Below are 72,089 nucleotides of genomic sequence, written 5' to 3' on the forward strand. Positions count from 1 at the left end.
GGGTCATCACATTTCCCCACACTGTAATATATAACTTTACCCTTCAAGAACTTTAGAGGTTTCAAACACGTTGACTTAGTAATTAATACTTAGCTTCCTTTGACCTTCACACTGACTATTGCAATTCACCGACTTGAATCTGGGAAATAACAGTAAGCCCCTAGACACTGTTTGCCAAATATAGAAGTAAAGCTTCCACAGAAGAGACAGATGACATCATCTCAATAAAAGTTGATTTAAGTGAGGAGTTCAGAGTATTGCCCAACAGGGTCAAGGAAAAATCGTTGGTAGTTGGCCAATGAAATAGAAAAGATACCCTGGAAAGTTCAGAAGTTTTTAGACAAGGAAAGTGACTAGATGGTCTCAACCATCACCAAGTACGATTAAACAGGCAATACAGTTAAACAGGCTGAACAAAATTCTTGCATGTACCACCAAGAATCACACAGTGGGATTGCACTTTGATGTGAACTAGAACTGGAACAGCCCTAGTCCTTGGCTGGCATCCCTTGGTCAAACTGGCATGGCAGGACATACCATAAAAATGACCTTCTGACTTCACTGTGTCATGGGACACTATAGGATTCACCCAGAACTCTGAGAACGATGGTAAACTCAGTGGTAAAACCATGCAATTTTAGGTGAATCCAAGATCATCTCACAACATTTTGATGTCACTGCCAGTTATATGGCTAGAAGTGACATCATGAAGCTGGAAGATCACCATTTCCCACTCCACATTTTTCCTCACTGCCCCATTGAGTGCTACTAGGCAGGTTCATATACTAAATGGAAAAAAAATGGCAACCCTACCTGGTACACATGCCTATAAATTCCTGCACAAATAGAGCCTATTCATAATGTTCTGCTCCTGCTATTAAAAATGGATGCATGGATCCAGTTCATATTAAAAGTTGTATATACAGTTTTGAGGGTGCATGATGCTTGCTTCCACACCACACTAAATGAGGGAACTATATGTTGAGGTTGATATATATGGCAGTCTGCATCTCTAGAGGCATGGACTGAGGAATCATGAAACATACCTCATGCAAGCATTTAAATCACCCACAGTGCTGCTGGATTAGTCCAAGGTTCCATCTAGTCCAGTGGGCTGTTTTCTCACAGCAGATAACTGGATGTTTCTGAAAAATCCATGTGGTGGAAAGTGCCCTCAAGTGACAGCTGACCTATGGTGACCCAGTAGGGTTTCCAAGGCAAGTAACATTCAGAGGTGGTTAGCCATTGCTTGAGAGAACTGTAAATGCTCAAGGTCATCCAGCAGGCATACATTGAGCGAGTGGTAAAATTTCCTATTCCCACCTGCCTGGGAAACATGAGTTTGGAAATAATAGCTGAATGGCTGAGTAATTGTAAACTCTGAAAGCCAATGTGTAGTAGTTTTTTTGGAGTAGAATTTGGGAGTTCATATCTCCACTCTGCCATTTGCTGGGTGATTTTGGGCAAGTCACACTTTGTCAACATAACCTACCTCACAGGGTTGATGAGAAGATAAAATGGAGGGTCTCCATTGACATGGAAGGCAAAGTATAAATGATGTAAAGTTCGAAGATCACCATCTCCCCCCCCCCACATGTTTTCCTCACTGCCTTGTTGAGTGCCAATAGGGGTTTCTACACTAACAGTGCATTCGTCAGGCTCTTGAATACAAACTCTTTGTTTTGTGTAATACTTATTTACTATAAGTGTAGACTTTCTTTCAGAACGATAATTCATTAGAAAACGATAATGCACAAAGTCTGCTCTTGGAAATAGTTTATTACTGAGAACTTCATATAAAGGTGATTTTCTACTTATTGTGAGACTTCTGTCCACGTAGACAACCTGGATGAATTGTTATAAGAAAAAAAAATAGCTAAAGCTCTCAGCTTATGCCATTTAATATTGTGTGAATAAATTTCATTTTCTGACTTTATGAAACAGTCGAGAGTATAATGAATTACCTACCTAAGCCCTTTGAGAATTTTTGCATAACTTACCAAAACAAATTGATTTTAGCAGGAAAGCTGCTAATTTACATGAGTAGGACGGGCTTTTCTTAGTGTGATGAATTTAATTTCAATTTCCCTGTTTGCAGGAATTCACCTCAGCAATTCATTACTGCTTGAATAAAATAGCAGCCATCTTTTAGGTGGGGAGATGTGTTTTATACAGACACACACATATATGTACACAAAAGGTCTGAAGGATATAGGATGCCATTTGCAAAGTATATGAGTATGAATAATCAAAGAAAGATAACAATAAACATGTCTATATTATAATGCTAAGTACAATGCCCCCAAATCTGTATAAAGGAAGAAGATAATGAGAAAGACCCAAACTTTGCCTTTATGAGGAGAAGCATTTTGCTGTTTCTACAGAAAAGACAATGTTTATTTTCCCTCATGTCTTGTTTTCTCATTTTATTTCAAAAGCCTATACAAGAGAACTGGAGAAACCTCTAAAGCAGTGGTTCTCAACCTGGGGGTCATGACCCCTTTGGGGGGGTCGAACGACCCTTTCACAGGGGTCACCTAAGACCATCGGAAAACAGTCTTTTTATATTTTATATAGACCAATTTTATGGTTGGGGCTCACCACAACATGAGGAACTGTATTAAAGGGTCGCAGCATTAGGAAGGTTGAGAACCACTGCTCTAAATTAACTTTCAGTTCAGATGGTCTCCAAAATTCTCCTTACCCTAACTTCTGACCCCAGAATGACAGTTTTGTTTCCAAAATAAAACAGATGTATGAAGTATTGTCCGGGATCTTGTTTTACATATCTGTTTTGTTTGAGATATGCTATGAATCTGCTACTACAGCCTTCGGTCCTTTTCTGTACCCCCCTCTAATATTGCCAAAGCACACTCATACATCGATAAAAACATTACAACAAAGCATGGTGTGATTCTATCTTCAGAATCTTTTGGCATGATGTTTCACCAGTATTCTGGAGAAAAAGTGCATAGTGGTGCAACACTGAAAAAGACAACTATATAGATAAGACAACACTGGGCTTTCTTTCTTTCAGCATTTATACATGTGTACAAGGCAAATATTCAAATAAAATGGAGGAACTGAAAGATGGAGTAAACACTGAATGCTCCAGTTCCTGAATGAATTGTAGAAATTCTTCTACATAAACTGAACTGCCGAACTGGATTTACTACAGAGTCAAATAAAGAATGGAACTGGGGAAATGTGGTTATCCTTATTTGCACTGTGATGCTTTAGAACTGTGAGTCGTGAAAGGGAAAAAAATGGTAACTCCCTATGCCTAAGAGAACCTCTGCTGGAAGATCTTTGGGAGCTCCCTGTCACAAATGATGACCCCAGACTCACCTGAGGGCAGCATGTGCTGGGAGAACTGAGGGAAGGAGGTTGGTGTATCAATGTGAGCAGTAGGTGCCCTATGGGTGCAGAGGTCCTCCTCAGCCCACCTACATGAACTCCTACTAAGCAGGCTGCTCTTCCCTTACTTAGCCAGGCTTTAGCAGGGATCTTCGCCTTACTTTGGGAGCTCCCCATCATGAACAGCTTTTGTCCAGGTGGGTCTCCAAATCCCTAGCATGTCTTCGACAATGGTTCAAAGTGGCCCATTCTCCCTCTCTCCCCAGCCAGTGGGAAACAATGGCACTCATTTATTTGTTTGTTTATTGTTCCTGCCCTTTCCTGACAAGTTGGGCTCAGGGTGGCTTCCAATAAAAATAGGATATGACAATTAAATATATACATTATAATTTAAAACACCTCAACGGTGCCAAATTCCCTATCTTGTAGCAGTGAATTCCATAATATAATTATGCAATTCTGTGATATTTTTTTTTACTTCGGTCGGTCCTGAATCTATTGCCATCAGTTTCAATGGGGGACGCACCCACCTATCACCAACTCTAGTTATTATGGCTAGGGAGCAAAAGTTCAGTCTGTCCACTTTCTTTGCACCATATGCAATTATTTATGCAATACAGGCTGTAATAAAATCATGCCATAACCACGATTTGATGGGAGCATTACTATTTGTTTCCACACCGTGCGGGAACTACACTCCAAGTTAGCTTTGTTTTTTAATGCATAAATGATTAAACTTGCAGTCAACTCTTTGAAACCATGAGCTGTTTAATCTAATAGTTACATTCTAGGCTACATCTCGAAATACATGCTAAACAGATGCATTATCACCATCGTTTTTATCACCAACTCTTGCAGTAATCCTTATGGTTAATGATCCTGATTTAAAAAATCATTACAGTTAACAACTCCTGATATTTTACTTTCAGCATTTTGGCAGTCAGAATTGTTTAAATGAAACAGTTCAATCTTTCTAAATGACAATAATGATTCTCATTACAGCAACCTGCAGGACTTCCAGTTTGGTGCATTTTGATCTATTATAGCCCTCAATGCTATAGTCATTAACATAGCATTAGAAAGGTCTTTGTTGGGAAGTTCATCAAGACTTTTTGTTTGAGGCCTACAACCGTAACCATATAATGAGTATCCATTCGCTGTCCTTTCAGACAACAGAGTCTGCAGTAACTGGACACCACAGAACAGAAATATTAATGTCCTTCATAAACTAGGCCCGTGGTGGCGAACCTTTGGCACTCCAGATGTTATGGACTACAATTCCCATCAGCCCCTGACAGCATGGCCAATTGGCCATACTGGCAGGGGCTGATGGGAATTGTAGTCCATAACATCTGGAGTGCCAAAGGTAGGCCATTGTTTGTTTTGAAGAATTCTGTTGCCCTCATCTAACTAGTTTTTAATGGAGCATGACTGCTCCATTGCCAACACGGAGGTCCACAAAAGGAAACTTTCAAGGACTCAGTAGCTCAGAAGACACAAAAGCAGCTATGTTTGCAGTTGCCTTTTAGAGGAACACTGCTAGCCCATAGATGTTAGTATTGTTACCAGCCCCTGTGGGGATAGAGGTTTTCTCCAGATCCCATTGCATGCTTCCAGTCAGAGCCACAGCAGGATAAAAAATTAAAACATGAAGTCTCAAATACTTACTAGAAGGTCTTACCAGCAGTGGCAAAGGATAACTCACAAATTCTATGGCCCCTTCTGCACAGGCAGCAAATGAGTTCATGAAACCCATTTCTGCTGAGCTGCGCCATTTGCACGGCAGCTGCAGGAGCCAGCTGGGATCACTGGGATTCCAGAGGCAGAAGGCAGCATGGTTCACAGAAACACTGTGTTTCTTTGTGAACCATGAAGCTGAGATTCCCCCCACTTCCCCTGAGAATACCCCCCAAGAATCGCCCCAAACTGAGAATTCTTCCCCATCAACTTGCAAAGCTTAATTCCCCTATCACTGACTCCCTGCATCACATGTAGATCTGCACTGAGCTGCTCCTCTAATTACATACAAGCCAGGAAGACATTGTCATGAGCCAGTTCCTGGATACTGAGGACTCTGAGGCAGAGCCTGAAGATTCAGCGGAGTCAGAGCTGACTCCTTGAGATGAAATACAAACAGTGAAAACAGCCTCAAGCCCTTACCTGCGAGTCAGGAAGGGAGGAAGCCCTACAGGAAATGGAGACATCAGCAGCTGAAGCTAACCTAGCTTCATTAGGCATAGTATAAAACTGGTTGTGCGGCCTGCCCCTGGGCATTTATATTTTTATTTTAGATGTTTATATATATCCATCATATGTTACCATCTTTACTTCCATAATGATAGGTTATATTCTTTTATACTGCAGACTCCTGATTTTCCCCTCATGCCACTGCTGAGGATCTTGGCCCCAAAGAGCAATGGACTACAGGGGAAAGGGATAGCCAGAAAAGTTCTGCTTTCCTGGTGGATGCAGCTTTTATCAGTGGAAAATCTAGTCTCGATATCACCCAATAAGAAGTATTGAAATTCAAATCAATTTTTTTAAATGTATGCGCTGTACCAGTGGAAAATGGGTGTAGAGGTATTTGGAAGCATTCAGGAAATAATTTCAGCAAATGATATCTGAAGAATCCAAGGAAAATATATTGTTTTCATAAATATCTGATTTGTCTTCTCTGCTACCAGGAAAGAAGAAAAGAGGGAGGCAAAACATTGCATGACTGTTGGATGGATTTAGTTCTTCTCTCTTTATTAAAAGCTACATCAAATAATTAATTGATGCCAATATCCTTTCTGCAATTTACAGAGATCCCTGTTTTTATATCATTATTCTCTTTGCCAGTGACAACCCACATCAGGATCAGTGGTTATTAATTTATCTGAAAGAATATATTTGTGAAACCATTTTTGGTTAATATTAATAATTTGATATAAGTTTCAGCAAACAATATCGTCCGAGGCTATGATTGTCTCATAATGATATCCATCTTGCTCTTGTGGTTTTGAAGACTGGAAGATTATGAGGTGGATTTTTTGTTGTTGTTGAGGAAACCTTATTTGCATTTTAATAAAAAAAATAAACTCGTTTTGAAATCTGGAAGGCTGAAGGTGATTGCAAGGGGAAGCGGCAATCAGTTGCCTGTAAGAAAGCAATACCTCAAGCAATCAGAGAAGTAAAGATATTGGTTGCAACTTAACAATTCAGTAAAAGTTACTCATCGTAACTGAACCATGGCCCAGGCATAAACACCATCATGAGTCAAAACTGTTCCAGATGGGAGCACAGCAGAGAGGACATAGAAGACTGCCATGCCAGGGAGTAAGCAGCTTGCAAATTCCCTCCCCATTGAATGGATGGGAGTAGGATTCTGAGTAGCCCTGCTTAAGGCTGCTCTCTTTATGTCTGAAAAAACCCTACATTTTATTAAATAATGCTTCTACTCAGAAAAAAGTATTGTGGCAGGAAGAAAGCTAGGCTGAAGTCCTTGGTCTGCTTGTTTTCTGTAATTTGAAGTTGTTGGTGGAATTCTGGAACATCTGGAATTCAAAATCTAGGGATCAAAATAGACCTTGAGATGTCTTATCTAAAGAAGAACTCAAATTACGATTTTCAGTAAGTCTAGATAGCTGGGAGGCCCATGTGTACACTAGGAAAAAAGTAAAAACACTTTCATCAGTAACACAAAACATGTTTAAAGTTGGCTCCAAAAAAAGTTCAAAAAAACATGGCCACAATAGTGATTACAAAAAATCTATATGCACCAGTGTCTATATTTGCCAGGGACAGTTCTAGATTTCTGGTATTGCTCACTGATAGAACAACAGTCCTCCTTTATTGTTGATTTAAATTTTTGTCAGTGGATTCTCTAGAGTGCACTAGCTTCCTTTCCACAGCTTTCAATAATGATTATACTACTATGATCATTATAAATAGTAACATTTGCAAATTGCAACTAGTCTAATAATAAGGAAAACCTTCATCTAAATTTAATCCTACTTTCTATATGATATGTTCTGCATACTGTATGTATACTTATTATACATTTACTGTATGCATACTAATAGAGAAAACCCAGCAAAAACCTCCCAACCATGATAGGATTGTACACAGGATTACAATGCTATTCATTTCAGGAGTGTTATATCAATGCATAAATCTGAAGATGTGTGATGTTAAAACACCATTTCAAGGGAAACATACCAATATATTTATTTGAATAAAGTAGGATCTGTTGATTGTTGACTTTTCTGCAAGTTAAGCTTACCAAAACATTTTCCCCGCAGTCACACCTTGTGTCTTGGAAACATTTTCTTTGAAATAATTAGTCACCTCAATCCCCCCCTCCCAATATTTCCCCATTGTCACTTCAGTTGCATTTATTCCATATGCTACTGAAGAAAACATATTATTCCTATTGGTAATGGGATGACACAGACGCATGACACACAAGAGCAACCCTCCCCTTAATCCATTTTCTCCTCCACCTTGTCTTCTGTTTTTGAAAGGAATTGTAAAATATTTTTTTCTATTGCATTAGTGATGGAACATACGGGCACAGATACATAAGAACATAAGAAATAGCCTGCTGGATCAGACCAGAGTCCATCTAGTCCAGCTCTCTGCTACTCGCAGTGGCCCGCCAGGTGCCTTTGGGAGCTCACATGCAGGAGGTGAAAGCAATGGCCTGCTGCTGCTGCTGCTCCTGAGCACCTGGTCTGCTAAGGCATTTGCAATCTGAGATCAAGGAGGATCAAGATTGGTAGCCATAGATCGACTTCTCCTCCATAAATCTGTCCAAGCCCTTTTTAAAGCTATCCAGGTTCATGGCCATCACCACCTTCTGTGGCAGCATATTCCAAACACCAATCACACATTGTGTGAAGAAGTGTTTCCTTTTAGTAGTCCTAATTCTTCCCCCCAGCATTTTCAATGAATGCCCCCTGGTTCTAGTATTGTGAGAAAGAGAGAAAAATTGCTCTCTGTCAACATTTTCTACCCCATGCATAATTTTATAGACTTCAATCATATCCCCCCTCAGACGTCTCCTCTTCAAACTAAAGAGTCCCAAACGCTGCAGCCTCTCCTGATAAGGAAGATGCTCCAATCCCTCAATCATCCTCGTTGCCCTTCTCTGCACTTCTTCTATCTCTTCGATATCCTTTTTGAGATGTGGCAACCATTAAAATATTGTCCTGTTTTGTATGCCAATAAAGGCTTGTGTGTGTGAGATGTGGCAACCAGAACTGAACACAGTACTCCAAGTGCGGTCGCACCACGGCTTTATATAAGGGCAAGACAATCTTTGCAGTTTTATTATCAACTCCTTTCCTAATTATCCCCAGCATAGAGTTTGCCTTTTTCACAGCTGCCATGCACTGAGTTGACATTCCCATGGAACTATCAACTAAGATGCCCAAATCCCTTTCCTGGTCTGTGACTGATACCACTGACCCTTGTAGCGTGTATGTGAAGTTTGGATTTTTTGCCCCTATGTGGATTTTTTGCCCCTGATACAGTTAGGTTGATTGTATCATCTTTGTCAGTTTCATCCTGATTGAGTGAAATCACCGTACAGTGAAAATGCAACGTGTCTGCAGTTAGGAGCTTTTGAAATTGACGAGAGAAGTTGCTTTTGCAGGAGGAAATTGATAAGGGACTGCTGCAAAAGCAACTTCCTATGCCAATTTCAGTTGCTCCTAACTGTAGACAAAGTGTAGCTTTGAATTAACATGACATCACTTATTCAGGATGAAATTGGCAAAGCTGATACAATCAACTTATGTCCATATGTTACATTGCTAATGTGACAGATGGTTTTTTAAAATCCTTTTGAAAACTGGGGTGAGAGGGAGGAGAAAATGGCTGAAGGGGATGTTAAGTAACTACAGAGGGTCATGGATAAGGGCCAGGTGTTTGGTGAAGCAGAAAAATAAAGGCTGTTCAATAAGATAATGTGCTCAAAAGTAGCTGGCTCAGAAACTGATTAAAAAAACAATTGTAGTAAAAGTGCTCAGGAAAACAACAGAGGGAAAAGGAAGGAAAAATATTTCTAGAACCAAATGGAGGAAAAAATGTGCTGAATTAAAAGGGGGAAGAAAAGTGGTAGCATTTGCTGGCAAGATATGTTGTAAACAATCTATGCAGAAAAGGGCCGTGTTTCTTTTCTGGTGGCCATCTGCAGTGCATTATCTTTTTTTTAATTTCAGGTTGAATTTTGCCCTAAAGGACTGTATACTTCTGAAAAGATTCTGAAAAAAACCCCTCCCTTTCCTGTTTTGTATTATTCACAGTATTTACATATCAAAGAATGTGTAGCTCCAGGCAAAAAAATAAAGAACCTTTACACAAAGGTCTTTTAAGTGAGAAACTAATATTATGTTGCAGATACTAGAAACTGGGTTGGTGAGGTTTTAACAGAGAAAGTTGGGCAGATTTCATGGGACAAAAGAAAGATATTGGGCAGCCCCCCCAAAAGCAGGGGATTCATTGAAAGAACGGCTGCAACAAAACATTTTTTGTTCAAAGCAACCAGCCAAAGGAAGTTACAGGAGAGGAAGGTTCCAGGTGGAGTGCAAAAGCACAAGAGACATTCATATATATGTATGAGAAACGGAGACAATTACTGAGGCTTGTTCAATGGTTTTCTTCTTTGTGGGAAGTTCCATTGATATGGATATTGATTTGATACAAGAACAAATATCCAGAGCCTGACTGAATGAAAGAGAGACATCTGCATTGAAGCCAGAAGTCAGAACAGAAGCATAGGTGCTGTGAACTTCACAATGTGTTCAAAAACTGAAACCTCCTTGATAATACTATTTTTTTACTTGAAGGACAATATTCCAGTCCAGTAGCAGCTTTAAGGACTAACAAGATTTCCAGGGTACAAGTGTAATGTCTTGGCCTGTGGGTTTTCACTTCTTAGTTCCACCCGCAGAGCTCTTTGTTTCACCTGCCGAGGGACAACTCTGGCCCTGCCTAGAAATGATATTAAGTACTGGGGAAATGGGGAGATGCTTCCCTCTTTGGCCTGTAGATTGCAAGCTTCTTTCTGCAGAGTTATTTAGGGTTGGGAAATTCCTGGTGATTCAGGGGGATGGACCCTGGGGAGGGAATTTGGTGGGTCATAATGCCTCCAGGTGGTAAGTGGAGATCTCCGGCAATTACGACATATCTCCAGATGACAGAGATCAGTTCACCTGGACGAAATGGCCCTTTTGGAAGGTGGACTGTATGGCATTATATCTCATTGAAGTCCATCCGCCCCTCAAACCCCACCCTCCCAGGTTGCACCCCCAGAATCTTCAGGTATTTCTCAACCCACAGCAGTGACAACTCTAGTCATAGATGAAGCAGCCATTTTTTCCAAGGGAACTTCTCTCTGATGACCAGAAATCAATTGTATTTCAGGGAGATCTCCAGGCCTCACCTGGAGGTTAACAACCCTAAATATGCTAAATAAATAAATCTTGGGGGTTAACTCTCCACCTGTCAGGTGTTCATTGGAGGAGGATTTCAATCATTGGAGGAGGATATTGTGTTATGCATCATTGGTGAGTTCCGCAGGGCCTTGTGGCAGACGGAGGCTGCTTTCACCCACCGGCCTTTGGAGGTACCGGCTGCTGATGTGGTGCTCCCCTGTTTGGCCTCCTTGTTTGGTCCTCGTTTGACCCTGACATCTGGGTCACTGGTCATCTACCAAGGCCCCCATGCCTCCCTCTGGGGGGGAGGGAATTTTGAAATTAGGATGTTGGACCCACTCTTATTTCATTTTCCTGATAATTATTAATTACTGCTGCTTTTAATATTTTAACTATTCCGTACTGTTGCTTTTGTTTGTTGTGCACCGCCCAGAGCCCTTCCGGGATGGGGCGGTATAAAAGCCTCAGAAATAAATAAATAAAATAAATCACAGAAGTGCTTCCTCCATGAATCGAAAAATTCCGCCTGGGAATGGAGTACTCTTCCGTGGCCAAAAAAAAAAGCACCTCGGAGCCAACACACAGTATAGAAGAGAAAAAGTGGTATTTTGGATGTTATTTTTTTAAAAGAAAGCCTTAACTGGGCCACCCAGGAAAATTAAGCTAACTATTTTACTATCTCTAAGGAACTTAATTATGGCCATCAGTCTCTCTAATTAGTCCTTTTCATTTTGTTTTGATTAAGAACACCTTGATGGCTCATGTTTGCACTCTCACCTGATTTTAATTAGGTCCCAGGGAACCCAAATTTTGCCAATTTTTAACATTCATCTCATTAGAAAAGTAGATAAATGAGCCTTAGACAACATACATCATGTACATAAACCCAGTGAAAAAGTCTGCCAGCATTAATGCCATTCTTACCCATTGCTATATATTTACAGGAGCCAATTAAGACGGTACAAAGTGCTATCAATGTCTGGGTCTTGTGAAAATTTCAAGGTGACAATGGCGTTGCTCAGTCAATTTAAAAATATATTTTTTCAGCATAAATACTATTATGTTGGTATCAATTGAATTATTGAATTATATGTAGTTGGCCTGCTTTCTACCTATTCTACTCGCACTAAGATCAGGGTGACCCAGGATTTAATCCTTGCTCTACTATGGAAGAATGCTGGGTGACATTGGGTCAGCCACACATTCTCAGCCTGGCCCTAGCCTGTTTTATTTCCTATTTTATGTTTTATTTCCAGTCTCAAAATGTTTTAAAAGGATTGTGCGGGAAGGGCTGATGTAAGGCACTTTGTGTTTCCAACGGGGGGAAATGTAGGATATAGAGTAAACAAATAAGCAAATGCATACAGTGCAAATTTTACATCAGTATTTCATTCAACCAGCAGGAAAGTGAAAGATATTGTGTTATGCATCATTGACGACATATACTCTGATGGTTACATATTCATCAAAATGCTGAGATATCGAGATCATTAGTCTGATCTAGAACCCATCTGAAGTAACTTTGAGAGGCTTCAATCTGCAATCCTTCAGTTATTTAGAAATATTCTCCAGTGATACCATCAACAGAATTTCTTTAATATGCAATCTGCAGTTACAGGGACAATTTTTGCAGTCACCGATGGGAAGGAAAAAACCTACACAAAATAGCAACAGAATTTAATAAAAAAAATTAATCTATTAGGGAATATTTCTTCTCCCTTAAGATTTCCTTTTGCAGTCTATCTTCTTAAGATAACCATTTTTAGCTCACCACATTATCTGATCTGCTGGCATGTTGAAGGTGTAAATTCTGGGTACAATTAATCTGAAAAGAAAGAAAGAGCCTTTTGTTAATTAGAGGCTCTTGACACATGATTTGTTTTATCTCAGGTTTATTCAACAGCCACTTTCTCATGAATGGCTTATTTTTCAGAGTTTAGCATTCATTACAAGAACACAGAGATCTGAAAATTACCTAAGAAGAGGCAAAAAAGTTGACTTCAGACTCATTATAGGCAATTTGAAGCTTGTTGTTTATACATGAGGATTACAGTGAACCAAATTTGCTTGAGTAAAGATGTAGTCCATATTGTATATTTTAATGGCATCTCTCATGAAGATAATATTTAAAAATGTAATATAAATATTTTAAACAAATAATGCCTAGTAGGTATTGTTTTTAATCAATGCACCCATATATATATTTTTAGTAAAGATGTACAACCCCTGCTCTTTTCTTGAGAAAAAAAATCCTGTGGTTTGGAACCATATCCCAGGGTGTGATGCAGAAGTATAATTCTCAGGGAGGGAGTCTTTCATGAATCAACCATAGCCTGCTATAAGTGAAAGTTATCCTTCTGTGAGCAGAAAAGAAGATCTTTGTATCCAAGTATCTAGTTGGATTTAATCTACATACGAATAACAAAGTCAACCAAATCTGAAGATACTTAAATCCAGTGACTGGAGCTGTGATTGAGCAAGACAGATTTTTTTTTTCAAAATTGAAAAGGGCCCCAGGTTTTCAGAAAAATATAAAATGAAAAAATATGAAATGAAAAATATGAAATGAAAAAATACATTGAAAAAACTGAAAGTGATAAAAGGAGCACCTGTATCTTTAAACAACAGATTCCCTCAGTGACAGTAGCTGGGCAACCACAATATTCCAGGTTGGGTTCCCTCAGTAAAAGACAGGGGAAGGGACAGGGTCTATTCTGGTCTTTGAGGGAAGACTCATTGGGGCCTGGCCTGACTAGGTTTGTCAGCTCCAGGATGGGAAATTCCTAGATAATTTTTAGAGTTTGTGGAGGGCAAAGCTTGGGGAAGGGAGAGGCCTCAGCCAAATAAAATGCCATGGAATCCACCCTCCAAAGCAGCCATTTTTTCCATGGGAACTAGGGTTGTCAGGTGGGGGATGAAGATCATTTAGAATTATGATTGCTTTTCAAATGAAAGAGATCAGTTTCCTTGGAGAAAAATGGTTGCTTAGGAAGATGAACTTCATGGCCTTATACTCCACTGATGTCACTTCCTTCTCAAACCTCATCCTCCCAAGTCTCCACCCACAAATGTCCAGAAATTTCCCAGTGGGGAGTGACAACCCTAAGAGGAATTGATCTCTGTATTTGGGAGATCTGTTGTGATTCCAGACAGGGCATGGCCAATTGGCCATGCTGGCAAAGGCTGATGGGAATTGTAGTCCATGAACACCTGGAGAGCTGCAGGTTGCAGACCCCTGATCTAGGGAAAATGACCCCAGTGCAAAATCTGAGTGTTCCCCCCCATGTCTTCCCTCACCAAACATTTTTTTGCACCAGGTCATTTCAAAGTCACCATCACATTATAGAACATGCCCCAACTCACAAATCTGAACACAATCAGTGTATAGACATGGGGGGAAGGAGGAGAAGGGCAATTTCTGCCCCTCATGTGACTAAATGGTCACAGCCTGGAAACATTTGACCCCATATGTCCCCCTGGGCAGTACACCCCAAATTCCAGGGAGACTCAAGGCCCCACATGAAAGTTGGCAACTCTAGAAGGAGAGAAGGAAAAAAGAACAGGGTAGACGATATGGGGCTTTCAGGAAAGGGAAAGAGGAAAGAGTAGGGGGAAATGAGATGCCTCGGGTTCTTGCTTGTGCCTTCTGTTTTTCTGGAAATTCTTCAGAACATTAATTCATACCTTTACTTGAAATATCAATTTAACTGACATCTGAAAACAACCTGGTGTTGTATAGAAAACCATCCAAGAAAATGTCTCTAGTCTTAACTTTTCTGGTTTTCCAAGAAAATTTTCAAATACATTGCCTGAGGAGGAATCTCCAAATTTTGCTTTTGGTGAAATTTGAGTAAATCCTTTATGAAAGGAAGGTGTGAGATAAAAAGAAGAGGCGCTGTTTTATTGCCATATATAACATCTAATCTGAGGAGATATGAGCTTTTCTTTTTTTCAAGCTCATGATTAGAATAGGTTGTATTCCCCAATAACCTCTGTGCTCCAACTCTTACAGCAATCATCATCCTGACAACATCTGGAAGGACAGATAAGCGACTTTAGTTGAAACAGTGAAGTCGGCAGCCTTCTCCAGGCAAGTGAATGTGTTTAATCTGTGAACCATCCATGTTTCTGTTCTTGACTTTCTGTCCTGAGGCCATGTTCAAAACAAGTCCTCTCAGACAGTGAGTTTCTACTTGACTACAGGCTTCTTCATCAAAGTAAGAAAACTGAGAAGATGGTGGGAAGGGAAGTGTCATGATGTCTTGTACTGGACATTCGCCAAGGGAATGTTTATCTTTCAATTAAACACAGACAGGAAGCATAGAATTTTTAGTCTTCTCTCAGTGTGCACAGAACATGAATCAGCTGCTCTGTTTTCTGATTTGAGGTGGGGATGTTGAGACATAGGAAAAAATCGTAAAGTCGAGCAGGGTCAGTTCCGGACTTTGGGTGTTTCTGGACCGAAGGTGCCCAGGACCACCTCCCCTCCTCTGCCTGCCAACTGCATCCCTTCTCCTGCCTCCCTTCCCATCCACCCACTGATCCACATGCCTGTGCATCCTTTCCTACCTCCTCCCAACTATTCTCACTGCCCACACTCACAGATGCCTGCACAACCCACAAGACACTTCTGTGATGGAGCTGGATGGTATGTATGACTGGGAGTATGGATGGGAGGGCATTTGGAAGCAAGTGGATAGGAGAAGAATTAGTGGGTAGCAGTGGAAGCATCAAGCAGGTAGACAGCTGCCCCACTTCAGAGCATGCTGACATCAGCCCCAAGGCAGAGACAGGCAGGCAGCAAGAAGGGGTGAGCTGGGCAGGCAGAGGTGGGAATGGGGTGTGGTAGTTGCCCAGTCTCAGAGAACACCCCTTGTTATGCCTCCAATGAGGAATACATCAAGATTTATTTTTGGTGTGCTGTTTTCCCAATGTGTGCATTGATAAAACGTAGAAAATACTCTTTGAAACAAAAGGGGGGGGGAAGGGTAAAAGAAAAGGAGTACAGTGGAATGACCCACACAAACCAGAAGAAAACTGTACTTGGTCTGCTCAAAAAAAGTGCAAGTGCAGTAAGATAAAAAACAGTGTAGCACCATAGAGTAAACATAAAGTAAACAATAGGATCACAACATCCCAGACCTAATCACTAGGCACAGAGTACAAATCATCTATATAAATCAGTTCGTGCTCCACATGAACACTGAAGTTCATATGTAAATAATGTCAAAGATGTAATTCAACTGGTAATCCATTCTACTAGAAGGTAAAGGGAGGAATAGTCCAAACAGATATCCCAGTGCATTGGCAACCGACTGAACACATACTGCAAATTGCGCTCAAAGGCAGGTTTATAAAGGGTCACCAAAGCCCAAAGTCCAGCTTCAAAACCAGAGATGCAAAAATATTCAATACAACTCCTGGAAATTGAATACAATACAAGTATTCAGTACAGCTCTCCTGGAAAACTGGTAGGTATGTAGAAATGTAATGCCTTCCTCAGTAAGTATGAGTTTTTGAAAAAAAAATCTCCTTCAGCATGTAAATCACTTAGTTCTTGCCACTTGTTATTTGAGGAGTAGGTTGAAGTACAATGGTATCATCTCTCCCCTATTGCAGCTAAAATACACATTCCATCAAAATTGCTGTTTTCAGTGTTTTATCAATGCATGTATGCTCCAGTAATGTATACAAGAGGAGGCAAGATTTGAGTCCAGTAACACCTAAAAGACCAGCAAGGTTTCCTGGGTGTAAGTTTTTGAGTCAAAGCAGCCTCAGTCAGATACAAGACAGCATTTTCCCTTGGAAGTTTATACTCTGGAAACATTGTTGGCTACTGCATTTCAAACGTGCTCTTCTCCTGCAGACCAACTCAGCTACTCACCTGAAACTATCATTTAGGATGGTGGAACACACACATGAATGATCTGGAAGCTGCAGTAAAGCATACGTGCACAAAGCTCTGTACAACACGTTGAGGTCACAAATGAATAGTGAACATATTGGTTTTACAAGGCCAAATATCTAGAACTCTAAAATCTGGGTAGAAAAATTCAGATGAGGAAACTCTCAGATAGATCCCTCCTTCCCAAAGGTTGAAATCGCAACCTGCACGGCATAAACTCACATTTGACCTCCGATTTACATTATGGGCAGCATGGCCATGAATGCTCTTTTCTTCTCAACATAAAACATTAGTGTTCTTCTCATATTATATTTTCATAAATCCCATAGAATAGCTTTTCGGAAGATGAATGGCTATGCAGTGTCAGCTGGGAAATTAATAGGAGGTTTGCAAACCACAGCCAATGGGAACACCATCAACCCACATATCAGCTTGGCAATGTTTTCACTCAAAAAAAGCCTCTGCAGCTGGATGATTGGAGTGCAATTTATTTTCAAAGTCCATCATTTCAGGCAGTTTCAGTTGGCTTTTAGAAGATATTAGTGGTATTGCTTGGCATTAATCATATTTCATTCATGTCTCACTCTTTCATATTTGTGCTGCTGTTTAGGAGTAGGAATGCAACTTTTGGAATGACATCAGGTATCTTGCCTTAGCCTTATAAAGTGGGGGAGAAAATTAACTCAGTATTTAATGTTTAACCTTATTCTAGGTTTAACTTCCTGTTGTTGCCCCCCCCCCTTCTTTGTCTGTCTTACTGGTTGTCCTGTGGTGACGCCCAGGGGAAATTTACAACTCTTCTGTTTCAAAATATGGTTCTTGTTTTGTCATCTTTTCCTTCAGGTGGACAAGGTCTGCCATCCCCCCAAAAATGCATTTCTCTCTTGGAAATTCCTATCCTTATCTCAGCTTTCAATTAGTCATGCTCAATCACTCACCAAACTCATGTCCTGATTGCTGGTTGTCAGGGAGTCATTTGTTCAGTTTGCTGTTCATAACTGGTTTTAGTGAAATTGGACATGCTCATTTTTTGCACCATTATACTGCTTGCTTGCATGACTGTAGTGTTTTTGATTTCACAACAGCCCCATTTGCTGCTGTCTACAATTTTTAAAGATCATAGTTAAAGAAAAATTCTTTTGAAATGAGGCTTACTATTTAAGTGTCATGCTGGCTGCTTAACACAGCCATGAATCTGTTACTCCCTTTATTTACTGATGTCAGCAGAGGCATACACAGACAGACAGACAGACAGACAGACAGACAGACATATTAGACAGGCAGGCAGGCAGGCACACAGATAGATACTCATTTTCATTTAGCATCAAATAATACCATACCATGATTCCATGGCACCAAGAATGTAATAATGGTAGAAATAGTTTTTTAAAAAGTTCCCACTGTAAGGAAAAAATGGCTTCCACAGTAAGCACTTCAGAGGTTAATAACCAAAACTGCAAAAAAACCAAAAACCTGAAGATACTTTTCTAGCAATCTAGAATAAATGGCTGCCTTAACCTGGATGGCCCAAGCTAGCCTTGTCTCATTCAATTTCAGAAGCTAAGCAGGGTTAGCCTTGGCTAGTATTTGGATGTGAGACCTCCAAGGAGTATCATGGTCATGACATGGAGGCAGGCAATGGCAAACCATCTCTGAATGTCTCTTGTCTAGAAAACCCCTACAGGCTCATCATAAATCAGCTGTGACTTGATAGCAAAAAAAGTTACTATGCACTTGCAAAGCTGTTCCAAACAAGTGTCAACAATGACCATCAAGGCCATATTATCAGGAGCCCTCCATATTCTTGATCACAGCAATCAAGCAAAGCAATTTAAACTTCCCCCCTTTTAATTGTGTTCTCTCTCTCTTTTTGGCAGATGGGAGGTTCTGCAAAAAGCCACCACCATTTGTAACCCAGTAGCATTTTTACCTTTTTTTAAACTCAAATCAGGAAAGTGTAGCAGCCTTTAATAGGCCACATTCACCTGATCATGTCAGAGTTCAGAAGTTAAGCAGGGTCAATATTTGGGTGGGAGGTCTCTAAGGAAGACTTGGGTTGCCATGCAGAGGAAGTCAATGGAAAACTTCCTCTGTCCATCTCATGCCTTGACAGCTCCATGAGGTAGAACTTCATGGGATTGCCATGAGTTGGTTGGAACTTGAGCAAAGCAGAAATGGTTGCCTCCATTTTTGAAGGGGGCTGAGCAGGACCAAAGCAAGGGGGAGCACCATGCCACACCCCCGCCATACCTCTGCACTGGCATGTGCCTGGTGGATTGTGCACCCCCTGTCCCCTTGGCACTACGCCACTGGGGTCGAGCTGATTAGTGTTATACATTATGACAGCTGAAATATGGCCTAATTTCAGAAATATTGTAATGGTTCTAGAGTTGCCAATTCCAGCTTGGAAAATTCCAAGTGATATGGGGTACTGAATGGGGAGGGCAGAGTTTGAGGGAGGGAGGGAGCTCAGCAAAGATGCAAGGTCATTTTAGAATTTCCATTTTTCCTTGACTACTACAGAATTTGCCCTTTAAAGCTGCCATTTTATGCAGAGGATCTGGTCTCTGTATACTGGAGATTAGTTGTAATTCTGTGAAAAAGAAGAAGAAGAAGAAGAAGAAGAAGAAGAAGAAGAAGAAGAAGAAGAAGAAGAAGAAGAAGAAGAAGAAGAAGAAGAAGAAGAAGAAGAAGAAGAAGTTTGAAAGCAGGTAAATGGTTTATAAACATGGTTTGGCAGTAGTCAGAGGAAAACAAATGAAAGCAATGAAAATTATTTTGTTCAGAGTTCTCATATAGCTAAAGGTGGCACATTTCAATTGTATGATTTCAACTATTTTGGGACAAAAATACAGTTATAATTCTTCCATTATTCCCCTGTGAATGGCATTTCCAGCTATTTGTTCCCATTGTGAATAAGCCCCATTTGTGCTTCCTTTTAATAATTATTGTAATTGTATCGGATAACGGATTTCCCAATGGAAATTATTGATATTTCATCTCATAATTATTAATCAGATAGCTTAACACCCCAGTGCAAGCACTGAACAGGAGATGGATAAATTCCGATGCACTAGTTTGCAGTGAGAATGCATGCAAATCCAAGTAGGGGTGGCGCAACCTGGCTCCTTTCTTTTTTAATGTTTTCAAATAAATTGCTATTAAACAAGCACTGTTTTAAAAATTACTCGAGAAGGAAAAATTCTATCAGTGACAATCTTTATAAGCAGGGGCACTCTGGGGAATAAAAGACTCAGCCAGTCACAATGCGAGTGGGAGTGTAATGATAGTTTGATGGTTTAAAAAAAAATTGGTTTCTTTCAAGGTTGCGCCCTTGAGATTTGAAAAGCAAATGCTTATTAACATAATGCTAGAATCCGGTGGAGTTTGAGAAAGTTATTTGCCTGAACTTGCTTGAGAAATTTGTGTACCACCCATTCATAATTCATTTCCCGCATATCTGCTCAGATACTATGGCAACAAGCAAATGAAAGGCAAAATGTCCCTTACCCTACCAGGCACTGTAGTGGTTGTGGGTGGCTGTACCCAAATCCAGCTTCAGGATATATAGAGGCGGGGACCTTCACGGACCTGCAGGGGGCATCTCATTTCTCCCTCTCCTACTGTTTCTTCTTTCCCATCCACGAAGTCCTCCAGACCATCTCCTTTCTCTCCTGCTCTTTTCTCTTCTTCCCACCTACCAGTCAACATAACTTGTCTTTCACTTTACTGCCTTCTCTTTTCCTGGCAAGCCTCTACCTGGGAAAACTCTGGCCCAGATGCACAGTGTTGGCTGCTGGGCCAGGCACAGTTAGACAGTGGGGAACTGCAATAACTTGTTGAGGGCACCTGGTTTACCCTGTACCCTCTTCCCCACACTATTTCTTCTTCCCTTCCTCTTGGCAAGCCATACATCCTTATCTTGAAGGGTTTCACTTAGGCCCCTTCCGCACACGCAAAATAATGCATTTTCAAACCACTTTCACAACTGTTTACAAGTGGATTTTGCCATTCCGCACAGCTTCAAAGAGCACTGAAAGCAGTTTGAAAACTCCTTGGAGAAACAGTGGGGAAACAATGTGATTGGTTAGATACTATGGAATAATAATGATTGTTTTAAATGCTCCAAATGTTTGAACCTAGCTGAGAAATTCTTCTTCTTTTATCAAAAGGACTTGGATCTCCTTTTTAAGTTTCATATGTGGAGAAAGCCTCAGGTTCGCTTTGAATTTCACTTCCAGCAAAATCCTGGATTGTGTTAAAACTGACCCAACGCATTCCAATGAGAAATTCCCCTAGCCATACAGAAAATTGTTCCATTTTAAATCCTCGAATAATCCCTCTTGAGGAAGTGTTTATAATGTTGCTTCCAAATTCATTTGAGGTGAAATTTGGATGGCACCAGCAAACATCCTCAATGACTAGCTCCAATGGAGTGTTTGCAGGCCTCACCTTTGCATTTTAGTGGTGGTACCCATTTTCTTCTTTGTATTTGCTTCTGCTTGCTACATTAAGAACATAAGAACATAAGAACAAGCCAGCTGGATCAGACCAGAGTCCATCTAGTCCAGCTCTCTGCTACTCGCAGTGGCCCACCAGGTGCCTTTGGGAGCTCATAAGCAGGATGTGAAAGCAATGGCCTTCTGCGGCTGTTGCTCCCGAGAACCTGGTCTGTTAAGGCATTTGCAATCTCAGATCAAAGAGGATCAAGATTGGTACATTGACATACATTACTTTGCTAAGTGGATTTCTATTTTGCTTCTGTGCTACCTAGGAGGAAAACCTTGTTTTACTTCCTCCTTGTTTTTTTTTAATGCATCATTGTCCCTCGACTTCTCAAGGCTTTTCAACTTTCCATCTAACCAGTGTCTTAATGCTGCAGCTAGAAATAGACTGACCTTGGCAATCTCCTTTCTTGTCTTGGATAATGTATGACACCATTTAACCTTCACTTGCCGCGCATCTTTGAAAATCACCGGAGGAGGGTTATCTGGGACTCTTTACTTCCACCCCTTGAATTTTTGCCATTTAAGGATCAAATGTGACATAGGAACAGGAGCAAATGGAAAACTTCGTTTCTGTTCGGCGAATCACAGCGTTGGCAAAAAGGAGGAGAGAAATATAACACCACAAGATTTCCTAACAGTCTTCAGATGCATATTCCTTTGCTGTTGGAACTGTGATTCCCAAACTGCATTTTAATGAGACGATGTCATCAGCAGGGAGCCTCAGCTGGAGCCTCCAGAAATGTCCTTAACATTCATTCACTTGCCATTGATGAGGTTTTCTACTTTTGGATGAAGTTTGACTAGTTTGTTTGTTTAATAACTTGCTAATACCTATTTCAAATTTAGCAGATGTGTTGGAAATGCCTGCACTCCTCTTACCTTCTTTCTTATTTTCACTGTCTGACTGTTCTCACATATTGGAGGGCTTTTCTTTTGGTTAGGGTAAATGCTTTTCCTGTCACTGTTTTGGCAGAGAGGTTCCAAGGAGCACACTAGTCAAATAGATTATGTGCATATGGGTCTGGGCCAAATGAAATTCTGGCCCTTTCCGCACGGGCCATTTACAATGCCCTAGCATGGGTGGTGCAGCTGCATCGCAGCAGCGACTCCCTCGCTCCCCCTCAGCGGCGCGAAGCCACTGTTTCCAAACCTCGCTCCCTGAGTGAGGTTTTCTGGAGACAGCGGCTGGAAAGCGCCATCCCCCCTTTCCCGATTGATGTACCTTCCCTGCAACCTTCCGGCGTGTCACCCAGGCCTGGGTACACGCCCCCCTGCCTTGCGACTCCAGAGCTGTCGCGCAGGGCAGGTGGGGGTGTCCCCTGTCCTGGGCGACATGCTGGAAGGTTGCAGGGAAGGTACGTCGATCGGGCGTCTTCCCTGCCCCTACCAGGGGGGTGTCGGCATTATATACGCCGATGCACCCCCCAGCGTGGCAGTGTGGAAACGGCCTCTATCTCATATTTTCTTTCTTTCTTTCTTTCTTTCTTTCTTTCTTTCTTTCTTTCTTTCTTTCTTTCTTTCTTTCTTTCTTTCTTTCTTTCTTTCTTTCTTTCTTTCTTTCTTTCTTTCTTTCTTTCTTTCTTTCTTTCAGATGCTCCTTTGAGACATCCATGGATAAAGCTGGTGATAGTTTCTGAAGTTTCTCACATTTCTATGTCTTCTCTCCTATTAATTTGCTATTGATCCTGGTATTGATTTGGCTATGGCCAAATTTCTCACAGCAATGGCTTCTATGTGAGAATGGAAATACAGGGTGTTATTTGTAAGAGAGGTTTTGTCCAAGAATACCGGATCGTCAGATTGTTGAATAAAATTAAAAGTAATGGTGATTCCCTTCCCATTCTAAAACGCTTAATTTGATTTATCTGTGACCTACTGAACCAAACACAGTCACCAGTTATGTATGGTGGTCTACCAGGGACATAATAAATAGAATTGCCCACTATAGGTTGGAAAATACCTGGAGATTTGGGGGTAGGGAGATGGTGGAGTTTGGGGAATGGGAGGACCTCAATAGGGTACAATGCAATAGATTCCACTCTCCAAAACAGTCATTTTCTGCAGGGAAATGGATCTTATTCACCTGGAATTTAATTAGAATCTATTTTTGTAATCTTCCTGGGATTGCAAAAATGGAATGCAGTACATAGAAATAACTTCAAAAGATTTAGAAAGGCTTGACTCTGCTTAAATTGCACTTCCCAGATATTGGATTTGTTGGCTTTAGAATCTGGCCTCTTCAACCTGTTAGATTTAGGATCAGGCAATTTAGCAGAGTGCATAAAGTGAATGTGTGCCGCAGAGTCCATCTAGTCTCTATGTGTGCTCAGGAACAAAATCACTCACAACCTTTTTATCTCTTCAAACCAATACACTTGATTTATTAAAGCAACTCCATTTCTGGGTAGTTTAGAGCAAATATAGTTTCCTAATATAGTCTAATTAACTAGAATACAAAGAGATAGAGGACTTCATTGCAACCTCATGGTTGCAAGATGTAAATGGGATGTAGAGAAAAGGTGTGAAATATGGAAAGAAGTTTCCCCAAGAGTAGCAATCTACACATCAAAGGGATGTTGGCCTTTTACACACAAGTCATCTAGAAAGTTTCAAGAATGTTTTTTTTTAAAAACCCTTTACTTAAAAAAAAAAACCCCTTTACTCACCTTCTCCAAACATTTCATAGCGGGTATGAGGGGTTTTGTTGTTGTTGTTGGTGGTGGTTATTCATAGAAATGAGGCCTCATTGATTCTTTGATTTGATTATCTGTAGCTCCATCTAATTGATACTTCAACCAAACAACAACAAAAACCTCACAGAAATTATGAAAATAATGGCAAAAGGGAAAGGAGTGAAGTCAGGGACTCAAAAGAAATTGGCACTGAAGGATCATAAATAGGACCACATAGGCTCATTCCGCACATGCAGAATAATGCACTTTCAAACTGCTTTCAGTACTCTTTGAAGCTGTGCGGAATGGCAAAATCCACTTGCAAACAGTTGTGAAAGTGGTTTGAAAACGCATTATTTTGCGTGTGCGGAAGGGGCCATAGAGAGGGAAGCCAGCTTGGAAACGTTTCACTTTTAAAAATTGTTGTATAAGCAGTTTCACTGAAAATGAAAAAAAAAAGTTATTTGGAAATGCTTTTGGCACCAAATGGGGAAAATACAATGTGGAACTCAACAGAGAAAATGTTTCATTTCCTGCCTGAAAACATTTTAAATGGGGTGTGCAGAAAGGGCCAGTGTCAGAGCACTACACAAAGGATGCCCAGTGCCTTGGCCCCTCTGTCTCTCTGGCTCATTCCGCACATGCAGAATAATGCACTTTAAAACAGCTTTCAGTGCTCTTTGAAGCTGTGCAGAATAGCAAAATCCACTTGCAAACAGTTGTGAAAGTGGTTTGAAAACACATTATTTTGCATGTGTGGAAGGGGCCCCAGACTCTGTAGTCAAGCATCACTCTGAGATCTGAGGTTAAGAGACAACAAGTCCTTCACCTCCAACAGGATTAAATGGCTTCCTTCTACTTAGTGTGGAGTCTGGCCCAAGAAGAAGAACTTTTTTTTACCTCTCAGAGCAAGACTTCTCAGTAAGTAGAAGGAAGTTCTATGAGCCAACCCCATATCCTGATTACTTGGTATTAAAAAGCAGTCATACAGAAGGTAACTTTGAGGAAGCTGATACTTTATGTGTTGGCTGACTTTAACAACAGGCAGATTAAATGTGCACAGCTTCATAATCATAATCTGATTGATTTCTAAAGTGGAACTGATGCAAACAAATCCTCCATTTTTTGGGGGGAGGGGTATGATTTTTAATACAGTGGGCTGTTCCAGAATGCTGCAGCCCTTATTTCCCTCAGCTCTCCCCCTCCCACCAATTCCATGTTAATATAACGTGCACATGAGCACGGATAAAAATCTAGCAATAAATAAATAACAGCAATGTGATTATCCAAATGTATCCAAATACTTTTTAATTGTGGTGTTGTGCCAACTGACCAAAGCACATGCCTTTTGAGACTAACTTAGGCTGATTCCGCATTGGCAAAAAACAGCAGTGTGAAAACGGTGTGAAAATGGTGTAAAAGAGTTTAAAACAGTGTAAAAGGGTTTATACTGTTTTCACACCGTTTTCACACCGCTGTTTTTGGACCATGCGGAATCAGCCTAATATACAGTCAGCTCTATGGCCCCTTCCACACATGCAGAATAATGCACTTTCAGTCCACTTTCACAACTGTTTCCAAGTGGATTTTCCTATTTTGCACAGTAAAATCCAGCTGCAAAGTGCATTGAAAGTGGATTTAAAGTGCATTATTTCTGCATATGCAGAATGGGCCTATGTTGTTTATTTTGGAGGACTGCATTTACAAAAAAAAACCTATATCCATGTGCATGATCATGGGGTGGGCGAGATGCCAATGAGTGGATGGGACTAGAAGTTTCTGCACATGGATCATGCACCAGTTCTAGAATTAATTTTAGAAATTCTCTCCATTAAACCAGAGAGAGAAAGGCCCCTTCCGCACACGCAAAATAATGCGTTTTCAAACCACTTTCACAACTGTTTGCAAGTGGATTTTGCCATTCCGCACAGCTTCAAAGAGCATTGAAAGCAGTTTGAAAGTGCATTATTCTGCATGTGCGGAATGAGCCAAAGAGAGCCATTGTATGACAAAGCAACTGAATTGGCAAAATCTCTTCTCCTCTGTAACCTAGCCCAATAGATGGGATTTGCTATATGATCTGCCCCTCTCATGCATTTTAGACATAGAAATATTACCACCAGTAGCAGGGGTATGGTTCCCACTCTACAAAGGTTAAAAGACATAATATAGCAAAGTTTGAAGCACAGTTGGAGCATATGTCATAAACATTAGTGTGTCATTTGCAACACAAGTATCTGGTTCCTCTGTCATGATACAAAATTTTGTTTTGTTTTTACTCTTTGAGCAATAGTTTCTTTGGGTGGAATCTGCAGGGATACCTCTAGATGGTGCTGATACTACAGGAACCACAGTGAGGAGGAAGACTGCAGCATGAGCGTTGCCTGTGCATTAATTTATCTAAGAGGTTGTGGCAAATTATTGAAGCTGTCCTACAGAGCTGTACTTAAAAAGATCCAGCCTGGTACTTTCCCCCCTGTAAGTACAGTGGAATAAACAAGGAGAAATTGAGATTACACAAAATGACACAAAAGGCAGGCCTCAGTGGAATGCCGTTGACTTGAAAACATTCAGCTTCAGTTATCAGCAATGTACAGCCAGATGAGGGGGGCAGAATGGCTGCAGGAGGTGATGCGGGCTCACACCGATGCATTGGTCCTCCCACACAGCGTAAGTGGCATTTACGCTGGCTGGGAGGGCAAACTGGAAGGCGGGTGGGTGCTGCAGAGCTCCCTGACACCCAACTCAACTCCAGCTGCTGCTTCCAGAGTTGTGTTGGCCTAAGTTGTTGGCTGGTGTACCTGGGGGCATCCTGGGATCATTCCTAAAGTTGGCTCCTAATGGGCTTTTGCCCAAGGAACATTGGTGGTAGGGAGGACAGACTTATGCCATCTGATTGGGTGGTGTAACTCTATTTTCTCCTATGAAGGACTTTTGGGTGGTTAGGGAGACATTTTATTTCTTCTACCTCCCTAAGCTGCCTGAAACCCCCCTGGAGCAGCAGCAGTGGCATCCCCGATCACCTCTGGGATTTAGATTGAACTGTTAAGGGTCTAAAGTTTATCACAGTTTCCCTCTCATGCAGGGGCGTAACGAGGCAGCCCTGGGCAAACTGTAGCCCTGGGCAAAACCTGAGTTGGATGCCCCCCCCCCCATGGGCGGCCACTCTATCACGGCCAATTTTTTTTTTCACCAGGACATTGGTACCTGCAGGGGGTGCATTTTTAGACATATCAGCACCGAAATTTCAGCATATCATCAGGAGACTGTCCTTATGCTACTCCCCAAATTTGGTGAGGTTTGGTTCAAGGAGTCCAAAGTTATGGACTCCCAAATGGGGTGCCCCATCCCCCATTGTTTCCAATGGCAGCTAATAGGAGATGGGGGCTACAGTTTTGAGGGTCCATAACTTTGGCCCCCCTGAACCAAACTGCACCAAACTTGGGGGGGTGCCATCATCTCCAGATGATACCCTGAAATTTTGATGCCGATACATCCAAAAATGCGCCCCCTGCAGGAACATCCTAGAAATTTGCCCAAGAATCTTTGTTCTGCATTGAGTTTTCTGCATTGCTGTCAATGGGGGTTGCAGGCTGTGGGGGGCACATTTCTGAAGCTGCACAGTCTCAAAGACTTTCTTTAGAGGTCTCATCAGGGAGACTGCCCTAATGATACCCCCCCAAGTTTGGTGCAGTTTGGTTCTAGGGCCAAAGTTATGAAACCCTCAAATCTGTAGCCCCTCTATGCTCCCCTATTAGCTCCCATTGGAAACAATGGGGGATAGGGGCACCCCCTTTGGGAGTCCATAACTTTGGACTCCCTGAACCAAACATCACCAAACCTGGGGGGTAGCATAAGGACAGTCTCCCGATGGTACGCTGCAATTTTGGTGCCGCTAGCCTAAAAACTGCGCCCCCTGCAGGCCAAAAACGGAAAACCACTAAAAATACCTAAAAACGAACCCAGCATTTTGATGCCCCCCACAAGGTGATGCCCTGGGCAGCTGCCCACCTTGCCCAATGGGCATTACGCCAGTGCTCTCATGTCATTAACATTATTACTCCTACTTTACTGATGGATAAAAGGTGGCATGGTATAGTCCAATCTTGTCAGATCTCCAAAGCTAAGCAAGGTTTGCACTTGGAAGGGAGCCCATTAAGGAAAGTTCTGCAAAGGAAGGAAACCGCAAGTCACTTCTTCTCACTAGCTTTGCAAGACCCTTGGTGGGGTTGCCATATGTCAGCTCCAATTAGATGGCACTTTACACACATGTACGGGCAGGAAACTGAAGATGACAGAAGGTGGCATCAAAGGTCTTAGACACATAGGCATACATCTTCCAGTGACAAGTCTAATATTGTATTCGGTATGCTGCAGCTGCTTTTATAGTATCTGACATTCAATGCATAGGCTGAGTAAAATGGTAACTAACTGTGATTGGAATATATCTACATAGAACTGGAGATAAAAGTCCAGATGGGGAGATATGGGTTCACTAAGTAGTCTTGGGAACAGCTGATAAGAATCCCACAACTCTCCTGCTTCCCTGAATTTCTCATCAGTAGACTGTTAAATTCCTCTCATCTCTTGGCACAACAATAAAGATATTTAGATGACCAATCTTGTAGATGAAATGAACCCCACAGTTTAGCTGAACCTCACAGCTTAGAGCGCTTTTTCACTTCTGTTATTTCAATAGTGTCTCTGGCTTACATATGTATCCTTTAACATTCCTTGTTCAAGTCTTGGACAGGATGAAGTATAAAATTTTCTGTGCCTCAGTAGCTGAAGGGAGGGGGAAGTGAGGCAATCCCTCTGTCCCATTTTGCCATTCTCTAGTAGAGCATCTGCAATCTCAGACTGCAGAACAGCTAATAGTTTCGCTAGAAATCATTCATTTTAATTCTTCGCTTTTAAATCACAGCAAATGCTCTTTCTCTCTCTCCTGTAACAAAAGAGTGCTCATCATTTTGGATTTTTAAAGAAACCTTCCCCTTCCTGTTCTATTAAGAATTAGTGAGTTTTTGTATGCAATCTACAGTGCATGGCTGTGGGGAGGGTGAGGGAGGGAATCTTTTCCCAAATAAGACCTGATTCTTTCTTTCTTTCTTTCTTTCTTTCTTTCTTTCTTTCTTTCTTTCTTTCTTTCTTTCTTTCTTTCTTTCTTTCTTTCTTTCTTTCTTTCTTTCTTTCTTTCTTTCTTTCTTTCTTCTTCTTCTTCTTCTTTCTTTCCTTCTTTTCTTTTCTCTATTCTTTCTTTCTTTCTTTCTTTCTTTCTTTCTTTCTTTCTTTCTTTCTTTCTTTCTTTCTTTCTTTCTTTCTTTCTTTCTTTCTTTCTTCTTCTTCTTCTTGGTGTCATGTGTTGCTTTAACAACATATTGTGCATTCATCAATCCAAAAACAAGCACTGTTTTTGATCATTTTATTTCCATAAAAAGTACAGTTGATGGGAAAAAAAGAGATAACTGCAATTTTATCTTGAGCAGGGAACTTCCATGTCAAAACTGGGATCTTCAAATAAAGCAGAACTTGCCCACAAAATTCAGCAATCTTCCTGACACTAATGATTGCTCAGAATAAAAGCCCTTAAAAGCCTCCAAAGAGCGACTTCTAACATTCCATCCCTGAGATAGTTCATAGGCTTAGAGTAGCTCTCAAATTTTGAGAGCAAGGAAGAACTGCTATTCCAAAATTGGACAAATGAAGCTCAGAGAAGCTCTACTGCACTAACTGTTTAAACAGAGGCTATTTATGTACTTCCTGAATTCTCTGCCCACCAGCATGTGACTAGTCAGGGTTTAGGGAAGGAGCTGTTTTCATCCTCATAAGCTGCTGGGGGGAAAATGAAAATTTACCTGGTTGACTGGACTCAGTTCATTCATGGCCTGGTTTACCAGGCCTGTGGCTACATGCAAGCCTTTGTTTTAGGGGAAAAAACCTTTACATTTCAATGTTTGCCACTGATATCTCTGGGGTGGCCTTGGTGATTCTGGATCAAATTTAGTCTGGGCCCTAGCCGTGCCCCACCCAACATTGGCAAAGAGAAAGATCCAGCCCCACCCAGTCTGCTTGTTCAGTCAGCCATTTGGGGCTTTGTTGAGTAGGGTTGTTTGGGAAAGGGCTTTTTCTAATCTGGAGGAACTGGGTTTGGTTCCCCACTCAGCTGCTTGAGCTGTGGAGATTTATCTGGGGAATTCAGACTAGCCTGTATATTCTAACACATGCCAGCTGGGTGACCTTGGGCTTGTCACAGTTTTTTTGGAACTCTCTCAGCCCCACCTACCTCACAAAGTGTTTGTTGTGAGAGGGGAAGGGCAAGGAGATTGTAAACCCCTTTGAGTCTCCTACAGGAGAGAAAAGGGGGATATAAATCCAACTCCTCCTCCTGCTCTTCTTCTTCTTCTTCTTCTTCTTCTTCTTCTTCTTCTTCTTCTTCTTCTTCTTCTTCTTCTTCTTCTTCTTCTTCTTCTTCTTCTTCTTCTTCTTCTTCTTCCTCCTCCTCTTCCTCCTCCTCTTCCTCTTCCTCTTCCTCTTCCTCTTCCTCTTCATCTTCCTCTTCCTCTTCCTCCTCTTCTTCCTCCTCCTCTTCTTCTTCTTCTTCTTCTTCTTCTTCTTCTTCTTCTTCTTCTTCTTCTTCTTCTTCTTCTTCTTCTTCTTCTTCTTCTTCTTCTTCTTCACCACTTTGGACTTGATTAGGCTGGATAATCAACTCCCATGTGGGGTCTGGAGATTTCCCAGAGTTAAAACTGATCACTAAGCAATAGGGATCGGTTCTGCTAGAGGAGATAGCTGTTTTGGAAAACAGACTCTATAGTATGCCAATATGTCCAAGAGAAAATGGCTACTTGGATGGTAGGATCTATGACATCTCTCCAAGGGCCTTCCCCAACCCCTGTCTTCCCTTGACTCTATTCCCAGTCATCATGGTGTAGTCATCATGGTATAGTGGTTAGGAGTGGTTGACTCTAATCTGGAGAACCGGGTTTGATTCCCCATTCTTCCACATGAGTGGCGGACTCATATCTGGTTCATTGGATTTGTTTCCCCACTCTTTCATGTGATACCTGCTGGGTGACCTTGGGCTAGTCACAGTTCTTTGGAACTGTCTCATCCCCACCTATCTCACAAGAGGTCTGTTGAGGGAAGAGGAAGGGAAAGAGTTTAAAAAGCTACTTTGAGACTCCTTACAGCTCAGGAAAACAGTATATAATTCCAAACTCCTCCATCACCACCTTCCTCCAGCTTTTCCAGGAAGCATGGGGAACCACCAGTGGCCACCTGAAGAAGAGGGGTTGGATTTTATACCCCACTTTTCTCTACTCTAAGGAGTCTCTTAGTGGCTTACAATTACCTTTTCTTCCCCCTCCCCCCACACACAATAGACACAATGTGTGAGATAGATGGGGCTGAGAGGTCTGAGACTAGCCCAACAGTGCCTAGCAGGCTTAATGTGGAGGAGTGGGGAATCAAACTTGGTTTTCCGGATTAGACTTCGCCTCTCTTAACATCTACATTATGCTGGCTCTTTGAGTGAAGCTGCCCCCAATGCAACTCTGTGTCCAGGGGATGGCTTCATGACAGTGGTAAATGGGGCAACCTGCCCTGGATACTCTGTTCTTAAGGCTTCGCCTCGTTATCATTTCAGTCAATACAGAGACCTAAGTGTAATGGAGTATTACGCATGGGCAGACACCTGAGGTCTGCAAAGCAATTGGGTGCATTACTAAAGGAATTACAGTTTTGAAATCTTCTTCCGTGAGGGACAAAAAGAAATAAAAGCGAACCCTGAAAATGCTGACATTACTCAGAAGCTGGGATTCACTGAGCCGAAAGGTTACAGAGCCTTATCCTTCCTTTCTTTTGTCGTATTTGTTCATCTCCGACGTAACTTCCAATTACCTTCCAATTTCTCCTGCAGAATGAAAGCAGCTTCTGAGATGAGCAGACTGATTTCTCCCCCTCTCCAAGTCTCTTTGACACCCACGTGTCAGTATTCTCCTAAGGAAGTTACAATTTCAACCATGATTTAAGAAATAAAAGCAATTTTCTGCCTCCACCGAGCCCCTTGGGGAACACTTCTTGGGAAACATTTTTTAACATTATTAAATGCTTTGTTTGGGTGATGTGCTTTCTAGCAGAACACACATATTTACTTATTTAGATTTATTGCCCTGTAAGACTTGGGTCTATAGCTATAATCTACAATGCAATCCACAATCTCATTAAACGAAACACATTTTTTTCCTTCTATTATGCTTCAATTAGATGTGCTGAAAATTGCAACCTTAGTCCACTTCCCATAGGGATTGGTCAGTGACTTAACCAAGAATCAATTGAATACCTTTTTCTAATTTTTTTCCACAGGTAGTTCAGATATGTTAGAGATGTCCATGACTCACCCTTGCTGCAGATTCCCCTGTGGCTGATTTTGAGAGGTTCGATAAGACTAGCAAAACCTCTTGAGGGTTTCAGACATACCTTAAAGAACAGGGATCCAAGTAGTTTTCTGTTCCTATCAGAATATAAGTGGAGAAGCAGTGGAGGCCATGAGTCTTGCTGTAGCATTTTAAAGACCAACAAGATTTTTTTGGAGGGTTATAAGTTTATGACAGTAAAATACTTATACCCCCCAAAATCTTGTTGCGGGTAGATGTGTGGCCCTTCCCGCTTGCTTATACTTTCCCCAATAAGACTCAAATACATTTTTAAGTGGATAAGTAAAAACAGGCCACAGCCAAAGAACTTTATTATTAACAGAAAGCATAGGAAACAGATGGTGCGGCATGGGGGGGGGGGGTGATCCAAGCCTCTGGGCAGCACTAGTACTGACCCCGAGGGTGAACAGAATTCCTCAGCCCAACTCCTGGAGGAATAAACCAAGCGAAAGATTGGAGTGAGACAAAGTCCAGACCGGCGAAATGCCCATGACTGGAGGCCCCCTCCAACTTACGCTAGGGGCACAAGCTTCTAAGCCCCCCGCGGGGCGTCCCTACCTTGAGCTTGCTCCACCCCCACCTCTTAAGGAGGTGTACAACACAGGGAAGCTCCCCCAGCGTCCCTTTCCAGCAGATCATCCCCCATGTGCAACCCGCCGATGGCTATGACAATAACAACATTACAATCTTCACAACATAACAGGGACGGGGGGGCGGGAAAAGCCTCCGTGTCCAGGCTCCGAATGGCCTGGCCCCCATTCGATCGATGAACTCTCATGTCATGTGAGAGTCCGATCGATACATCGATGGGCCGACCTGCCCTTCCCAGGGCAAGCCAGTGTTGCTGTATCGACTGCGCATGCGCCTGAACCAGCGCGCATGCGCAGAGAAGCGTCTGCGGCCGGCCACCCTCACCCGGCCCGGCGAACGGCCTCACTGCCAGGCCCTGCCTCCCGCAATGGCGGCTGTGGTAAGGTGCAGCCACGCTTTCTCTGGACTCAGATCTAGTTGTATTGAGATATCATCATGCCAAGTTTGGGGCACTTGTTACAGAATTATGTGATATTTCTCTGGCACAGTATTTGTGGAATACTATAAATATATTTACTGAGTTATCTACCTGCTTTTATACTGGTCCATTTGATCGAAGGGTATATAATCAAGTAATATTTGACCAGCAAAGTGTATAAAAAGTTGAATGTGGAAAGAAGATCTTCACAATTCATATCGTGCTCTTCTGAGAAGCTCACTAGTTGATCTTTGGCAAGATACTCTCAAACATACCACTCTACCCCCTGCATTATGTGGTGAAGGTAAAATAGTTTCATTTGAATCTCCGTTTTCTTCTGAAAACAAAAAAAAATAATGCTGATGTAATATTACATAGATTAATAACAGAACTGTTATGAGTATCAAGGAAGGAGGACCCTCTTACAATAATTCCTTCTGAGATTCTAACAGCATCAAACCAGCTGATCGTGGAAGATCTGTGGGAGAGGTGTAGCTCTGAGTCCTCCAACTTAAACTTTGTCATTGCCTGTGCCACTACCCTAGCCAAGAATATGGATACCGGGCCTCCCATTGTAGATCTGGCAATTCCCTTTGATGTTTCCCTGACACCTTGAATACCAGTAGAAAGAACTGGGAGGGATGAAAGACATGGAGCCCCAGTATCATGCTGGTACACTCTAACATTCTGCAAAAACTCTATGGTAAAATCAAAGTGCTTTTGTGAAATGCCAAAGAGTCCCCCTATGTTGCTTCTAGTTTAAACTGGAAGTGACATAGTCACATTAGTGCAATGCTGGCAAGTCAGGCTCCAACCTCCAATCGCTCCTAGGGGCTGCCTCATAACCCTAGCCAAGAAAGGCAGAACTTCCACTGATATAGGATAGGAGTGATGACAGTTCTTGCTGCTGATTCTTATTTGAATGCATTACAAACAAGAAAAGCCAGTGTCGTATAGTTAGCTTGACTGGCGGACTGAGGAGACCTAGGTTCAAATCCTTACACTGCCATAAAATGCAGTGGTAACCTTAAGCTGGATACCGGACTTGATGGACCACTGGTCTGATCCACCAGAGCTCTTCTTGTATGTCTCAGCTAAACATAACTTACAGGACAAAATGGAAGGGGAAATGCTGCAGGCCTCCCTGCATTCTTTGTGAAAAGGCTGGGATATAAAAAGAGCGCATTGTGGCATCAACCTGCTCAGAACTGAACAAGAACTGTAAATCATTATTGTAGTATTATTTGTGTGTGGCACAATTGCTATGTGAACATATTCTTATTTTGAAAGGCATTTTTCTGATCTGAAGTCCTTGCTCTGACGGGCCACCCCAAGTCTTTTTTTGCATGCGCAAAAGTGCATCATCTTGGAAACTTTAATCTTTAAAGCAATCCTGCGTTCATCCACTCACTGATGTGTATTGCCTACTGATTGCGTTATTTGTAGCGTCTCTCCAACTTGTATGGAAATTACACAACCTACTTCAGCATTCTTTGGTCTTTAACAAGCAGGCCTGGGAATTGAGGAAAAATCAGTAATGGTTATCTGCCTTTCCTATTTAAGAACAATAATGATGTTCACTCATCCTGAACTGGGCCTTTAATTAATCATTATAGTTATGCAGGTTGAAGTCCCAGTGTTACCACAGCTGAAGCATAACAGTAATATAAACTCTAGCTTAAGTGCTTTTGTTCTTTGAAATAAATCTTTGCATCCATCTCTAATAGTTTATTACGGGTTTGGCTGCGCCCCAACATTACGTTTTATTATGATTTTTTTTCTAGGCCAAGTTTTATAAGAAACTTAACAAAATCCCTTTCAGCTGTTCAACTCCTCCAAAAATCCAAATAGAGATTTTGAAAGCCTCTCATTTTCATCCTCATCTGGATAAGGAACAAAAATATGGCACGGTTAATCTTGCATTTTTTTAAAAAAAGTATTATTTAATACACTGCTACGCCTCTTTTGTGACAATGTACGCAAAGCAGTTTAAAGAGATTAGAAAGCCAAAGAGCACAGTAAGATACCAATATATATATATATTTAAAGGGGAAAAAAAGACTCCTATACATTACATAAATGGTCAGATTAAAAGGCATTATTAACAGTCAACTTTAAAAGCCAACATTTGAAAGCTTGGTGGATAACAAAGGTTTTCACTTAGGCCCCTTCCACACACGCAAAATAATGCGTTTTCAAACCACTTTCACAACTGTTTGCAAGTGGATTTTGCCATTCCGCACATCTTCAAAGAGCACTGAAAGCAGTTTGAAAGTGCATTATTCTGCATGTGCGGAATGAGCCTTAGGGCCTTTCCCTTGGGCCTTTCCCCACTTACTGTAAGCCCCGCGCTACTTGAGGAGAGTAGCGCGGGGTTCCTCCTCCCTCCCCATGGCAGGGGCGGCCACAGCGCAGCCGCCCCGACGCTGCCGCTGTCACGCCCCCTTAGCGCACGGCATCCCAGGCGCTCTTCCGAACGGCGCCTTTTGACAACCCCGCACAGAGCGCGGGATCATGGGGACGCCTGGGCGCGCGCCTGGGATGCCGCGCGCTGTGAGCAGCGCGCGGCATAGGGGGGATGGAAGGGAGTGGGGAAAGGCCCTTAGTTTCTGAAGGTAGAGTCAGTGCCACTACCCAGGTCAAAGGGAAAGAGTTCCATATTTGTTGGTGGGGCAGGGTGGGGGTGAGGAACAGCTGAGGAGGGGCATATTGAACAATGGAAATTACTCTGGAAATAATTTCCAGAGTGGCCCAATACATGCTGCTGATCAGGATGATAGCCAGGATTCTTAGTTGATCAAAGGGTACAGAATTGGCTTGCTGTTTCTGGAGAAATGAGCCCCCTTTGACATTAGATGCTTCAGGAAATGTTCCAGCATTCCCTGCATGTATTGCAGTACCTTGCACCATTTGATCCAAACTAGATAAGTCCCAACCAGTCATATGTACAGACCTGTTTGACTAACTAGAGAACCAGTGTGGTGTAGTGGTTAAGAGTGGTGGACTCTAATCTGGTGAACCAGGTTTGTTTCCCCACTCCCCCACAAGAAGCTTGCTGGGTGACCTTGGGCTAGACAGAGTTCTCTCAGAACTCTCTCAGTCCCACCTACCTCACAAAGTTCCTGTTGTGGGGAGAGGAAGGGAAGGAATTTGTAAGCCACCTTGAGTATCCTTACAGTTCAGAAAAATGAGATATAAATCCAAATTCCTCCTCCTCTAGGCTTGGAGATTCAGGTGCAACAAATACCAGATTCAGCCTGAATCTGGGCATATGCGTGCGAAAATCGGCTGAATATGTCCTGTACGAATTTTTTTTTTATGTATTGTTCCAAAATCATTAAAAAAATGATGCTGTATTTCATAGATTAAATGATGCTGTATTTCATAGATTAAAAATCAATGGCAAGACTTTTTTCACCAAGCACATATTTAGGTCTCTGGTGCACAATTACAGCATCATAAAGCAATGGCATTCACTGGTGATAGAATAGCAAATACCCTGTTTCCCCGAATATAAGACATCCCCGGAAAATAAGACGTAGTAGAGGTTTTGCTGAAGTGCGAAATATAAGGCATCCCCCAAAAGTAAGACGTAGCAAAGTTTTTGTTTGGAAGCATGCCTGACGAACAAAATACAGAAATATAAGACATCCCCTGAAAATAAGACATAGCGCATCTTTGGGAGCAAAAATTAATATAAGACACTGTCTTATATTCGGGGAAACACGGTAGTATTTCGAAATTCTACAGAACAAAAAGTGGATCTTATGCACTACCAGCGCTCAAGTTATTCAAAGCCAAAATAATCCCACAATTTGCATATGGATCAGTCCTGGGTTCCTCCCCCTCTTCCTAGGCCCCCATGGAGAAAGTTCAAGCCAAATTTCTAAGGTTACTCTTGCAACTGCCCAAGTGTGTATCTAATGCCTGGATTAGATTAGATTAGATTTGATTCGATTAGAAGATGGGATGGTCAAGAGGCCATAATCAAAATAACTTCAATAAATAGATGACTCACAGCTCTTCTCAATCCACATGGTCTGTTCCCTGCAGGGTAATTTCCAATCAGGTTGGCATAGTGCAGTTCTAAGAACCATCCAGCAAATAGTACTCCCCCCCCCCATGCCCTTTTGCATCTGGGGCTAGAGAGATTGTCAGACAAAGAGTTTATGACAAAGAGACAATCTGATTTAAGGCTTATTCCGGAATATCTGGCTCCTGAATCCCTTAAATTCCAGGTGAAACCAGCCCCTTATCTATTTTTCCTAGACAATAAAAATCATAGGAGATGTTTTCATTGGCTCGTAGTAACACTCTGCCATCTGCTGTCTTAGAGGGCAGATTCAAGAAAATCCCCTATGAACAGAGGATCAGTGGTTGCTCCCTAGAAGAAGTGGATTTGCTTGAACACAAGTTGCTTAAGTACCCCCTACGATGAGCTTAGGGAAGAAATCCTGGGGCCTAACTTGACTAAATGGGCTGGAAAAGATGATAAATGGAAACTGAACTATTTGCTTTTGGGTAAGGACCAATGGATTTCCAGTAATGTAGCTCGGTTCCCTCTGTGATACACCTCTAAAGATGCCAGCCACAGATGCAGGCAAAACGTTAGGAACAAGATCCACCAGACCACGGCCACACAGCCTGGAAAACCCACCAGATCCAGTTGAATCCGGCTGTGAAAGCCTTCGACAATCGCACTTTGTCATGTTCATTTCTCTCACGCTGGAGTCTTTTTATAATCTTTGGTATTCTTATTCCTGGCTTATTTTTTGCACTTCAATTTCCCATTTGCAACACTGTAACACCATCCTATTAATTTGCATGTATGTTTAACAGAATCTGTAGGAGCAATGTCATAAACACGTTTAAAGGAGCTACGCATCACCTTCCAGCTTTTAGAAATCCAGTGCATTATTGTGCTTTCCTCCTTTAAATTAGGAAGCCTCTTTTTTCCCCTCCTTCTGCCCTCCCCACACCTCCACCTTCCTTTTTTATCATTTACAAAGGGAGGCAGATGCACTGAACAAGAAAGATATCAAAGACTGAGAGTTTCCCTGGTTGCCTTGCCCACATGAAAGTTCCCCCAGTGCATTCCCTGCTCCTCTTGGTGGTTTGTATAATGAGATTGGTAGATTCAATGTGTCTGCTAGGAGCTAAAAGATCATTCTGCTATGGAAATTATTCCATTTGAAAAGGGAATATTTGCTGCTGCAGTCTTTCTTCTTTTCTTCATCCATCATACGTTATGCGCTGAATGTGTGTTCGGCTCTTGTACGAGAGAGGCCCAGCCCTGATCCCCAAGAGTTTACAATTTAAAAGAGAGAAAAGACGATCAGACAGAACACACAAGGGGTAGGGAGGCAAGATGGCCCCTGATTTAGAACTCAAAAATAAGCATCGTGTGGAATAATGATGGTGTTAACAGGATGCCTGAGTGGGTTTCCAATCAGGTAAGCTGAATGAAGTTGGTGCAGCCATCATAGAGACTGTGCTAGGATTTTCCAAGTGCCTGCTTCATTCAGTCAAGCAAGAGTTAACTGCTGAAGTCACATGACTGGAATCCCATGAGCTTCTGGAAAGATCTCCCCATTTTTTTCTATCAGTAAAAGAGGAGAGACAGACACACAGCAACAGACAGTCTGCACAGATACCCAGACTGAGCACTTGCATACATAGAGTTTGCTGTTTCTATATTTAGTGTAACTTTATGGCTAAAACAACACACTTGCAACTCCGCCCTATTACTTACTCTGCTAATTTATTGCAATACAACACTTTGTCCAGAAGCTGTGCCTCAAGAGGATAGCTTAGGGTTGCCAGCTCTGGGTTGGGAAATACCTGAAGATTTTGGGGATGGAGACTAGGGACAATGGGGTTGAGAGAGGAAGGGGACCTAAGAAGGTTGTAATCCCATAGAGTCTGTTCTCCAAAGCAGCCATTCTCTCTGGGGGATGTGATCATGGTCAGCTGGAGATCAACTGTAATATTTATTTTTTTATTTTTTTATTTATTATTTAGATTTCTATACCGCCCTATCCCCAAGGGGCTCTGGGCGGTGTACAACATAAAATCAATACAATATTAAATAGGGGAGCAAACCATACAAATCCACAACAACAACATACATAGGCTCCATCCATTTAAATAACCATTAAGACTTACTAAAATTCCATTAAAAACAGCGATTAATACAAGAAAAGGCATCCAATACTGGGTGATCTCCAGGTACAACTTGGTGGTTGGGAAATGGAATGTTAACTGACCAGAAAGGCACCTTGGACAGCAATTGTCTTTCAGAATAAGCTCCATGGAATAGCTAGGAAATGACTCACGGCCAACATTATTCAAGGGAGATGGTTCCAAGAAGGGGTTGCTGCTTTTAGTCTTTAATGGCAACTTATTCTTCCTGTGATAGACCTAGTAGGGGGCACTATACCAGTCAGTTCAGATTGATTGTTGACATTTCTGCAAAAGTGAGAAGCCTGTCTAGGTACCTAAAATTCTTAACAATGCCCTTTGTTCGACTCACTCAAAGTCATAGCAACTACTCTCCAGTGAAGTTGTTGGCTGAAGGGTGAGAGGCAGAGCAGGAAAAGGCCTCTCTAGGAATCCAGATAAAGCCAAAACTCAACTAAGATGGCTAAAAGTGAAATAAAAACCCCTTACCTGTAACAGGAGATGCCCAAAGAACCCTTGACTGATAAGGGCAAACTGTGGGGAACTCACAATGCAATCCTACCCTGTTTCTCTGAAAATAATTGTACACCGCCCTGAGCCCTTTGGGGGAGGGCGGTTTATAAACCCAAATAATAAATAAATAAATAAATAAATAAGACATCCTCTGAGAATAAGACGTAGTAGAGGTTTTGCTGAAGTGCTAGAGATAAAACATCCCCTGAAAGTAAGACATAGCAAAGTTTTTGTTTGGAAGCATGCCTGTCGAACAGAACACCACAGCATGCAGCTGTGGAGCGGAAAAATAAGACATCCCCTGAAAATAAGACATAGCGCATCTTTGGGAGCAAAAAATTAACATAAGACACTGTCTTATTTTCGGAGAAACATGGTATGTTGTGTGATCCCATTGATTTCAGCGGGCTTGAAGTAGAATTTTCAATCCCCAGTTGGGACCTGGAGAGTGTCTGAAATTGGAACCCCTTTCCAGATGATGTAGATCAGTTCCTTTGGGGAAAAAAAACTCTAGTGTACTATAACACTCTGAGATCCCTCCCCTCCCCACACCCCACCCTGTCCAGGCTCCATCCAGGATGATTCCTGTCCAGGAATTTCCCCAGCAGCAGTTGACAACTCAAGCTCAGACTGGCGTAACTATGAATAGGGTTGCACTGTAGGTTTCGTAGAAGGATCTCCAACAGGAAAAAAATGTCATTTCATGCCTTTTCTGTTGGCATGCTGATATGAGATTCAAGTCAAGGGTGACCATGATTTTTTACTTAAAAATAGTTGCTATCCTTGGAGACATTGAGGCTATTGTCCCAATCCCTTCTATGGTCAAAGAAGGCACAAAACATTAGTGACTGGGACAGTTCATAGCTCAACCTATGGAGAATGGCCATGAAGGTTTGCTGTGTGCCCCTGACTGTGTGCTCTTGACTCACTCTCCCTCAATTAGGATCTAGCTGGTCATTTGGAGGCTAAATAAGATTATTTTGGTTTCCTATTGTCATCATTTTAGGACACTGTTTTTCATCTGCTTCATGTTGTCTTGGGTGACATGAGTTAAGCGAGCTTGATCTTATTACTTATCTTAACACCAGTGGTTACTCATAAGGTAAAATAGTGAGCCCTCTGAGGTAACACACATATGTGGAGGGCTGTTCCTGCCCATCATGTTTTCCACAGTGGACTGGGTTTGGAAAGGAACATCCTTGCCTCAGAGGAAAGAGATGAAGATCTCTGCTTTCACATCCTGCATGTGAGCTCCCAAAGGCACCTGGTGGGCCACTGCGAGTAGCAGAGTGCTGGACTAAATGGACTCTGGTCTGATCCAGCTGGCTTGTTCTTAAGTTCTTATGTTCTTAAGCTCAGTACCAGTTAGCACAGTTCACGGGCAAGTGAGGGTAAACAAAGCCAGCAAATAATTACTGGTTCTGTTTGGAGCAAGGATGGAGTTTATTTATTTATTTACATAATATATTGTCTCTGGCAAGGTTACTCTGGGAGAGGTTTTTTTATTTGTTTTGTTTTGTTTTGTTTCAATTCTGAATAGTATTTTCTTTGGAGGCTGTGGATCTGCATGTTTCAGCGAGCATGTTTGAATTCTGAATAGATTCCATCAATTCCGAAGACTGTTTGATGCACTGTGGCATTGTGTGCCATGTCACAATAAAAGAAGGATCAAACACTGAAATAACTACTTTGTTGCCAGTCACCAAACAATCCCAGTCCATCAGCACTCAAATTACTATAGAACTGTTTGATATGGTACTAAAAAGGGAAAAAAAATATGGGAGGTTGCATTCTGCCTTTGCCTAGCTGTACTTCAGCAAATAGCATTACTTAATAGGATTACTATTGAGCTGTGCTGCATATTTCTGTCTCAGTAATAGCCTTCGTACATTGTCTTCTTTTGTACTTTACATCTGTAACTATATTATCTCTTAGTATAAAAAGTCATATTAAAATGTAGGGTGTTTATTTTTTTTTTCTCTGTATACAATATCGAGCAATAAATTGTGCTCTGCCAATAATGCTTTAACAAGGGGCGGTAAATCAGGTTCTGAACGTTAATGATTTCTTTTAATAAAAATGAATTGATCTATTATAAGCTTTTGTCATTCCTGCAAGATAAATAATATCCAACCAAAATGACTCCATTCTGGCCTGAAAAGTACTTTTAATGGGTTTCAGAACAGCCATAAAAACACTGGAAATGATCTAGTTTAGGGTGAAGGATGCATGAAGGATCACCTTTAACCTTATATGGTAGTGGAAAGTGCCATCAAGTGGCAGCCAGCTTATGGAGGGCAGGAATATCTAACTCTGGCCCACCAGATGTTCATAGACTATGATGCATGCTGGCAGGGGCTGATGGGAATCATAATCCATGAACATCTGGAGGGCCAGAGTTGGACATCCCTGCCCTAGGGTTTTTAAGACAAGAGATATTCAGAGGTGGTGCAGTAATTCTGGGAGATCTCCTGGTCCCACTTGGGGGCTGACATCTTCCTGGATGGAGGGAGGAGTTTTGACACCCACACACACAATCGCAATCACCTTTATTGGCATTAGGAGTTTTGACACCCCTTATTACAGGGTACCAAGCTGGCAATGACATTGGCTGGCATTGGAGTCAGGGTATGGTCCCCCAGCTCTGTATTTTTGCAGGGCTGTCCATCAGTAACTGGCATGAAAAGGGAAATATTTCATAATTTTGCAGATCAGTCAGTAACACACCCCAGTCAAACCCATAGGCAAGTCTCTCACATCATTACTTTCCACCCAATAATTTCCAATGCTATCATGAATTGTTGGTCATTCCTATGAATCCCAAACTATTTTCCCATCATCCTACCACCCCTCTTACTTTCCTACCATTCTACCACCCAGTATGCAAGGTGAGTGACATTTTGTCGGCATATGGAGGAGAGATCAAATCAAGCCTGAACTATCCCTAGAAGCTAAAATGACTAAACTGAGACCATTGTACTTTGGCTACATAGTAAAACTAGACTCACTGGAAAAGATAATAACATTAGAAATGGTTGAAGGCAGCAGGAAAAAAGGAAGATCCAGCATGGGACGGATTGACTCCATAAAGGAAGCCATGACACTTTGTTTGCAAGTTCTGAGCAAAGCTGTTAATGATAGGACATTTTGGAGAACATTGATTCATAGGGTTACAATGTGTCAGAACTGACTGATGGTGCTTAACTTGCACACATATGCACACACACATGGAGAAAAGTCAAAGAATTGAGTGTGCTTATATTCCAACATAGCATAGTGGCTACAGTGTCACACTAGGAACTGGGAGACCCACATCGGAATCCCCACTCTGCCATAGAAATTTACTGGGTGAGCTTAGGCCAGATGGACATGTTTCACCTAATTTAACTCATAGAATGTTATTGTGAGCCATTTTGGGTGCCCACTAGGGAGAAAAGCAGCATATAAATATCTGAATGAAGAAGTATCCCAAGACCAAGAAATATGAACTTTGACAACATCTCTGCTAGGCAGAGCTCCAATTCATTCTCCAATATCCAGTGTATTAGATCTTTTATTTTTTCTCTCTTTTTCATGTTTACCACACAATATTATAACAAGGGTTGACAGTTTTTGTCTAAAGTAAAAAAAAAATTAAGCAAAATTTGGAGTTCTTCCTCAGTTGAGACATCTGAGGAATTTCAAGGGAAGGCAAAAGAGTTCCAATAAGTTGAGAAACACTTCTCTGGGGGAATATTGAACATACCTAAGCTGTCACTTGGTTTTGCCTAAAGATAAATTCAAAGTGTGTTTGGAGGTTCTTCCTGAGGCAAAACATCTGAGGAATTCTGAGGAAAGTCAAAAGAGTTTAGATAAGAATAGTGAAATTTCCGAGGGACAGTTTTGAATATGTCAGGAGGAAAAGCCTTCAGGGTATATTTAATGGAAATAAGTTGCACTGAAAATAACAGAGAGTTATTTTCCAAATAAATGTGCTCGTGGGCAGGGGGTTTAGGCAAATTTTCTTTGCAACCTATCAAGTAGACTAGAAAAAAAATCAAAATGTACGTTTTCACATATAATTCAGAAAAAAATCTATCAATTTAATGAGATCCTAATCACCTACTGCCAGATTTTCTAATTCAGGGTACCAGGAATTGATCCTTGTACCTTCGGCACACAAAGCAGATGTTCTACCACTGACCCACAGCTCCACCATTACCAAGAGCATCTTACTCACCTCCTTATAACATTCAGCATTCCAAATGTTCCCCATATGGGCCCCATGGTCACTGGCATCTTTATATTTTCATACTCCACTCTTGGCCCTAATGGGACCCAGAGTAACTCATAACATTCTCTTTCTTCTCCATTCTATCATCTCAGCAATCCTGTGAGGTAAATTAGACTGAAAGAGACTGACAAGAAGAAGAAGAAGAAGAAGAAGAAGAGGAAGAAGAAGAGGAAGAAGAAGAAGAAGAAGAAGAAGAAGAAGAAGAAGAAGAAGAAGAAGAAGGGGTTAACAAAGGACTCAAAGGGGTTAACAAACTCCTTTCCCTTCCTCCCTCACAATTTACACCCTGTGAGGTAGGTGGGGCTGAGAGAGCTCAGAAGAACTGTGACTAGCCCAAGGTCACCCAGCTGGCATGTGTTGGAGTGCACAGGCTAATCTGAATTCCCTAGATAAGCCTCCACAGCTCAAGCAGCAAAGCAGGGAATCAAACCCTGTTCCTCCAGATTAGAGTACACCTGCTCTTAACCACTATGCCACTGCTGCTCCACTAAGCTCCACTCCAGGGATGGGGCAGAGCCCTCCGGGGATGGGGTGGTATAAAAGGCTAATAAATAAATAAATAAAAATACTGTTGCCCACTAAGCTTCCATGGCAGAATGGGGATTTGAACCTGTGTCTCCCTTTTTAGGATCCAGAGGGGCACCTTCATCTCTTGTGCAAGTGGAAAAAATTAGTAGGATTTAACCTAATGTTCTTTTCAAAACTGATAATCTGTTCAAACAGGTCTATTTCTTGTATTCTGTTTTTTAAATCAAATCCAGAAATATATTAGATATACACTGTGAACTTTGTGAATAGCACAGGTTGTCAAATGTGATCTGAACCTCTCATCAGAGTCTCTCCTGCTTTCACGCACACAGAGAATGAACTCCAGCTTCAGAATCCCTTTCAAAACACAACATCACATTTATATTTCCCTACTGCTTTTGCAGCCAACCAAGCAAGGAAAAATCTTACATATTAATGTCAAATTGAAAGTGATTAAGAGTCAAATCCATTGTGTCATTGTCATAGAATCTGTGAATGACCTTATTTCCAACTGGGAAGTCACTGCCTCTTGTGAGATTTCTCATGTAATTTGTCTAGATTGTGTGCTTAACTCAAAGCCTAGCTTTCTAGCCAGAGGCTGAAAACCGGGCCACATAAGTGTGAGAATGAGGGATTTAAGGGCAGCTTCGTTTGCTAAATGGAATTGTAAATTGTGGCATGCTAAATGTCATAAGGATTAATCACATTGTGGTTGGATCTAACCAGCTTTTCAGCTAGTAAAAAAGGATCAAGATCTTTGGTGACCCAAAAATGCTACACTGGGGACCATGATATTTGCATGGACAAAAGTCATGCGGAAAGTGGGTAGCAAGGAAGGGAACTGGATGAATGAGTGAAAAAGTCTGAATGGATCCAACCAGTTATGTGGGAGATATATAGCTGGATTGAGAGGCAGTGTGGCACAGTGGTTAAGAGCAGGTAGACTCTAATCTGGAGAACCAGGTTTGATTTCCCACTCCTCCACATGAAACCTGCTGGGTGACCTTGGACTAGTCACAATTCTCTCAGAACTTTCTCAGCCCCTCCTACCTCACAAGGTGTCTGTTGTGCAAAGAGGAAGGGAAAGCCACTTTGTAAGCAACTTTGAGGCACCTTACAGTTGAGCAAGGTGGGGTATAAATCCAAACTCTTCTTCTGCTGGTGTAAGAGAGGCAAAAGGGGTGTGACAAGGACCACATTACTGGAGGAGAGAGGGTAATCCTTTCTGTGTTCCACTGTCTTGATAGAAATCCCCTCCTTAAGTTGCTATGAGTCTATGATGACAGGTTTCCTATTTTTTTAAATCTAATCAATTGCAACCAATGGCAGATTGGCATGTACCTGCAGTTTCAATTATTGAGGGGGGGGGGACAGCATGGGGAAGGGCTTAGCCCTCAGCACCAAATCCATATACACAGGTCAGAATGTAGGATCAATTATTGGAACTTATCTGGAAGATTGTGGGCACAATCTCTCCTTAAGCATGTACAATTTGTCACTGTAGATGTTTTGCCACAGCACAGGGGTGTAATGACATCAGTGGCTGGGTTAGTACACCAGATAGGCAAGGGGTCTCATATTCTTTCCCACACCCAACACACATAGGATTAGATTCAGCCAGTTGCTAATGAAAAGGAGTGGACCATCCAAAAGAAGGCTGGGCTGGGGTCATGAACAAAAGCCGCAAGGATTGGTTGCAATGAGGGGAACTTGGGAGAGTAAGGCTCCTTCCGCACACGCAAAATAATGTGTTTTCAAACCACTTTCACAACTGTTTGCAAGTGGATTTTGCCACTCCGCACAGCTTCAAAGAGCACTGAAAGCAGTTTGAAAGTGCATTATTCTGCATGTGTGGAATGAGCCTAAGTGAAAAGCTATCTGGATCCAACCCCTTGTGCTGGATAACACTGTTACAGGGCCAGCATTTCTCTAATAATGTACTCCATCTAAACTACAATTCAAATTTCCACTACCTTTGTTGCTGCACAGTGTTATCCGAAAAGCTTGTAATAATAACAACTGCCATTTGAATCTCTGGAAAAAATTTCCTTGCAGCTATAGTTGTAATTTTATATGCATAATTAACTGCTAGGTGACATGCTGAGAAATTAGCCATTTCCCCTTCTTTTCCTAAAGCTTTTTTGCTTCAGATACACTAAAACAAGATGTATAACACTTCCCAATTCCATTGCTCCTCCCCCCCCCTTATTCAAATAATTAGAATTTTAGTGTAACCATTAGCTTTCCTAAAGGTAGTAAGAAAAAACCATTACTTTGGTACTATATACTACAAGTTATATCAAAATATCATGCAGGTATAGTCATTTGCAATTCAGTGAAGAGATGGATGGTCTACAGGATGGAGTTGTCCCAGAAAGGGGCATCACACCAACTGAATAATACTCTCAGCCTGTACATCCAGCCAGCTCAACCAAGTGGCAATAAAGGATCTAGCTGACAGGTTTCATTTGTCTGAGTTCAGATCTTACTCCAGTGTCATGTCATATCTTCACTTTTTTAATGCACGTACACACACATGGATCCTGTAGATAGTGTCAAAGGAGCACTCTTAATAAACAAAACTGAAATGGTTCAAATTTATTCAGCATGGTGTAGTGAACTTCACATGAGATAAATGAACTTCAACAGAGATAAATGTAAGATACTCCACTTAGGCAGAAAAAAATGAAATGCAGAGATATAGGATGGATGACATCTGGCTTGACAACACTGCATGTGAAAGGGGTCTAGGAATCTTAGTAGACTACAAGCTTAACATGAGTCAGCAGTGTGATGTGGCAGCCAAGAAAGCAATGCGATTCTGAGATGCATCAATAGGAGTATAGTGTCTAGACCAAGGGACATAATAGTCCCTCTCTATTCTGTATTGGTCAAACCTCACCTGGAATACTGCATTCAGTTCTGGACTGGAATACTGCTTTCAGTTCACCACAATTGAAGAAGGACATTGACAAGCTGAAATAGGTCCAGAGGAGGGCAACCAAAATAGAAAAAGGTCCAGAATCCATGCCCTATGAGGAGAGACTTAGGGATCTAGGTATGTTTAGTTTTGCAAAGAGAAGGTTAAGGGGTGACATGATTGCCATGTTTAAATATTTAAAGGGATGTCATGTTAAAAAGGGAGCAAGCTTGTTTTCTGTTGCTCCAGAGACTAGGACAAGGAGTAATGGGTTCAAGATGCGGAAAAATACATTCCATCTAAACACTAGAAGGAACTTCCTGACAGTTAGAGCTGTTCAACAGCAGAATGTAGTGTAGTAGAATGGAGTGGAGTATCCTTCTTTGGAGGAGTGTAGTGGAGTCTCCTTCTTTGGAGGTTTTTAAACAGAGGCTGGATGGCCATCTATCAGGAGTGTCTGTTCCTGCATGGCAGGGGGTTGGACTTGATGGCCCTAGTGGTGTCTTCCAGCTCTATGATTCTATGTCCTTTTTATTAGCCAAATGTATATGTGCAATGAAGGATATCGGCAAAAAATCCTCGAGGCACAGGAGAGAGGCTATTAAAAATGCAAATGCAGCAGTTCTTCTTTTGCCCATGGAAAATAAATGGGAACTTGTATCCAGGAAATGAGATCCCCAATTCAGTAGGCAAAAGGGAATCTAGATGATGGTATTATTAGCTCAACTGCTATAATTTTTACATGGAAGGAGAAGCTTCCATAGACAAAAGTATATGAGTGTTTGTGTCTGTTGTAATATTCCCTAGCCAGTTTTCAAACAGAGTGCATATATTAAAGATGACAAAACTACCCCCTACTTGACCCCTCACCATGCTTAGAGAAATCTCAGGAAAATATGCATACCGGTACTTCTGTGGAGCTTAACACAAAAAGTTTAAGTGCACCCCTTGGGATAGTTTAGAGATGAGCCCCAGAAGAGGCATCTCTATCTAGTTCTCAGTGACCCCTCTTGATTAATCTGCTCTCCGTTGGTGGGATCCATCATCAGAAGGGACTTGTCCTGTCTCTTACCTTCCAATGTGATCTCTACAAACCGGTGCTCTTGGGGGATAGTCATCCATACTCACTGAAATACTGAATGTGAACTATGTTTAATTGCAATAAAACAGTATTAAACATACAACAAGCAATGGCATAAAACTGGACTAGAGTTCACAAGCCTTTATTGGCATAAAATAAACATACATAAAACTGGACTAGAAGATTAGGAAACAATGGGGTGGAATCTCCCCCGCCACACAAGCTAATGTATATAATAATCTGTGCAATAAACTATACCTAGTCGCTTTATAAAAGTGTCCTCCTGAACAATTCCATTTTACTACCACCCTATTCACTTTATATAAATGTTCTCCTGAACAACCTAGTAATTAGTTCCTGCCACAAGCCTTGATCATTATCAGCCATACCATGAAAAGTTCATTCACCTGCACATCTTCTATTGAGATACTGCTATATCATGTGCTCAGAATTTTCTCCTGCTTTTTACACTGGCTAAACTGTGCCATCCTTACTGAAGAGAATAAATAAGCATGAATATTAGACATTGAAATGTAAGCACTCAGCAGGGAGGGAGATATTGCAATCTCCATGGAGATTCAGTATCAGACTTTGGTCGCCACACTTCCATTAAAAAAGAAAAAGCAAACTAACAAAATTGCTGACTTCAATTGTGAAACTGAAGTTTGGGTTCTTATGCAGACTTGGCACTATAATGCTTATTTATGTACATGTGTGCCATCAAGTTATAACCAGTGTACAGTAACTCCAGTAAGGGGTCTGCAGAGTCTTCCTTGGTGGGCTCCCATCCAAATATCAACTCTGCTTAGCTTCTGAGATCTGGTGAGATCAGGCTCTACCATGACACCTTCCCTTTAAAGGGTTGTTTTTTAGGGTGGCCTGACGCCACCCTGGGGGAGGGGGAGCACAGTCAGGTCTAACCCTAACCCTAACCCTAACCCTAACCCTAACCCTAACCCTAACCCTAACCCTAACTCTCACCTCTGTGTATCGTTGGCTCCTGGGGACGGGCGCTTTTTCCCATCTCCCAGGGCGACTCATAAAAAAGGCCGTGCTGGTCAGTATGAAACGGCCTCAGTTCCTCACTTGTTGACTCACATTGCTAAGAGGGAGACTTGGCACAAATGTGTTGTCCTGGCTTACCCTGTGCCTTTGTGCATTTACCAGGTAACCTACAGAGTGCAATCATGTGGAGGGAGTGGCTACATGTATGACCCTCCCTGTAGTCATTAACACTGTCCAATGCCTTCGCCTCAGTAGAAACTGGAGGTAGTTAATTCACTACAAAAAAGTAATTATCTGTCTTCAGATGTTCATGTATACAGTACATTATTCATCCAGTCTGGCTGATATTCCCAGTGGAGAATAGTCTACATCAGATCTGTTGGAACTGTTTTTTCTCTTTTGCCTCAATTCTGTTTGTACTTGTGCTCTGCCTAGTAATACTGTATGCCTATCTCTTAGACCATTGGACCTCATGAAACTGCCTTATACTGTCAGACTACTGGCTTATTAAGGTCAGTAGTATCTAGTTTGACTGGCAGCGGCTCTCTGGGGTTTCCTGTAAGTCTTTTACATCATTTGAGCCTTTAACTGGAAATGCCAGGGATTGAACCACGGAGTTAAGTCATGAAAACAGGTGTGCTATTACTGAGCTCTGGTTTCTATTTGTAATAATATTTTCCTACACCTATTGGCACATATTCTGCCTGAATGCACAGGTGCTTATGCTGGCTAAAATATATATTTCATGCATTTGACAAAGGGAGTTATGGTTTATGCAATTACATTTACTGGTTAGAATGAGATGAACAGATCAGACTTACAGTGACATCCTAAGCAGTCAATCAATCAGTCTTTATTACAGTAATAGACCAGCATAGACCAGCATAAGGTAAATAAGATATAACTACAATCTTTTTTTAACTTCTCCATTTTAGCTCCATTAAAATGGTGACTCTTCTTTTTCCAGCTAAATGAAAGTGGGGGGAAAAGCCGAAATGGCTTTTTGTTTTTTTGTTATTTCCCTGTTCGGGTTTGCTTGAATGATCATCCCTAGTGGTTATCCATTCCGAACAGCAGAGAAAAGTTTAGTTCTGGCAATCTTGCTCTGGAGTAACAGGATCATTTTTTAAAGGAATCCATCACCTTTCAAAGAAAATCTGTTTAGGATGGAACACATTTAGCAATTTAAATTTTTTTAGTTATGAATGATAGTCATGTGTTTTATGTTTGTTTAGAAGAAATAGGGTTCCCAATAGGGTACTTGCATCTTAAGTTGAAGGCTGTTTTGATCTAACAGCTCAAATAGCCCTCAATATACTGATCTTGTCAGAACTTGGTATAAGCCACTGGTAATACTTGGATGGAAGACCACAAAAGAAAACCAAAACTGTTATGCAGACTAAGGCAATGACAAACCAGCTCTGCTCTTCTCTTGCTTTGAAAACTTATGAAGGGTCATCCTAAGTATGTTGCAACTTATTGACATTTGTGTCTGTCTGTAAAGTGCTGTCATGTCATAGCCAACTTATGGTGACCCCAGCAAAGGAGTTTTCAAGGCAAGTGAGAAGCAAAGATGGTTTGCAAATGCCTCCATCTGCAGAATATTCCTTGTTGGTCTCCTTACCAAGTACTGACCCTGCTTAGCTTCTGAGATCTGGTGAGAAAAAGTGCACCCGGTTTGGACCGGGGCGCCCGTTGCGGCAGGGGAGGATGGAGCGTCTGCCCACCTCCCCGTTCGGCCAAGAACGGAGGTCACGTGACGGTGGAACCATCACATGACAGGGGATCTAGGAGGCTATAAAAGCCTGTGCCTGGCTCAGCTCGGCCTCTTCACAAGGCCGGGGGCGAACAGACCCACCCTCCCTCCCCAGGGTTGTTAGGGGTTGTTGCATGTTTTGTTTTTACTTATTTGTCGCAGTCTGGGCGGTTTTTGGGGCATAGGGGCACATCCTTTATTGGGGAGGCAGGCTTGCCGGCCAGACCTCCCCGTGGTGGGGTCCTCAATAAGAGGTCTGGGGGTAGTGGAGGGCTTGATGGCACAGGCCTGGAGGTCATGTTTTGGGCTCGCTACCCCCGGCAGGAGGGGGTGTCACAAATGGATGTGCATCCAAGTGGCACCCAGTAACCTCCTGTCCCGGTCTCCATGGGGGACGGTGCCGGGCCAGTGGTTTGCTGCTCGAAGGGCCAGGAGGTGCCAGCTTTGGGGCTGGCCATGGCCAGGTTCAGTGTTTTGCTGCCTGGTGGCCAGGATGTGTCCCATATGCTTGCCCAGCTTCCAACTGTTATTATTGCTGTTATTGTTACTGTTAATAAACCGGGCTGCGGCCATTTAATTTCCAAAGAAGAAATATTTCTCTGTGGTTATTGGGTAAAGTGCACGCAATGAGCTATGCTTTACTGTCTTCCCTCTCTAAGAACACTTATTGTTATTAATAATACATCTTATAAATCTGAAGTATGTCCACAGCAGAATTTGTAAAAAGCAAACATAAATGTGTATGTAAAGGTAGGTTTATATGTACACAATTTGCTGAAGTTTTTCACCTCTGCGGCACTGACCTATAGGAAACAGGCTTCTGAGAGAACCAAGCATGTGTGAAATAAGATGACTGTTCTGTGAACAAGTTAACAGTTTGTCTGAACCTAGAAGAAGGACAGTCATGCAAAGTGCTCCATATTTAAGACTGAAATCTAACTTATTTTACAGAAACAGTAGGAAGTGCTGAACTTCACGCATTAAAAGTTGGTCTTTAAAAAAATGCTTTGTTCAGTAGACCTCGGAAAGAGTTACATCATAAGGCTAATCATACTAAAAGGTTTTGTGCGAGACCTGAAGGGGATTCATCCCATTCAGTTAACAGACCCGTTAAGGGACTGTCGATGCTCTTCATCTCCTTGCCACCCCTTTCCTTGCAAATATGATCAAGGAAATTGAAGGGGAACACCATAAGATTTCATTAACAAAGAGACTTGGAAAATTCTCTATGGACAGTTTAGTAACTCAGCTTCTTGTTTAGTAATAAATATTGATTATTTAGCAGCCAAGCTTCCAGATGCTGAAATGACAAAAGCAGCAACAGCAGCAAATGGGCCAATTTTGAAATGTTCAGCAAAAAATAAGTCTTACCAAAAAAAATGCAGTTAACAATGAATGTGCAAATCCAATGTCTTTCAACCTGCTTTTGTGCAATCCACACTGCCTTAGAGCCATCAGTGGAGTCTTAAAGTGTACAATCTCAATTGGAAGCCATATTGTATTCCAGCTGATGTGAAGGGTAGCCATATTTGCTTCTTGTATTCACAGCAGGGAAGCAGATGGGGTGGGGCAGGTAAAACTCTCTGATGCTGAATGCGAATCAGCACATTAAAGACTGATAAATCCATTGCTGTATAAACTTTGTTCCTCACTTCTCTCCCAAAGGATCTGGGCATTAAATAAGGTAGGGGTCATGGGTCTCATAAAACAATGTTCCCTCCCTAGCCTGACAGGTGGGTATGGGATGCCAGACTCCAGGTGGGACCTGGGGGTCCCCAGAATTATGGATCATCTCCAGACTACAGAGATTAGCTCCCCTGGAGTTTTTGGAGGGTGGACTCTACGATATTGTACTCTGCTTGGGTCCCTGTCATCCCCAGGCTCTATACTCAAATCTCTATCAGTTTCAAACCTAGATCTGGCAATCCTACCCCCATCCTCCTCTAGTGGCTAGCTGAGAGGGGGAGGGAACCTGGAAATTCTACATTTGGGGAAGCTAAAATTTACACATACTCCACCATATCTCTGGCACTTTTTGTACTAGTCTAGCATGTGCCCTTGCACTACCAAGGTTAGAGAGACGTAACTGATCTCACACACCATATTTTACCAGCTCTTAGGTGCTTAGAAAAGGCAGCAGATAGACCTAACAGAGATCAACGGGTTTCCCTAATCAAACTGTGGTGTGTTTCACCAGCGCTTTGTCTGTTGGTCATTCCTACACTTTATATGTAAACCCTGTCCTGAATCCCAAAGCTGTTTCTCACTAGCAATAACTAGATCAGTAGTCAAGGACAACACTTCCTATGGAACATCACACTCAGGGTGAGGTGAGGGGTTGAACACAATGATGTAGAAAGTTTTCTGGTGGACCACCTACTTAAACAGTACCCTATCTCCATATGACGCACTTCTGATGCAAAAGCTGAGTTGAGCAGAGAAGAAGGAATGCAATGTATCAATGAGAGTAAGCAAAGTATGGAGATGATAGACTTCCATTAGCTTATTTTTACAAAGCAATGCCTTAAATGTAAATGGGACAGATACACAATAAAACACAGATATCATATTGGAATCAGTTCTGAACAAAACCTGGCTAACTCTGATGTTGGTGGAGTCTGACCTGAATGTACCTTAGAGGTTCGGTTCACAAGAATAGGGTTGTTGTTGTTGTTTAGTTTTATTTTGGACTGCAGTTTTCTTCAATTTCAGAATATATAGGAGAGCAGAAAGTGGCTCCCACCACCCACCCTCTTGGAGATTTTTGCACAGTATAGAATTGTCAGAATTTTCCGCATTATCCTGTCTTACTGAAGCACTTTATATAAGAGAATTCTGTGGACCCCAAAAGAGCTGTACATTACATGTGCACCTTCCATCTGAAGAATCTTAAAAAGTGTTGATCAGTGAGATGTAACATTATAGCTGCTTGGATACAGCTTACCTATGTTAATAGCTGCCTCACCTGTGTTAATAGCTGTGGTCTCTTGTAATTGATTGGTTGTGGTCACATGGCATAGGGTACCTATTTGATTGGTTGAGTTAATGCTATTGATTTCAGATACTGACCTCTTAAATTGCTGAAGAATTGCTATTGACAGGTTGACTAGCTTTGATTTTACTTAGGGGATAAAACCAATTCAAACTGACAAGATTCATGCAGATCTGTTATTCTGATGATCACTTGCTAACAGAAAGGACATATAAAGTCTCATTAATGTTTATGTTTATGTTAACGTTAAATTTTAATGGGAAAAAAAGCTTTTAGGAAACAGAATGTGTTTTTATGAATTATACTTCTTTGGGCTTTTTCACACATCATATAGCAGTAGTTCTCTATTCAGGCAGAGAATTATGTACCCCTAGTCCCAATTTCCCACCCCAAGGAAATAAGGACTAGAGAATAAAGTCCTCCACATAGCAATGCTACAAGTATGTCCATAATCTCTATGGCAAAGATAATAAATACTAGGGTGAGCAGCCTGGGGCATCATCAGAAAATAACAACACATCATCATCAAGCTCTGCCATTCCCAGGCACAGCCCTCGTAATTTCCCATCATTTGCCGAGAAAACCCTATGGAAACTGTATGTGAAAGCAACTCCAGAATTTCTCACAGATGTACCCTTGTCAGAGAAATCCTCTTTGTCTTGGCTTCCTGAACCAAGTTGGTAACATTGATGCTTTATGCTTCAGATCAGAACTGGAGCCTAGTTCAGCAAATGTGTGGTCCCAATCTTTCATTTGACAAGGTAAAGAAAACTGAAGGGGAGGGCACATATTACTCTAGAAGCTTGTTGGTCATTTTGGGACAATCACTCTCAGACAAATCTCCTTCACAGGGTTGGTATTTTGAAGATAAAATGGAAGAGAGGAGAATGATATAGTGAGCCATTTTCAGTTGTGAAAAAAGTGGAATATAAACATCTACATAGATAATATTTGCAGAGAAGTATCAGTGTGCAGGCTAGAGGGACACTTAGTATTTTCAAAACCAAAACAGTCCTACCTATTCAAATAATAATTTTTGAAAAAATCAATTTCTTGTATTACAAATTATGACAGCAATTAAGCATAGCACAAATTTCAAATAAGCATGGATGAAGAAATTAGCGTACTTCTCAGGAGTCTCGGGTGGTGACAGATTAGGGTGAGGAGAATATTACAAGATTGTTCTGTGCCCAGAGAAATGATGCTTAGTCCTTGCAACATATTGCCGGGATCAGTTGTCCCCATGGGTTACTAGATTTGGATGTTTCTGTACTATATGCTATTAGATGCATGCTGACCTGGTTAGAACTTGGGTAAGAAACCATCACAGAAGTCGAGGGTTGCTATGAGGAGACCACAAGTTGGCTGTGATTTGAAGAAACAAACATTTGAAGCAGCACTGCCGTGTATTGACAACCTGTAACATTTGTTCAAGAAACTATTTCTCTTGTTAAAAAAGGAAACCTTCAAAATTCCACGTCAAAGTTGGTTCTGCAAGTATTCTGGGAGGTTAATCTGATCCCACAGAGGACATACAGGCAAAGAGGGGCAGCCAAAGGCATGACTGAGAAGGACAGAATACACAGTGCTTCTCTCTCTTTCTGTATGTTAATTAATATGGGAACTCATTCCTTTTTAGGAGAAATTCTCCTTAAAAAAGACTTGAATGGGAAAAAAAACAGATAGTTGCAGTGAGTCTTGCCCAGAAAACTTCCAGGAATGTCTTCCTGCCAGTCACCTTTAATAATGCCTTACACTTTCTTTGCCTGAGGAAATAGTTCACCTTGCATCATAGAAAGGGCAGCCTCGATTGGCAAAGCATATTTCAAAGGCAGATTTCGCACCTCTAATCTCTCCTTCATAATGTCTCGCCAACGTCTGCCCCATTTGCAAATGGCGTTATCAGCCTGCAAAGCAAGCCGAAGCAATTATCCATTTGGTTTTAAGTAACGCATCCGCTGATGTATATTTGGCTTTGGATAATGAGGAATAACTGTTCAACTGGAAAGCCAAACTACCATCACTACCACCCTCTAAAAAAAAGGAACAAGGAAAAAAAAACCCAGCCAAGATTGATCACAGAGAAACTCCATAGTGGCAACTTATTCAGTTTTCAGAATAATGACAACAGCGGAAATTAATGCAGTTCTATCCTGTATTCTTTAGGTATGCTGTTGAGTTAGGAAGCAGTGTTCAAACTATCCGAAGAATACATTTGCATAGAAAAACACTTGGCCTCATGTCCCTCGAGGGAAACAATAATTAATCATTGACAAACAAATGTTAATACTGATTATACATCAGAGCGAGGTTATAATATCTTTATGTTTCAGTGATTCCAAGAGACACAGAGAGAGAGAAAGTAAAAGGAACCCTGCGACGCACAGCGAGATCCGCCACGGCAATGCCTCCGTCTGTATGGTGGCAACAGACCAGGCATCCCTTTTGCCGGCATTATCTGCAGCCAACACACATCAGTAATATCTGTAATACCAGAAGAAAGGCAATCAGCAAGATCTCCTTCTGGAAACGCAAAAGAATTAACTTGTTTGTCTAAACCCCAAGTAGCCAAGGTGACTACTTTTCTGAGGAATCAGTCTGGAGGCAAAGACTTCAGAGTACTGGGGTAGTAGTAGAAGAAGAATTTGGACAAATGTCCCACTTCTCTAAACCACAGAGAGTCTCAAGGTGGCATACAAACTTCTTCCCTGCCTCTCTTCACAACAGACAACTTGTGAGGTAGGTGGGGCTGAGAGAGTTCTGGGAGAACTATTACTAGCTCAGCCTCCATGTGTGGGAATGGGGAGACAAATCTAGTTCATCAGATAATCAGATAAGAGTCCACCACTCATGTGAAGGAGTGAGGAATCAAGCCCAGTTCTCCAGATTAGAGTCCACTGCTCTTAACCACTGTAGTACATGAGTGGCAGACTCTAATATGGTGAACTGGATTTGTTTCCTCACTTCTACACATGATGCCTGCTGGGTGACCTTGGGCTACACAGTTCTTTCAGAACTTTATTTGTCCCACCTATCTCACAGGGAGTCTGTTATGGGGAGAAAAAGGGAAGGAGATTGTAAGTCACTTTGAGACTCCTTACAAGAGAGAAAGGGGGGGGTATAAATTTAAACTCCTCCTCCTCCTCCTCCTCCTCCTCTTCTTGTTCTTCTTCTCTCCTCACTGTGAGATAATGGTTGGACTAGGATCTAGATTGAATTGCCCGCTATACCTGAGTGACCTTGAACCAGTCACTTTCTCTGAGCTGAGCCAAATCACAAGGTTGTTGTTACAATCAAATCAGGAAGGAAGAATCATGTATGCATCTCTAACTTCTTTGTAGGAAAAAATGTATTAGATAGGCTACTTTTGTGACTAAGTACAGCTTATTAAACTCAATTGTTACTCCCATGAGTGACACCCTTGTCTGTATGTGTGAATTCCTTTTTTAATTAAGTGAGAGAAAGCAGAAGAACATTTCTCTGAACAGCTGAGACTAGATAAAATGTTTATTAAGTAATCCTAAGCAAAGTTGAAGCAGTACCCCATTGAAGACAACTCAATAGGGTTTTTGCCCAAAGTAAGGTTGCCTTCCACTACTACAGTTGATTTTCAGGTGACACTGATCAGTTCACCTGGAGAAAATGGCCCCTTTGAAAGGTGGACTCATTATTCCCAATTGAAATCCCTCCCCTCCCCAAACTCTGCCTTTCCCAGGCTCCACCCCAGAAATATCCAGGTATTTCCCAACCCAGGTCTGGTGCCCCTATTATGTTCACACTGTTATTGTACAGAGAAGAGTGGATTTGGGGAAGTATGTCATGGGCAGAGGTTTCCTTCCATTCTGATAATGCAGACTACCAAGTTCCATTTGCTTTTGGATTTAGAGAAGTCCAAAATTCACCTTACATTTTACAGAAATCCTCAAGGTGGAGTGGAAGCCATACTGTAGATATGAGTCTCAGGTTGCAACTTAATTTAAAAACACCGTGGAGGCTCAATTCTGACCAGGATCTCAGCACTTTAGGAGAAGGGACTCCTGTCTTCCTCCCCATGCCATTTTCTCAAGTAGAAATGGCCCAGGAGGACTGTGTCCTTCCATAAATCTCTGTGCACCAAGTAAAGTCTTCAGGCAGCCATCTGTTGGCCATTCCACCACTTAGGGTAACTTATCCAGTCCCAATTAAAGCCTTTTCCACTATTGCTCCAGCTCTGTGAAATGGGCTCTCTGAAGAAGTTAGCTCCCTTCCCCACTTCTTAGGGATCGTCAGGAGATGATAAGAGGTCTTCAGGGTTTTTGAGGAAATGTGAACTGGCAGGCATCTTTTAGTGGCGGGGGCAGGGGGGGATTTGGGGTTTGCCATTTACATTTTGGTTTTAGGTTAAAAATGCTTTTAACTGTTATTGTAAGTGACCTTGAACCAAGAAGAAAGGCAACATATTAATGTTCTAATAAATAAATAATTTGCCCCATTGAAGACTGATTGTGTCAGCATCACTGGTGGGTCACATTTTTACCTGAAATGGAGTCTGTCCCTTTTAAGGTGGGGAAATCAGCAAGAGCAGACTCTTTGGCTTAGCAAAAGGTCAGGCAAGCTTGAGATCTTGGCTCTTGTCTTGGAAATTCACTGCTCCGAAGCATTAAGCCAACCTACCTAGCATTCAGACATCAATCCTGATAATGAATTTCTATTTTTGATTGAACTGGATTATTGCTTATCCCTTAATTCCTACCATCAAGCAAACTGTTAGTCTTGTTTGCCCTGTCAATAGTAAATTGACAAGGGGAAGCAGATAATAAGAGATGGATGATCGATTAAACCTTCTGAAATAACAGTTACATTTTGTAGGGCTCCCTCGTCTCTCTTTTTCTCTTTCACACACACACACACACACACACACACACACACACACACACACACACACACACACACACACACACACACCAAGAAGAGGAAAAAATACTTTGGCTGCTCATTAGCTTACTGGTGCATGGAATAAAAATGACTTTCCTATGTGGAAGACCTGCCCATATTATTTGCGTTGAAAGGAGGAAAAAGCAGCAATAAAGGCTTTATCTCAGGGCTGAGACTGACTTCCATCTGTTCCTCCCCATTTTGATTATTAGGGATTTTCCAAGCAGTGGAATAGGTGGTTGTTTGTATTTTTCATGTATTGTAAGATTTATCCTTAGAATGCCAATTCCATTCGTCCCCAGCATACACTTGGTGCCACCCATTTCTAGCCCCTATGCTAGCTTGACATATTATTAAGCCAGGTTGACGTTATTATTATGCCCATTCACTTCAGGGGATTTTGAAGATTATAATTCTATATAGGATTGCACTATAAATTAGCAGCAACATGCTATATTGTTTGTTTTTTGTGTTTTTTTCTCCATTGTTTGCCTATTTAAAATGCATTGTTGTAAACTGTATTTTGTGTTTCACATTGATAAGCTGCTGTAGGACTCCACTGGGAAAAAATTGGGATAAAAATGCTAAAATCGATAAATACAGTTCAACATGTATGTGACATTTGGGAATAGTTTGCACTCCGTGGCTCAGTTCCAAATTGGGTTCGGCAAAGCAAACTAATCCCTATTTGAAAATGCTGATGTCCTTTGAACTCCCAGTGACATTAGCATGCCCAAATCAAGGTGAATTCTCCTGGAATTACAACTGATCCCCTGACTATAGAGATCAGTTCCACTGGAGAAAATAGAGACTTCAGAAGGTGAGCACTATTACACTACACTGAGCTCCTTCCTGTTCCCAAACTCCACCCTCCGCAAGCGCCATTTTTGAATTTCCAGGAATTTCAAAGTCAATGTTGGCAACCCTGAGTGACATCAGTAGGAGTAAAAAATGGTGTACAATTTTTCCCTTTAGCCATTTTTAGAGAAGCTCCCAATCACTGTCCAACTACTTCCATTCTTTGCCTTTTATTTCCTAGCACAGGAAACAGAGAAGTCTGTCTGGAGACTCCCTCCAGCAAGGTCTCTCTGCTTGGTGCTGTGAATACTACAATAGCACCAACCCTGGCAAAGCTGTTTTTGCAGCATGCAAGCCACCAGGGAAGGAGCTTTTATCAGTTTGAATTACAGTCTAAGAGAAGAACATTTTGGGAACATATTCCGCTACAGATAGTCATAAAGATGAACACAATCACTAGTAACATTTCTGCATTGCATATACAGGACAAGGGGGGGGCAATCCTCCAGTTTCCCCAAGAACATAGGTGGCATTTTCATAAAAGAAAGTCATCCTCCCACCTTTGTTTTCACATCTGTATTAAAAAGGAGTTTGCAATACTGAACCATTTTGCAGTGGCTGACGAGAGAACACCGTGCGCCACAGATGGAATGTGCACCAAGTGTTCTAAGAAGGAATACTAATGACCTCATTATGCTTCATGCATTATTTTGCAAAATAGTACCTACTGTAGCATTGAAGACTACTTAGCAAATGGGATTGTTTGAATAGTCTCTTAATAACAGGGAGAAATAACAGTCTCATCTTTCTGCTTGAAGTATTCCCTCTTTGATAAGACAGAGGGAGTCTGAGGAATTTAGACGCATTCTTCAGAGATTTATGTTTGATAGAATTCTCGTAAGCTTATCTGTTATATTTATGAAATGAGGTGTTTGGATGTCTTATCCAAGAAGCATACATTATATTTATATTTCAAGAAGGATTTCAGGTCCCTGCAGATAGTGCAAAAACTATCATTTCCATTGGTCTGGAACCAGAGGTTCATGAGTTGCCTCTAGGCTCCATTGTTGACTTTTATTTTTTGTTCCTCAAGTCACAATTCCACCAGGGTTTCAAGTCAAAGAAACATTCAGAGGTGGTTTGCAATTGTCTGTATCTACATAGCAACCCTGAACTTCCTTAGTGGCCTCCCATCTCAGAACTAACGAAGACCAATCCTGCTTAGCTTCCAAGATCTGACAAGTTCAGGCAACCCTGGGCTATCCAGGTCAAGGCACCCTCAGTTAGCCAGTGGTAAAACCCAATCATACCACAATATTACCAGTGAAAATATTATAATTCCTAGACTAATTAGAACTTACTGAACTGTGCTATCAAAGGAAACCCATTTCCTTCGTTCCTTCCTTTCCATACACAACAAGCATTTGGTCAGATTACTACATACATACAGTCATTTCCTCTCGGCCTAGCCAATCCTGAATATGCTATAAGGATTAAACAGAAGAGTGGAGAATAAGATATACCACCCTGAGGTCACTGTAGAAAAGGCAGGATTAAATGTATACAGTAACAATAAGAGCTTTCTGTAAGAACACTGATGAAAATAATATAAAAACTAAGGACAGCTAACTAGCAGTAGCCAGTGGCAGCTAATCTGAAGACCAGCTCAGCTAGCAGAGAGTACATCCACTTCATGCAGTGGCAAAGAGAGATCTGAGGGAGAGAGTGCACCCTCCTGATTGGTCATGTGGTCCTGGGTGGGAAGATCAAAAAGCCCAGACTCATGACTGAGAGTGGGGGGGAGGGGCACTCATTTTATGGCTGGACAGGTCTTTAAATTGTGGAGATCACAACAATGAACATATATGTATGTATACCCCACCACACAATTACACTATTCTGTTGAGAGAAACACATGCCTCTGAAGTTGCCAGACACTGATGTAGGCGAAACGTTAGGAGCAAAAACTACCAGACCACGGCTGGAAAATCCACAACAGCCAGTTGATTCTGGCCATGAAAGCCTTCAAAAATACATCATGATTAAAAGTGGTGGGTTTCCTTCTTCCAGATCCTGTTCAATTTGGACAAGTTATGATTTCAGTAGCCCACTCACCAATAGTTGCTGTCATTGCATTCGTTGTCATAATATAAACTATAGTTTCAGCAGACAAAGCCAGCTCCTGGCATCAGATTGCCCCAAGTCGCTTTCTTCCCTTCACTATCATTTCTGAAACAGGAACAGTCACTTCTCGACTATCAGAACAGTTTTTATTATAATATAATACTCCCAGCATGTGTGTTATAATTGCAGCCATACATAATAGCTCCATCTAGGTTATAATCATGAATTGAAAGATATATTTCTTCTAGTAAGAGATGAGAGGAAAAAAAAACAACACATACACAGACATTGGGTTGTTACATGCATTGTAATTGCTTTGTACCTGGCAGGAAAGTTTTGAAACAATGGCGTCATGGGAATATATTATTAAAGCAATCAAATAAGATTTGTAAAGATAATCAAATGGAATGTTTTATGGCTTCCTTGGGGGTTCTTATTCAGAAAAAAAAATCTCTAGCAACCCAATTATTTGATTGGTAGGTCTTCTGTATAGATGGGGCAAAAGAGAACATATTTAATTTTTTTAAAATAAAAGAATACGGTAAATCTGATTACAAACCGCATATGAGGATAAATGTAATAAGCCTTTCGCAAATGAGAGGGAAAAAAGGAATTAAAATGTCTGGGGCTATGAGGTTACTTCTTGTATCACTCAGGCCTACTTCTGAATAACAAGGTCATAGGAATTTCTGAATAGCAATGGCTTTGAAAAAGTTTAAAGTTAATTAGAAATCAGTGGCTCAACAGCCTTCACAATGAAATCATTAATAACATTCTTAGTTTATCACCTGCTCCTTACAAGAAGGGGAATTATTTGTTCCGTAGATGGTGAATTTCCTGAGTTTTCTTCAGTATATGCTCATATCTTAACATGGATATTAGCAAAATAACCCCAGGGTATTTCTAGGAAGCCTTTTTTTTGTAGAACCAAACTGAAATTGCATTTGCAAGTATCTTCAAGTTGCAGCCAACTTATGACAACTCCAACACGGAGTTTTTAAGACAACTGAGAAGCACAGCAGGTTTGCCATTACCTTCCTTGACAGAGTCTTCCTTGGTAGTCTCCCATCAAAGTGCTGACCTGCTTTAGCTTCATAGATCTGACAAGGTTGGGCAGTGATGTACCAGGGTTAAACTGCACCGGGGGGCATAACCGCCTCCCTGTGTGCCCCCCAGCTCCCTGTGCCCCCCCACACCACTTACAGGAGTCAGCAGGGAGGCTGGGAGAGGTTGGGGCTCAGACTGGTGCCATGGCAGCAGGCTGGCTCCTGGGCCACATGCAGTCAAGCCCCGCCCCCAGCCTCCCAGCAGGCTGACTCCTGCCATCCCCAGGACCTGGGGATGGCAAAAGCCAGCCTGCAGAGTGACCAAGGGGGTGAGGCTTAGTGACAGGCAGCTCAGGCAGGTGCTGTGGCCACCTGGCTCTGAGCCCCCCCCCCCTCGGCCTCCCTGCAGGCTGGCTCCTGCCATCCCAATGCTCTGGGGACAGTAGGAGCTGACCTGCAGGGAGGCTGGGGAGGGCAGGGCTTGGCAGCATGCACCTGATGACATGGTAAACCCCATTCCCCCATTAGAGGTATGCCACTGAGGTTGGCATCTACCATACCATTCAACATCCCTGAATTGAAACTATTCACTTTTAGGATTGTAGGGGACTTCTATTTTTGTGGTGTGGGAGGAATTTTTGGCAACCCTTAAAGATTGGGCAGGGCTTATGAGTAAGTAGTAGAACACCTGCTTTGCAAGCAAATGCACAATCTGGAATACAGTGTATGATCCACATGCCAAACCATGCATAATGCTCTAGGTCACCCCCATACGAATGACTCTTGGCAATTAGTCCACTTTTCAACCTGTGCCACAAAACAATGTGTATATGCTATCATATTCATATGCAGTTGTAAGAATTTGTAGTTGTAAGGTAAATCAAATCTACGGTCACTTGTACACAGAAAATACTAGATGGGTAACCCCATCCACCAACTGGGCACCAGGCTGTGGCACCAAAGTGACTTCTCAGCTGTGTGAGGAGGTTGGAAAGCCTCCCTGCCTCTGAGAAGTCCCAGTGGGGCACACCCCACTTAACGCCAGCCAAAAGGAAGTAACAATGGAAGTCACAATGGGTAACTCTAGGAATCACTAGAAATTCTAGCGTAAAACCATAGAGTTTCCATTGTTCCTAAAGCGACCTGTTGTCACTTCTGTTAAGAAATTCGAACATTAAAAAAAAACAACAGGGCAGGAAATGCCCTGCCCCCACCAGCCCAATTGTGACAGCCCAATTGTAGCCTCTGGAACCTCAACATCCTCATTTTGAATATCTGAACAGGGCCACACTTATTCTTATTGGCTTTTCTGTCCATAGTTAGTCATATTCATTAGAAAACTGCTGAACATAATTATGGGAGGATTTATATCCAAGAATGATTTTTCTCCTTGAAACTTTTTTTTTTCATTAACATAATTGAAAATGGTAATTTGTTATGGGCGTTTTATCTTTTGTTTTGTTTATAGAATCTTGCAAGATTAAGTAGGTTGACATTCATACACAGAAGACTTACTGCATTGTTTCGGGAATGCATTGGGCTGTTGTTCTCCCAGTCAGATATTAAAAGTATATATTAAAGAAAACCAATTTGTAGGGACTTTTTTGTTCCTCTGTGCAATCTTTATCACAAAATTGGGGAATAATAGTTTGCCCAAGAACCCTTTCTGGCAGTAAGCTGAAAACAGCATGGCTTCGTTTACAGTCTTCACACCCAAAAAGATGTGCTAATTTAGGGATGTATCCATATGCTGAAAAATAGCCAGACTGTAATGGCATCCTTTAAAATCATTAAGGCTTGTGCTGCATCTTAACCGTGTTGCTGTAATTTGCTTTTTCTGTGAGTTGTGTATTTTGGTGGGAAAAGGATTAAAATTCTAGCTACATCTTGCTGCATGCGGAAAAGTCAGAGAAAAGTTCAGCAGTGACACTTCCTCCAGGGATGCTTTCGAATTTCTTGCCCCCGATGGTTCATTTTGAAAATCCCTATTACGAATTGGCTTCTCCCTTGTGGAAATCAGACCGGCAAGTCTATCTTATTTCTTCCTGCCATTTTCCCCAGTCTGTGCATTCTCCGTCATAGCTCCCTCATTATAGAATGAGCTTCCTCAAGAGGGGAGTGGTGTTATGGTCTCAAGAGTGGGGTGTGTGTGTGTGTGTGTGTGTGTGAGAGAGAGAGTGAGTGTGTGAAATGCCATCAAGATGCTTCTGACTCATGGCAACTATATGAATCAGTGGGCCTTTCCCCACTTACCTTAAGCCCCGTGCTACTTGAGGAGAGTAGGGCAGGGTCCCCCGGCACTCCCCACGAGAGGGGCGATGACAGCACAGCCGCCCCGATGCTGCTGCTGTCGCGCCCCCTCAACGCGAGGCATCCCTGGCACTCTTGCAAAGGGCGCCTTTTGATGACCCTGCACAGAGCGCGGGGTCGTGGGGATGCCTGGGCGCGTGCCAGGGATGCCGCACGCTGGGAATTGCGTGCAGCAACCCTCGGAAAAAGGTAAGTGGGGAAAGGGCCAGTGTCCTCCAGAATGTCATATTGTTAACAGCTTACAAACTGAGGATTGTGGATTCCTTTATCGAATCCCTCCATCTTATGCTGAATCGTCCTCTTTCCCTGCTGCCTTTAAATTTTCTTAGCATTATTATCTCTTCCAGTGACTCTTGTATTATCATCATGTGACCAAAATACAATAGCCTCAGTTTAGTCATTTTCGCTTCTAAGGACTGTTACCCAAAATGCTGGGGGCTGCTTCTTTTAGAACCGCATATATATTTGGAATCTTTGAATTATGACAACACATAGTACTTGACTGACAAGAAGTCCTATTGTCCCACAATAGATTAACTGCTGTTAATCTATTGATCAACAATCCTTTTTGCTTTGCATTATGGTAATGTGGATTATTGTTTCATCAGCAATATGTTTTGCTTAAGTGGATAGTTGCATGCAAACAATAAACACAAATCGCACTCTTAGTGTGAAATATTTAACATGAAATATTTACAATACCAAACTGAATAAAGCCATTCCATCTATTATCTTGACCAGAAATTTACTTATACTTTCAAGATTAAGGAACATGTGGATTATTAATCATTTATTAACTACTCCTTGGTAAAGAAGCCAATGCATTCTCACGCTGATAAAAAAGCTGATGAAAACAGACAAATGAAACAATGCACACAAATATGATGACAATGTTAGACTTAATACATTTCTATAGTTGATGAAAAATAAAGTGTGTTTTAAACAAAACGTTTCCGGACCAGAACATGTCAAAAAAAATTGTTTAAACCCACCTTAGAAAGCTTGTGAAAACTAATGATCTTCCATTGTTCCCCAAAAGGTGAACAGAAAAAAAAATCTATTCCAAAACGTTGGAGCTTTAATTAACACTAACAAACACAGAAGAAGAAGAAGAAGAAGAAGAAGAAGAAGAAGAAGAAGAAGAAGAAGAAGAAGAAGAAGAAGAAGAAGAAGAGGAGGAGGAGGAGGAGGAGGAGGAGGGGGGAGGAGGAGAAGGAGGAGGAGGAGTTTGGATTTATACCCACCCCTTTCTCTCCTATAAGGAAACTCAAAGGGACTTACAAAGGGACTTTTCCTCTCCCTTTAACAGATACCTTGTAAGGTGGGGCTGAGAAAGTTCTGAAGAACTTTCATGTGGAGGAGTGGGGAATCAAATCCAGTTCTCCAGATTAGAGTCCAACTGCTCTTACCTACTATACCACACTGAGGCCGTTTCCGCACGGCCCTTTTATGGCACCCTGGGGATGGCAAAAACGCCGTTCCCAGGGAGCCATTCGCACAGGCGGCACTGCTGCAATGCAGCAGCGCCGCCCTGGCTTCGCTCCACCTCCCCCAGGGCGGCATCAGGCCGCCCTAAAAAACAACCCTTTAAAGGGTTGTTTTTGCCTTCTTTCTAACAAAGGCGATGTTCGGCCTCGGGCGGCTGTGGTGCGAACGGCAGCTGCTCGGGAACATAAAGCTGTTTCCCTGACTCCCTTTCCCACTCACCTTGTCTCCGTCGTTGGCCCTGCTGGCCTCCGAAGCCCTCGCCTCACTGTCCTCCGACCCCTGGAGGTCGAGGAGGGCAGCTTCATGGCCGGGCTTCGGAGTGCCAGCAGGCCGACTAACAGGTACAAGGTGAAGTAAAGAAAAAAGAAGGAAGTGGGGCAGATGCTCACGCTCCCATCGCGGAACGCCTGTCCTCCGCCGGCCTCTCCTGAGGCCGCTCGCACGCTTGCGTGCGAACGGCCTCCGCCCCCACGCCGGCAGAATTCTTGCCGGCATGGGGGCGCCTGGGGGGCTGTGCAGAAACGGCCTGACTCTCACAAAAAAAAGCTGCTCCTTTGAGAAGTGGTATTGGACTGAAAGATGTGCAGATATGCCAAAAAATATATATGAAAAAGTCAGATTTGAAGTGGGAGTGTACATCCTTTCAAAAACTGAAGTCTCTTTTTTCCCTGCTAGCCACTCATTAAATCCTTCAGGGAGCAGACAAGTACCAACATAGTTAAACTGGTGGTTGACCACGGCAAGCCAGCAGCCCTCAGGATTAGGCTGTCTGAGGTGGCTTCCAGAACAGGTGAATGGATATCCTTATGATAATGTGGAAATCAGTCTTGTCCTTGCTCAGTGCAGCTCTCTGCAATTATATCCCTTTCTCATAAACCGAAAGATATATGATGGTGTCAAGTTTCATTTTGTTTCTTTATCCATGTCAACATTTCTGTTTCTCTTCCTGTTTGTTTCCAGATGTGCTGTTTTGTTCTTTTTGTATTTGTATTTTGAATTCCATAATGCATTTTTACCCATTAGGGATACATGGTCGGGACAAACAAGTAGAGGAATCAGTAAGAAATCATTACAGCATCCAAACCCAAAATTAAAGGTACGTATTTCCTGGATATTGGAGACAAGGAAGTACAAAGTGATGGTAACAATGCATTTTTTTTCCTTTGAGTTCAGACACTGCAGGAATGAATTCATTATAGAATCACAGCCAGACAGAAATTTGAAAGCTTTTCCACGTGAGCCCTCCGAAGATGACATTACACACATTGATTTCCATGTGCATAAAGTTGGGGGGGGGGGGCGTTGAATTCACTGGTCTCGCTTCGGTGTGATGACCAGCTTCTACCACATCCTGACATGATGGGAGTAAAAATGGTATATTAGAATATTAACAATAGTATTTTATTAGTGTGGGACATTGGTGAGACATTGGTGCTGCAAAGAGAGAAAGGCAGCAGGGAAGGCCTTGGGTTCTACACCCTGTTTGTTGGCTCTCAAGGGTGACTGGTTGGCCACTATGTGAAACAGGATGGACTACTGGTCTGATCCAACAGGTCTCTTCTGATGTTCTTCTGAATTCATAGAAGGGATTGAAACTGTGGCAGACAACCTTGCGAAGCAAGACCCAGTCAAGGTGGGTCTGTTGCTTTGTTTGCTTGTTTGTCTTAACTATTCAAATCACATTGTTTAATTTGGTCCAGAAATTTCAGTAAGCCACTGTTATTCCCTAGAGAGAAAAGCAGCATAGCTGTGCCTTAAATAAATATAGTAAGTAAATATATTTCAGTCAATATATTACCAAAGGAAGCAACTCAACTACGTACGAGGGCTCTTATTTCATATTTAACTGCACAGTAACTACCTGAACAGGTATGGCACATGTTCCAATACACTCTACAGGTTAAATTATAAGTCTGGCTTTATCTGCATAGATAATGATTGTTATAAGCAAGGCAGGGATGGATGGGTGAAAGCAGCACTGTTCGGAAGAATATATTATTTGGTTACCTTCAGCTTGTGGGACCTAATTAGAGCTGCATTCTTAGTAGCTTGGGAAATCAACATAACAGAGGAGATGTGCTTGAATAATGTAGACATTTTGTCATGAATACTGCAGTGGCCCATTTCCACCCGGAGATCTTTTTTGAACACAGTCTGGGCATGCCGTAGGCTGAATTGTTTAGATGACATGAGAAGGGAGAAGCAGAAATGCAAGGACAAACATGGGGACAATAGTTTCCCTGGTTCAGTAGGGAGTTCTGGGATGCCGCCTCGGACCCAGATTGAGGTGTTTGTGGCTGTGACCTAAAAGAATGATCATGTCTGAAAGTTTCACAGATGTTCCCAGATTTATTATTATTGCCACTTGGTCAGCTGACAATGTGCAGTGAGCAGAGACCTGCAAGCCAATAAGCAAAAATTCAATTTTCAAGCATCTTCCTGGGGAATGAACATAATCCCATGTTCCGAGATGTAGACCCAAGTGCGTCTTCAGTATTTGATTATGCCGGGCTTGGCATTACATTCTCTTGTGGAGCATGGACGCATGCTTATATGCACACAATGGGAAATGTTTGCATGTAAGAAGAAACCCCTGATCATAGCAGTTTCCGCATATAGGCCAGAGCTCTGAGGGTCATGCAAGAGCAGCTGCAATGGAACGTTTTGTAAACTTCTGGTCATAATTCTTCAGTTAACAGAATCAGTTTATATACACTGATGCTGGGGAAATTATAGCATAGTAAGAATGCCAGTTCTTGTGAATCATGTGAGGTCCATAGAGCTTATGACCCATCAAGACAAATGCAGCCTGTCAGCCATGTATGACACATCAACAGGGACTCAGATGATTTCAGGTTTTGTATCGTTTTCCCACCACCACCACCAAATTCCCTGTTTTGATTCTGCTTCTCCCTTGTACTGATGGAACATTAGTGAGCCAGCGTGCTATAATTGTTAGAGAAGGACCTAGATTTCAATTCCCATCTAATAATGACATTTCCTAGGCTTTTCACTCTCTTTCAGCTGAACCTACCACACAGGATTGTTGTAGGGATAAATAGGGGAAAAGGGAAAGAGTTGTCAGGTCTCTCACTATGCAAGGTCTCACCCATAGGCAAACCTCACATGAGTCATGTTGCCTGGTGGTGGCTATCAGGCTTAACCCAATATGTCCTCCCTCAAAAACCTAGACAGGACCCTGTCTGTCTGGCCCCCCACCTTTTAGTGACATAAAGCAAGGCTTCAATGCCTGCAATACTGTGTGTTGGCCTAGCAATGGGCCACTGAGCCAATTTGTTTCTTAAAGGTACAGGTGCTGCTTCTGTTATTTTTGGAAGTTTTAACCCTCCCAGTGTTTTTTAAATTAACATTTAATTTTTTTTTCCTTCAGAATTTGAGTGGTTTTCAGGTTTCTGTTTTTCAGGTTTCATGACTTCAGTCTCTGGATTTATATCTCCACACATTTGGCTACAGTGAGAATTATGTATATTGATATAACAGGTTCAAAAACCATCTTGATCTACAAGCCATTTGCATAGATAGGACCTTCCTACTGATTTTCATATGATCGCTGAATGGATGTCTCTTCATAGCAGTCACTGGCTCATATCTGCCATTTCTGTTCATTTCTTGTCATCATCTGGCAAAGCATAGTCGATTCCACTTACAACCGTTGGCTGGCTGTGAGCTTTGATAACTTTGACTGTTGCTGTTACATCAGAGGAAAATAGTGTGCGATTAATGTTCAGCATGATGTAAAACCATGACATGTGAGTGATACATTCCCATGCAATCAATGTGTGAGAGCACATTTCATCAGTCAGAAAGAAACATTTCTATCATTCTTGTTAGGTATCTGAAAAGAGATATACGAGCTTTATATGGAGACATTAAAGAATGGAGGAGGCACATTGGCTGGATCACTTTGTTTCATTTAGACATAATAGATGGTATGCTTTGCGTCAGCCTAATAAATAATGTTGAAGATGGGGAATATGCTGCACCCTTATGCAATATGTGAATAGCTTAGTGTTTTCATGCTGAGGGAGAAAAGGAAAAGAATGAACAGAGCATTTAAATAGTAACTGAAGGGTAGATAGAAGTTAAAGATTATTTCATGCTAAACTTTGCTAAGCAAAATGTGATATTTCAAATGGCAGGATCATTGTTAGAAATACATTTGATTAGTGAAGGCTATGGTAGTGATAAAAATTGGAGATGGCAATTAAAAAAAGTCAACCTTGTTCTTTATAAATGCTTCACTCTTGTTCCACTTTTGAGCAAGCGAGTTAATGAAACTCAGTCAGCATGTTGGATTTGAATGTGTCCTCATGCAGCAGTGCTACCTTTGGGCCAGTTTATTTTCCATGCTCCTTTGATTATCTTGTTAAAGAAGCAACATGTAAAGCTCTGAATTTTCATTGCACCTTATAGTGACCCTTCCTCTCCAGTATTCAGATACTGACCTATTATGAACTTGCAATCTGCCCTGCGGTAAGTATACATTTCCTTTGGGGAAGATTCTTAGTGACACACGCATTTGTTCCTCCCCTCCAACCAGAACGTACTGTGAGGCAGAGCAGAGAAACCCCGTGGCTTCCAAAACCTCTTTGAGTGATATTTTGCCATTCTCTTCACTGAAAAAAAGTGAGGATCTGTTGTGTGTGCTCAGCCTGCTGAGATTTTACTTACCCTTCCTGCCTTCCCCAGCCTTCTCCCACCCACCTACCAGCAGTTCCTCCCATACTCATTGAGCAGAACAGCCTAAAAAGTGTTCTTTAAAAAGAGAGAGAGAGGCTGATTCCGCATGGGCCAAAAACTGTGGTGTGAAAATTGTGTGAAAATGGTATAAAC

Source organism: Sphaerodactylus townsendi, linkage group LG14 (genome assembly GCF_021028975.2).
Source record: "Sphaerodactylus townsendi isolate TG3544 linkage group LG14, MPM_Stown_v2.3, whole genome shotgun sequence".
Lineage (NCBI taxonomy): Eukaryota > Metazoa > Chordata > Lepidosauria > Squamata > Sphaerodactylidae > Sphaerodactylus > Sphaerodactylus townsendi.